Source organism: Typopeltis vanoorti, chromosome 13 (assembly GCF_054136105.1).
Source record: "Typopeltis vanoorti isolate ZY-2024b chromosome 13, IOZ_Tvanoo_1.0, whole genome shotgun sequence".
Classification (NCBI taxonomy): domain Eukaryota; kingdom Metazoa; phylum Arthropoda; class Arachnida; order Uropygi; family Thelyphonidae; genus Typopeltis; species Typopeltis vanoorti.
In genome coordinates, this window is record NC_143561.1 from 10,906,903 (window position 1) to 10,978,991 (window position 72,089).

Sequence of the window (72,089 nt, forward strand, 5' to 3'; positions counted from 1 at the left end):
TATTAATGAGGTTGCGATTCATTTTTTTTTTTTTAGATAGTTAATGTTTCTCTCCGAAAATGTAATAAGTTATTTTTTATAGCACGTGTGAATAACGCTGCTGTAACCCATGCATCGTATAAGAGGCGACTAAAATGGACGCAGAGTTTCGCTTTCTAAGGTTTCTTCCAGAATTTTGCTCCAAGTGATGGGGACTTAGGTTTCCGGGAGATTTGCCCTGAGAGAGTATTTTGAGTCTCCGGGGAAGGTGTTTTCCCGCTTGGCCCGTGTGGTACCTGTCGGCGGATACCTTTCACTCGAATATGAGTAGCTCTGCTTCGTGTTAGGGTGAGCTTGTCAATGAGTTGGACGATATTTGGGACACTATTTTTGTAAAAAGGGCTTTACTTAAAAATCGCCGTGTGGTGGACGGGATGAGAATAGCGCCGGTGTAAACCATGCATGTTGTAAAAGGAGACTAAAATGAACGAAGAGTTTCGAGAGTTTCACTCTGTTAGATTTCTTCTGGAATTTTGCTCCCTGTGAAATGGGGGGGGGGTGTTAGATTTCGGGAGATTGCCCTGAGAGGGCTTTTTGAGTCTCTGGGGAGGGTTCTCAAGTTTCGCCCGTGAGGGCCTTTTCAATGGATGCTTTTCACTGCAATGTGAGCAGTTCTGCTCAGTGGTGGGGGTTCCCATCACAGAATGGAATCAACGCTGAGTTGCACGCTCATAGAATACTTCCACTGTAACCCATGCATGTCGTCAGAGGCGACCAACATGGACGTAGAGTTTCGAGAAATTCACTCTGTTAGGTTCCTTCTTGAATTTTGCTCCCTGTGAGTGGGGCTTAGATTTCGGGAGGGTGGGTTTGCCCTGAGAGAGCATTTTGAGTCTGTGAAGGTGTTCTCTAGCATGGCCCGCGGGGGGCCTTGTCAGTGGATGCTTTTCTCTGGAATATGAGCAGTTCTGCTCGGCGGTGGGGGGTCCGTCACTGAGCAGAACCCACGCTGAGATGGACACTCTTTCTGATACTCGTAGGGAGTGGTCAGGTGGATCTTCTTAATTTTTATAGGTGGCTTTGCTTAAATATCCCGTAAATTCTTTTTATATCCAGAGTAGTGGCCGGGCTAAGAATAGCCCCACTACAACCCATGCATGTCGTTTTAGGTGACTAAAATGGACGCAGAATTTCGAGAGTTTCACTCTCTTAGGTTTCTTCCAGAATTTTGCTCCGAGTGAGGGGGGATTTAGATTTTAGGATATTTGACCTGAGAGAGCATTTTGGGTCTCCAGGGAGACTATTGTCTGGCATGACCCGTGTGAGGCCTTGTATGTGGATGCATTTCCCTCGCATATGAGCAGTTCTGCTCAGTGATGTTGGGGCCTGTCACTGAGTGGAACTAACCCTTTTACTACTCGTAGGGAGTAGCAAAAGTAGTGGTCTGGGGATCGTCTTAATTTTTAGAGGTCGTTTTCCTTAAAAATCCCATTAGTTCTTTTTTATAGCCCATGTGGTGGCCTTACCAAGAATAGCACTGCAGTAACCGATGGATGTCATAAGCGGCGACTAAAGTAAACGCAGACTTTCGAGAGTTTTACTCTTTTAGGTTTCTAACGAAATGTTGCTTCCAGTCAGGGGGACTTAGAATTCGTGGGTTTGACCTGAGAGAACATTTTGAATCTCCGCGGAGGATGGTTTCTGGTATGGCCCATGTGGGGCCTTGTCGGTGAATGTCTCTCCGTGGAATGAGCGGCTATGCTCAGTGCTAGGGTGAGCCTGTGATTGAGTGGGCGAACACTGAATTCGACGATCTTTCGGCCACAATGGAGTGGTCTAGGAATCGTTCTAATTTTTAAACAGGACTTTCCTTAAACATCGCCATAAGTTCTCTTTTATACCCCGTATGGTGGCCGGGCTAAGAATATCTTCATTGCAACCCATGCATATCATAATAGGCGACTAAAACGGACGCAGAGTTTGGAGAGTTTTGATCTCTCAGGTTTCTTGTGGAATTTTGTTCCTGGTGAGGGGGGGGGATTAGATTTTGATGGGTTTGCCCTGAGAGAGCATTTTGAGTCTCTGTGGAGGGGGTTCTCTGGCGTGGCCCGAGAGATGCTGGTCGGTGATTGTTTTCCCTGGAATATGAGCGGTTCTGCTCACTGGTGGAGAAGCCTGTCACTGAGTGGAAATAAAGCTGAGTAGGATGGTCTTTCACCTACTCGTAGAGAGTGGTCTACGGATCGTCTTAATTTTTACAGGTAGCTTTAATTAAATATCCCCATAAGTTCTTTTCTATAGCCCGTGTGCTGCCGGGATAAGAATAGCATCACTGCAACACATGCACAATGCAAGAGGCGACTAAAATGGGATGAGTTTAGAGAGTTTCCGAATTTTAGGTTTCGTCCAAAATTTTCCGCTGGGTGAGGAGGGCTTAGATTTCGGGGAGGGGGTTGCCCTAAGGGAGCAATTTAAGTCTCCGGAATGGAATATCAGTGGCTCTGCTCGGTGGAAGAGCCTGTCACTGCCACCCCCCCCCCCCCCCACCCCCCCCCCCCCCCACCCCCCCCCCCCCCCACCCCCCCCCCCCCCCACCCCCCCCCCCCCCCACCCCCCCCCCCCCCCACCCCCCCCCCCCCCCACCCCCCCCCCCCCCCACCCCCCCCCCCCCCCACCCCCCCCCCCCCCCACCCCCCCCCCCCCCCACCCCCCCCCCCCCCCACCCCCCCCCCCCCCCACCCCCCCCCCCCCCCACCCCCCCCCCCCCCCACCCCCCCCCCCCCCCACCCCCCCCCCCCCCCACCCCCCCCCCCCCCCACCCCCCCCCCCCCCCACCCCCCCCCCCCCCCACCCCCCCCCCCCCCCACCCCCCCCCCCCCCCACCCCCCCCCCCCCCCACCCCCCCCCCCCCCCACCCCCCCCCCCCCCCACCCCCCCCCCCCCCCACCCCCCCCCCCCCCCACCCCCCCCCCCCCCCACCCCCCCCCCCCCCCACCCCCCCCCCCCCCCACCCCCCCCCCCCCCCACACATAAACGAAATCCATTCACGAATTAATTTCACTATGAAAATAATAAAAAAGTCAACAAATTATCTTTCTTAGACATTCGACTCCTCCGCTCACCGTGAGATAAACTAATCACTTCCATCTATTGAAAGCCTACTTTCAATAGATGGAAGCTCACCATCCCTCACAGAAGTTTGGAATTATCAAAACATTAGCGCGACGGGTCATACGATATGTTCTACGCCTCAACTGTTACAGCAGGAAACACTTAAATGTCAAACGATGTATGAAACTTAGTGGATTCTTGAGCGGACCACACAATGTCTTTTTGAATCCTATTATCATAGCTAAAATAACAAGGAAGCAGTGCGTAGAGTCCCTATCCCGTACATTTCTGACATTTCGTATGGTTCCTACTTCATTATCCAAACTTGACTCGAAACGACCACCTCTCACCACGAATGATAAGGGAGAGTCATGTTCTTATTAAACAATGTTTGCTCAGTTATGCCAGTTTGATTTATAACACCACGCGGGTTTCACTGCATCAAATCAATCCACTGTTTGCGTTCTAATTTGTATTCAACTACCGCTGCCGTGATAATTGTCTGTAATTTTCAGGTCGAAATATCTGTGGCCTCTGAGAAAATATCATTTGCCTCATTCCCCTTGGAATGTCGTGTGTCAATTGACAAAAATTCTTATCACCATCGACAAAATTAAGAAGGATTATCCGCAATATGATAAAAAAGAACAAATTAATTTTTTTTCTGGGCGGGGGGGGGGAGATTGACTAAGTCCTTGACTCTTTATCTCTTCATCTGATTGAAGGGAATGTGTGAATGGGGTGTTATTTATATATAATATCTTGTCATGTTTGGGTAACGGCCATGGCCGAGCCTCAGTTAAAACTTCATTGGCGATGTTTAAGTAAAGCCAACTCTAAAAATTTAAGACGATCCCTAGACCCTCCATAGTGGCCGAAAGACCGTCCATCTCAGCGTTGGTTCCACTCAGTGACGGGCACCCCACCACTAAGCAGAACCGCTCGTATTCCGATGAAAAGCATTCACCGACAAAGCCCCTCACCGGGCCGTGCCGGAAAACACTTTCCCGGAGACTCAAATTGCTCCCTTAAGGCAAAAACCTTAAGAGAGCGAACTCAAACTTCCTCCTGCCATGATTAGAGCTTTAATGGCACTATAACACCCTTAATTAAGCGATATTCCACAAAACCGAACTTAATTATTTCCATGCTGAATCCTATCATTACGAACTCTAAAAAGCAACCGATCCCATCATCGGCATCGTTAGGTGCAAAGGCCTGTTTCTCATTAATGATTACCAAGAAATAACGAAGACACGAAACTTTCTTTCGTCAGCTTCTGGAAAGGAGGTTTTGAAGAGTTTGAAGTTTCATTATGGTTTGAAGAATCGTTACAATGGCTAAAGAACGAGAAAATTTTCAATAGAAAATTATTCACGGCTCTTCCCAAATTCTGATTCGTCCGTTGAAACCATATCAACGGATATGGTTTCAATGGACATATGGATATGATACGGCTCATATGTTCAATTTTTTATGTGGTTCTCGCTAACGAAAGGATTCTGTAAACTTGTCGTACATTTGTATCTTGTCCGAAGTGCGTTGAGGCAAAACCAATATTTCTGATTACCTTTTTCTTCTTTTCTTGAGGGGACGGGGGTGTAGATGGATAGAGTGGATTGGATCGTACTTTATGTCGGCTATGATCTTTCAGGTCATCCTGCATTGGCTTGTATTACCTTCCTCTTCGATCTCTGCGCCTTTCAAAAGTTAATGAAATTTACTGTTGAATAAAGTGATCGTTTTTCCTTTAAGATCACTTCTTTCACAGCGGCTTCAATTATTTTTCATGTTTTTTGGTTGTTGCAAAATAGCTGTTTTTTTTTGAGAAAAGTATCCCTTATTAGTTTGTCTCCCGTCATTCTCATATTTCTGTCATTTCACTTCTTTCTGTCAGTCTCTTATGCGAGGATTTATTTATTTTTTCTTTATCTGTTATTTTTCTCAGATGAGTGATCGATATCAGTTATTTATTTAAAAATTTAGAAATAAAATAATGGTCAAAAAAAATATCAGCTAACGCCTTTTTATTCCCGTACACGGAGTAGGCGAGGCCATTTAGCCCTATCTAACTTTTGTAGACTGAGTGGGCAGTTCAACCTCCACTGGTACCCAATCAGAGACAGATGGTCCAAGGCTATCACTAATTAAGCGGTACGCAGTGAAGAGAGACGGCTCAAATGTGCCGCCATCTCGTGGTCCCTAACCCTAACCCAATATATTTAATGTCTGAAATAATGTGGGTTCTACGGTCGATTTTCTTGAGTTTACAGGATGAAAAACCTGCTAGCCCGTGACAGAGATCGACTAACTCGGGAAGCGGTCGAAAAAAGGATTAGAAAAATTTCCTCTAGTCGCCGACTAGACTCGAAACCAAGTCTTCCTTCGTGTGACCAAGTGCGGTGGTATGCAAACGCCACATCCACTGAGCTACACAGGCTCTCTAAAATATTGGTAGATTTATAAAATACAATAACTTGAGAGAAATTTAAAAAAAAAATTAAAATGGTTTTATTAATTGCAGGCGTAGACTTCTGTGGCTAATTGGTTCAAAAGATATGTTTGGGTGATTACACCAGATTTTTTATTATTCAGTTATAAAAAAAAATGAAATCATAGTTCCCGACAAATTTCGTAAATCGTAGGATTTACATCTTCATGGGGTAAATAGTATAACTTAAAGTCGTTATAGTCCTTATAAGGACTGGCTTAAAGGGACGAAGCAAGAATTCTTTTCATCTTTCCCGTTATCTGTAGAGGACAGTGTAGGGATAAGGTGTTATTGAGCAAGTAAAGCTCTGATCATGGCAGGAGGGTAACAGCAATAGCCAAGCCTCGGTTAGAACTTCATTGACTACAGCATTACCATCCATTACCCTCCAAGGGTATTGGATTGAATGAATCAATCACCGCATCTTACGGTCGATTGATTCCCAATCTTTCCGATAGACCCAAACCCAATAACTTAAAGTTTAAACAAGAGAATTAATAATTGTAAATCATAAGAATCTGTCTATTCATAAAACTCAAATAACAGAAAGCAGATATAAAACGTTATTCACGTTGAACCATACTGGAAGATGTCACGTGCTCTTGTTCTCGCTCATACAGTCCGAGCTCGGATTGAGGTAGATTTTTTATTAGAGATGACCACACTTGATGGAGAATTAAACCTTGATTTGTATTGCATTGGGTTGGAATTTTCAGCATATTAGCGGCTTCTTTAAATTTTCTTATATAACTCTTGTTCTCTATGTATGACATCGTCGTTTTTTGCCAGAGTACATCGTGTCCAGTGAAAGTGGTATGGAAAGCAAGACCATTTTCTGTTCTCTTTTGTATTGTACGTCTTTTTGGTGTTCAGCAATGCGTATTTCTCCAGATCTTCCTGTCTGTCCTACACAGCAAATCCCAAGAGCAATGGATTTTGTGGACTCCTGGTTTTTTAAGAGGATGATCAGGTGGTTTTGATAGATGTAGGAATCTTGAGATTTTTCCATAGGAAGGAAGGCTACTTTTATGTTATGTTTGTTCATTAATTTGGCTAGGATATCTGTAAATTTTTGATATAAGGAAGTGAGATTGCGTTTTTGTAATCCTGTTTTATTGTGTTGTTAGCTGGAGGCATTTTAAGGATTCTCTTGATGGTTTTTGTTTCATACCCATTCTGTTGGAGGAATTGTGTTAAGTATTTTAGTTCTTCATTACATCTTTCTTGTGTGCTGGAGATATTGTATGCTCTGTCTAGAAGAGTTTTAATTAAGCTTATTTTTTGTGCTGAATTACCATGAAAAACCAAAAAATATGGCAACGCTATGTTGTCGATATTTTCATCATATTTAGTGGAACAATAGATTAACTTATCAATTTCAAAGATTATCTCAACAATTTGCACAACACCATAAAATTCGCTTTAGAACAAAAAGAAAATAAAAAATTTCCTTTTCTGGATATTCTATTAGAAGTTAATGAAGAAAGTAAACTCTCCTTCTCAGTATATAGGAAGCCGACAAACACTGGAAGATTTCTAAATGCAACTTCACACTACCATCCTTCACAAAAAATAAGCTTAATTAAAACTCTTCGAGACAGAGCATCCAATATCTCCAGCACACAAGAAAGATGTAATGAAGAACTAAAATACTTAACACAAATCCTCCAACAGAATGGGTATGAAACAAAAACCACCAAGAGAATCCTTAAAATGCCTCCAGCTAACAACACAATAAAACAAGATTACAAAAACGCAATCTCGCTTCCTTATATCAAAAATGTTACAGATATGCTAGCCAAATCAACGAGCAAACATAATATAAAAGTAGCTTTCCTTCCTTCCTATGGAAAAAGTCTCAAGATTCCTACATCCACCAAAACCATCTCATCATCCTCTTAAAAAACCAGGAGTCTACAAAATCCATTGCTCTTGCGGGATTTCTATTTAGGACAGACAGGAAGATCTAGAGAAATACGCATGGCTGAACACCAAAAAGACGTACAATACAAAAGAGAACAAAAGAAGGGTCTTGCTTTCCATACCACTTCCACTGGACACGATGTACTCTGGCAATAAATGACGATGTCATACATAGAAAACAAGAGTTATATAAGAAATTTAAAGAAGCTGCTAATATGCTGAAAATCCCAACTCAATGCAATACAATCAAGGTTTAATTCTCCATCAAGTGTGGTCATCTCTAATAAAAAATCTATCTCAATCTGAGCTCGGACTGTATGAACGAGAACAAGCACACGTGACATCGTCCAGTATTGTTGAACGTGAATAACGTTTTATATCTGCATTCTGTTATTTGAGTTTTATGAAGAGCCAGGCGGTTATGATTTGTATTTATTAATTCTCTTGTTTAAACTTTAAGTTATACTATTTACCCCCTGAAGATGTAAATCCTACGATTTACGAAACTTGTCGGGAACTATTGTTTCAGTGTTTTGTATAACTGAATAATAAAAAATGGGGTGTAATCACCAAAATATATCTTTTGATGGTTTTATTAAATTTTATTTTTAAATAAGCTTACAATATATATATATATATATATATATATATATATATATATATATAATATTATATTTTCTAACGTTGCTCAAACCATCTTTGAATTCTTGGATTTGTTCAATCTCTACGTCGAAGAGAATTATGTAATCAAGAACTCCCTGTGCTAAATGTACATATTATGGCTCTGTACTATGCGGAATATTCAAGTCTACACTGAATGAGTGCAACCAATCAACCAAAAAGCCTAAGATCGGATAGATGTTCAACTAAATCCATGCAACTAACGAAATATTAACTTATGTATAGCTATTTACTAAAATAAAGAGCCAAAAGGCTTCAATTAAACGATGCAAAATTATCGCCGAATTGAAGCCTTTCGGATATAGAAACTATGAAAGTTTTGTGAAGTAAGTTGGCCAGAGATCTTTAGGGAATACACTCACCGGCATTCACGATTTGTCTTATCGTGGACTACTTCGAAGACATAGGCGCCAGCGAGTTTATTAAAGCCCTCTGGTGAACTTATTTTTACAAAAGTTTCATAGTTTTCCATTCGGCTTATTTACGAAACTTCATGGTTTATACATTCGGCTTAGAAATAATACTGGATCCTCTTTACTTACATCACATATAGCTAGTTCATAATTATATTAATGGTGTTCTTAAAATAATACATGCCATAGTAATTCCTCTTCAGAATTTGAAAATTCAACAAATGTTAAAATTAAGATATTATTTTACATGAAAAATCTGATACCAAAATTAATTTTCCTTAAAATAGTCCAACAAAAAGTGCTAGAGACGGTCTAAATATTACGGTGGAAAGTTTATTTACGACATTCGGTACACATTGGAGTTATTTTCTGACAACGGTAAGTTTATTTACTTCTACGTAATAATAATCGCACCTATTTCCGTAACTAGCAATTATCCACAAAGATTCTTGATTCTTGCCTGTTTTGGCCTAAACTGTTATTGGCAGTGTGTGTGTGTGTGTGTACCGCATCATGACATCGTCCGTTTTTCTAGCTTCGCTCATTCAAGTAGCATATAATGGTCACCACAAACTGTAGTAATCAATTCTTTTCGAAAAACAGATGAGGGACGCTCTTATATTCGACAGCAAAAGGGTAAGATAAAAGTTTCATTCTGAAGACCTTTCGAGGGATGCGAAGATCCTCTCGCCAACACTCATCGACGTAATTACGTGTGATCATTTTGTTGTGGCAGTGAACGGTGAAGACATTGGAGTTGAAATCTTCCGCTTAATCAAACAACCAGTGAAAGATATTAATTTCTTTAAAATATTGAGCCATGTTCAAAATATAATAGTGATATAATTTTTAACTCTACAGAGTCAAAAAGGCTTGCCTGACAAATTAATAAAACACGCTCCTAATACTCTACCTCAGAGGTAGTGAGGCAAACAGTAAACATGTCCCTTTCTTGTCTGTATATAAACCCACACATGAAAACGACAAATGTCAACATTTGTCTTTCAAGTGCGTTCTTTGCTCTCGTTGGATGAACAAATGGAGTTCATCTTTTTTACATTCCTACAATTTCTAAATTACAGATGTTAAAATTTAGCGATATCGGATGGTTTTCATTTACTTATAGCGTTAAAATGCCCCCCCCACGCGAAAAAGAACCTGAATATTATACAGTAGTATGAGTCTATTCATTTGATATTGTTTAGCATTTTTGGCGAAAAAATCCCTCAATCGTTAGTGAAATGGAGGAGAATACCAATCTTCTTTGTTGTCAGATGAACAAGTGGATGCCAGCTAACCATGGTCTATGCAGATGGTTGCCAACATGCTGATTGTACTCTAACTTTATACTGCAGTCTGATCATTGGTAAACTGACGAGGCGATTCCTCAATTGCTAAATCCCAGTAATTGAACTTTAATAGGATTTGATGATCTTAATTGGACAACAACAAAAGTTGGTTGAACAAGTGTGCACCTTAGAGTAGTCTAGATGGATTCTATTGCTTTCTTCAAAATTGATTCTAAAGACCTATGGTTTGTGTGTGTGTGTGTGTGTGTGTGTGTGTGTGTGTGTGTGTGCGTATCGAAGGGTGAGCAAACAAAGTTTGCGCCTGAAAGTATCTTCAGAACTGGGGTAAGGTACAACACTGGGCAACTCGTTGCAAAGGTGGAGCAAGCTAACATCCCTCCTATCTCAGTATCTCCCATAATGCAAAACACATCTCTCCTTGCGGAGAGATGTGTTTTGCATTATGGGAGTGGCCCTTCTCATTAAGAGAAGGGCCACTATTCAGCTTAGTTTCGACCTTAGGAATAAGTAAAGCCGTCTATAAAAAATTCGGAAGATTCTTAGGCCACTCAATAGTGGGCGAAACACCGACCCTCTCAGGGTTGGCTCCACTCAGTGATGGCCTTCCACCCACCACCAAGCAGAACCGCTCATATTCTGGAGAAAAACATTCACCGATAAAGCCCCTCGCAGGGCCGTACCGGAAAACACTTTCCCCCGAGACGCAAATTGCTCCCTTAAGGCTACCTTAAGAGAGCGAACTCATATTAGCAATAGCCGAGCCTCATTTAAACTTCACTGGCTACAGCATTGCCAGGCCGGTTTCTCATAATATAAAACGCAGCTAGGAGATGCATTGCTGTTTCACATTATGAGAGAAGGTCACTACCCAGACTAGTTTCGACCTTTATTGAGGTCTGTTCAGTGGGAGCTAGGCCCAAGTGGAGATACCAGTCCTGATAAGGACTGGCTTAAAGGGGAGAAGCAAGAATACTTTTCATCTTCCCCGTTATCTGAAGAGGACAGTGTAAGGATAAGGTGTTATTGAGCTATTAAAGCTCTAATGATGGTAGGAGGGTAACAGCAATAGCCAAGCCACAGTTAGAACTTCATTGGCTACAGCATTGCCTTCCATTACCCTCCAAGGGTATTGGACTGAATGAATCAATCACCGACTATGTAAGTAAAAGTGAAATCTCAAAAAATCGGATGATTTCTAGGCCACTCCATAGTGGCCTAGAGATCATCCTTATCTCTGCGTTGGTTCCACTCAGTGACGGGCTCCCCAACCACCGAGCAGAACCGCTCAAATTCCGAAGAAAATAATTCACCGACAAAGCCCTTCAGCGGGCCGTGCAGGAGAACACCTTCCCCTGAGACTCAAAGTGCTCCCTTAAGGCAAAAACCCCAAGAGAGCGAACTCAAAAACTCATCGCCCAATTGGGTAACAGCCGAACCTCAGTTAAACTTCATTGGTACAGCATTGCATTGTTGCCATCCGTTACCCCCAAGGGCATTAATGAATCAATCACCGTATGTGTAAGTAAAGGTGATATCTCAAAAATATCGGATGATCTCTAGGACACTCATTCGTGGGCGAAAGACCGTCCAAATCTCAGCGTTGGTTCTACTCAGTGAAACTCGAGTACCGAGCAGAACCGCTCATTCCGAAGAAAATAATTCACCGGCAAATACCCCTCAGCGGGCCCTGCCGAAGAACACTTTCCCCGGAGACTCAAAGTGCTCCCTTAGGGCAAAACCTAAGAGAGCGAACTCATTTACCCAGGATAACAGCAACAGCCGAACCTCAGTTAAACTTCATTGGTTCAGCATTGCTATCCGTTACCCTATATGGGCATCTCATATAAAATCAATCACCGTATGTGTAAGTAAAGGTGATATCTCAAAAATATCGGACGATCTCTAGGCCACTCCATAGTGGGAGAAAGACCGTCCTAATCTCAGCGTTGGTTCCACTCAGTGACGGGCTCCCCGACCACTGAGCAGAACCGCTCATATTCCGAGGAAAATAATTCACCGGCAAGTACCCCTCAGCGGGCCGTGCCGGAGAACACTTTCCCCGGAGACTCAAAGTGCTCCCTTAGGGCAAAACCTAAGAGAGCGAACTCATTAACCCAGGATAACAGTAACCGCCGACCTCAGTTAAACTTCATTGGTTCAGCATTGCCATCCGTTACCCTATATGGGCATCTCATATAAAATCAATCACCGCATCTCACGGTATGTGTAAATAAAGGTGATATCTCAAAAATATCGGACGATCTCTAGGCCACTCATTCGTGGGCGAAAGACCGTCCAAATCTCAGCGTTGGTTCTACTCAGTGAAACTCGAGTACCGAGCAGAACCGCTCATTCCGAAGAAAATAATTCACCGGCAAGTACCCCTCAGCGGGCCGTGCCGGAGAACACTTTCCCCGGTAACTCAATTGCTCCCTTAGGGCAAAACCTAAGAGAGCGAACTCATTAACCCAGGATAACAGCAACAGCCGAACCTCAGTTAAACTTCATTGGTTCAGCATTGCCATCCGTTACCCTATATGGGCATCTCATATAAAATCGATCACCGCATCTCACGGTATGTGTAAGTAAAGGTGATAATCTCAAAAATATCGGACGATCTCTAGGCCACTCATTCGTGGGCGAAAGACCGTCCAAATCTCAGCGTTGGTTCTACTCAGTGAAACTCGAGTACCGGGCAGAACCGCTCACATTCCGAGGAAAATAATTCACCGGCAAGTACCCCTCAGCGGGCCGTGCCGGAGAACACTTTCCCCGGAGACTCAAAGTGCTCCCTTAGGGCAAAACCTAAGAGAGCGAACTCATTAACCCAGGATAACAGCAACAGCCGAACCTCAGTTAAACTTCATTGGTTCAGCATTGCCATCCGTTACCCTATATGGGCATCTCATATGAAATCAAGGACCGCATCTCACGGTCGATTGATCCCTCCATCCTATTCATTCGCATTCGGAGATGCCAGCCAGAATCATCAGCAAGGTCATCTCTACCTATAAGAGTTGTCAAACGGTGTGCCAACGTTTTATTAAATTACTCTGGATTTTAAGAAAGATGTTGAAAGTTTATTTGGTTAGACTATAATAAATTTAGTTTAATCCTTTATCCAAGTGCGAGCAAACAAAGTCTGCGCCTGAAAGTATCTTCAGGACAAGTGCTTTTGCATGTTTTTGGGAATATTCTGATTTTTGTATCTACAAAAAAGGTTGGATCTTCCTGTGTACAACCAAGAAATTAATGTTGTAGAACCAAAGTTTGGTATTAAACTTCCCAAATAGGGGCGAACACAGAGGGAACTGCTTGTATCTGAAAACCGATAGTTTTATTCCTCGCATTAAATAATAATTATTTTCATGCTTGGAACGCATTAATTTTGCACTCTGCTTATCCTGTCGGCCTTAATCTGACCTTTGATTTTCAACAGATGCATCAATGCTGATCCCGAAAGAATTATATTAATTATATCTGATTTGCATGAGAAATATCCGTCTTTCTTTGCTTTGATAATGTAGTCAGGTTCCAACAGTTATTAAGAGCAACTTGCATTCCCCCCACCCGGCAGATTGCTTTTATGATGTGCGGAACTTAGATTACTGTGTTCCATTCTCGGCTTTAAAATTTAGCTATTCCGATATGAAATATTTTAATCTCTGGCAATTGATTTTATTTGACAATTTAATTTTTAGAGGAATATATAAAAAGTGTGTCATTTTGCGACATGGTAAACAACGATACGATATTCCGGCGTCTTTATTAAGAGTGACGTTTTACTCTATGGCTGAGGTACGTTTAGAAACTTGTAATATTCAGTAATTTTTTACCTAATATGCAAATAAGCTTAGTTATTTAATATAATTTGCCAGCAGAGAATGCGTGCTCGCACCTGTTTTACGAAGAATTTACTGAATATTTCCAATTAATCAAACCCAACTTTAAAATATCTCTTGTAATCTTGTATTCTGGAAATAAACTGGCGTCACTTGCAGTCCTAACTTTTGGAAATTGGTTTGCGTCAGTTGTAAGCTGTCATAGCAGCAGAGCGTATTTCTCGGCTAATGAGCTTATATTAAAGAACACAGCAGTCAACTCCCTGAATCTGCTGCTTAATGTTTTGTGTTCAATATTTAAAGTTGTGTGGCTAAAATTAAAATTCTAAATTTGGTTAAAATAATATTAAAAAAAAACGTGTTTTTCTTCCTTGTAAAAACTTCGTTGCCTGCAACTAATATATGAAAGAAAAAACTAGGTAAGAAAAAGTCTAGTTGATGATTAGACCTGTAGTTTATTCTTTTACATGTCATGAAAATTACGGCAAGACGAAATATTCCTATCGTCCTAAATAATACTTCATTTGGAAGTATTGGAAGTGATCAGAAATAATAATCTTTTGAGATGAATTGATCGTAATGAAACGCTGCTAAACACGATTTTAATATTTAATTTTAACTCGTTATAAATGCAGAGTGCATTTCTTGAATTATCTCAAATTAAGAACGTGTTTGAATAGAATCACTGAGGAAGTAATAGAAAACGCGTCGTGTGCAACGGTATTAGCTCATATCTTTTAAATTAACGATTTTAAGTGATTTGCAAATTTAATTCCAGATAAGCTGTGAATAATGATCTCATACCAAACTTTGTTGCTGTATTATGAATAAAACTTACTTTCGGAAACGCCTTTTCCCACATATAACGCGTTGCGTAATCTTTTTACTCAAGTTGCGAAACTTCTCACGCAGTTTAGCATGTTCATTGCCGATCACGCGTTATCGCGTGGGCGTCGCTAAATAAATAAAAAAATTAAAAAAATTTGGCTACCACACGAAATTCTAATTTTCAGCTTGGCAATGAAAGTGTTAAAGTTGGAAAGAAAAAGCTAAGCGATTTATGGCTTAGCTTTTTCATATCAGAAATGTTATTAAAATTTAAATTAAACCACTGGCCTTCCTTCGTAACATTTTATGATCATAATATTACTGAATAAATAAAGCAATTTCTATTATTAATAATCCCAATGAAAGATAAAAAAAAAACGTGTTTTAACTATAAACATAAATAAATTTTGTTTTTATTTCATTAAATTAATTTAATAAAATCATTGTAACCTTTATCTCGTTTACAATAATCAAGAGCGTTCGAATCATAATTTAGATACCTTCTTCTGGTTCTTATAATTATTATATAAATTTATTGATGTGATAATCCATTGCTATCGGAGTTTGGGAGAGGATGAATCAATCGACCGTGAGATGCGGTGACTGATTCATTCAATCCAATACCCTTGGAGGGTAATGGATGGCAATGCTGTACCCAATGAAGTTCTAACTGAGGCTCGGCTATCGCTGTTACCCTCCTGCCATGATCAGAGCTTTAATAGCTCAATAACACCTTATCCCTACACTGTCCTCTACAGATAACGGGGAACATGAAAAGCATTCTTGCTTCTCCCCTTTAAGCCAGTCCTTATAAGGACTATTGCTATCGGAGGATGAGGTTTGAGAATCAATCGACCGTGTGATCCGGTGAGATAGATTCATTAATGCCCTGCCCTTGGAGTTAATGGATGGCAACAATGCAATGCTGTACCAATGACGTTTAACTGAGGTTCGACTGTTGCTGTTACCCCCATGGGCGATGAGTTTTTGAGTTCGCAAAAACCCTTAAGGCAAAAACCTTAAGAGAGCACTTTGAGTCTCCGGGGAAGATGTTCTCCGGCACGGCCCGCTGACGGGCTTTGTCGGTGAATTACTTTCCTCGGAATTTGAGCGGTTCTGCTCAGTGGTCGGGGAGCCCGTCACTGAGTGGAACCAACGCTGAGATATGGACGGTCTTTCGCCCACTATGGAGTGGCCTAGAGATCGTCCGATTTTTTGAGATTTCACCTTTACTTACATAGTCGGTGATTGATTTTATACCCTTGGAGGGTAACGGATGGCAATGCTGTACCAATGAAGTTTAACTGAGGTTCGGCTGTTGCTGTTACCCCCTTGGGTGATGAGTTTCGAGAGTTTTTGAGTTCGCTCTCTTAGGGTTTTTGCCTTAAGGGAGCACTTTGAGTCTCCGGGGAAAGTGTTCTCCGGCACGGCCCGCTGAGGGACTTTGTCGGTGAATTATTTTCTTCGGAATTTGAGCGGTTCTGCTCAGTGGTCGGGGAGCCCTTCACTGAGTGGAACCAACGCTGAGATATGGACGGTCTTTCGCCCACTATGGAGTGGCCTAGAGATCGTTCGATTTTTTGAGATTTCACCTTTACTTACATAGTCGGTGATTGATTCATTCAGTCCAATACCCTTGGAGGGAAATGGATGGCAATGCTGTGGCCAATGAAGTTCTAAATGGGGCTTGGCTATTGCTTTTACCCTCCTGCCATGATCAGAGCATTAATAGCCCAATAACACCTTATCCCTACACTGTCCACTACAGATAATGGGGAACATGAAAAGCATTCTTGCGTCGCCACTTTAAGCCAGTCCTTATACGGACCATTGCTATCTCTCTATTGAAAATAGAAAGATAAAGTTTCCTTATCGTCAAATGTCGCTCCTTGGCGGATTAATTTGCATTCCTGAAAATCATATTTATTTAGTTAATTCAAACAGCCATATTAAAAAATATAATTATTTATCAAAATTATTATGAGGAAAGTGGTGTTAGAATGTGAACAACTAAAGTATCAAAGAGATACTTCCGGTATAAAAGTTGCATCCAACCAGAATCTTCCTCGCTTTACAATCAACAGAGACCTCGTGATTCCCACTTTACGAGTAAGACGTGATCTCCCCTAAAAGATTGAACAGATTTCAAGAGCAAAATTATTGGTGGTAGGAATAAAATTATGAAAGGCATAGTTTGAGAATTAATTACGCATAGCAATATTCTTATATCGAGTGACCTTAGCCATAAGACGACGAACATTTAAGACCTCCCCTGCTATTAAAACATTGGCTGGTAGAACAAGTGGAGACTTTTAAAAGTTACTGTTATAAATCTAAAATTGGGATCAGAGGGGTTTGTAAATATCGAGAGGATTCCAAGCATACAGAAGACCATTTTATGATCTATAGGAAAGCTGTAATAGAACATGATTAACTTGTAAGCGTTTACAAATTTGTTCCTAACAGGATGAAAATAAAGAAAAACCCGAGAGTCCAGTTTCACAATCACCAACTTGAGAAAACTAACAATCGTAAGAACTTTGAAGGAGGTTGGGAATAGCAAAAAAGTTTAACTTTTTTTGAGAGTCAACGTCTTCAGTGAAAAAAGAAACAAATTTTGGATTCAGAGAAGGAGATATTTGGATGTTTATGACAAGAAAGATTGGAGATTACAGTAAACTCAAAGAAGGAAACATTTCGTCTTGTCAAGAGATTTCGGTGTTGTGAAAAGTAAGACTAAGAGACCGAAAGGTTTTCCTTTGGGAGAAATATAAAACTGGATAAGATCCGGGCTTAAATTGGAGAAAGTTACGTAACTGGAATTTTTTTATGTAATACGAGGTATGCCAAAGAAAGAGTGGTGCAGTGCACGGGCATCGGATGAACGTGTGGATTAGAATTGAAATCAACAGGAGAAGGCAACTGATAATTGAGAAGGAAGTGAGTGGGTGAAAGGACTTTTATGACTACAACATCGTTCGTGCAATTTGAGGAACAAAATTCATTCCAGCACGTAATGTATGAAATGCCTTAATTATTTCAGAGAACCCTTTGAATTTTCTCAAATATTTCGGGAAACAAGGTTTTCAATTGATTGTTAATGGGTTTTCTCTTTAATTAAGAAGGGAAATGAGATCAAACGAACATAATTGGAAGGCAAACATACTTCGACCTTTTACGGAATTGACGAAATAAGGGCTAGTTTGCAAGATGAAAAATGTCACAAGCCATAAAAAAGTGACTCAACTAAACTGTTTATTTTCAACAGTGTTCTTGTCCGACACAATTCGACTTCGTGTCTTTCTGTTTTGCGTGTCGTGTCATTTTTGAACTGTTGAAAAAAGAAGAAAATAACAAAATGGAGGAAAGAGAAAAGTCTATAAGATTTCTCTTGTTTATATAAAAGGCATTTCGCCACGTGTAGCAAAGAATCTGAAATAAATAAATAAAAGCATATAGTTAGCTTCTAATCCATCACTCAAATTTAGAATATGCTACCTTCTTCAAACGAAAAGCGTTCGCCAATGATGAGCACGCGCCAGACCTATTTCTGAAACATCGACTAGTCCAAGTTCCGGCTTGTCAAACCTCATAAATCGCGCTTGGCACAACATGGAAATGAAAACTCTTCATCTGTGAAATAACAAAATAACACCAACTATTGCATTGATCATCTCATCTTCCTTTTATCCTCTTTTACCTTGCGGTGTCGAGGGTTAATTAATCATCGGATCTCAAGCCAATCACAGGATAAGGTGGTCAACCTTACGCCCAGATGGAGCGTAGGTCTAACCACCTATCCTATGTCCTGTAGTATTTTGAGTTCTCAAGGCCAGTTTGCCTTCTTTGCTGGATGAAATTCCCTAGGATAACCTGGGGAAAAAATCGTACTGTGCACACCCAAGACCGGCTAACTTAGCTATGGCAGATACTTAAGCTCCTCACGTCACCGACGGGAATTGAACTTAGGACACTCCTTCCCCAGGCATATGGTTGCGAAGCGGAAAGCCACTAGGTTAACCTCGCGGAGATTGCAATGATCAATTTACAAATAGTAACTTTATTCTAATGTGTGCTGAAGTGCTAATTCATCGACTGAAACTGAATCGTAATCTTTCCGTCTCTAAAATTTGGTAGTCTTAACCTCCACTGTATTACATAGTCTGTATTTTATTTTCATTTATTTATCTAATGAGCATACCACTGCATGAATAGAAGAATTGTGATTTACATTGCGTTTCTACTGATGTTTTTGTTCAACTCCGTCCTCGTTGTTCTTCGATTACGGTTACGATATGGAAGGGAAAATATTTGCGCAATAAATAATTTTTGTTCTGGTATGCTTGTAATTTTATAATTACGGAAACTCTCCGATTATCATTATAAATGAAAAATTTTAATTATTATGTACAGATTATCACCATGGAAAGAATGAAAAGAAAAACTTCGGCTACGTTTTGTTGGCAAAAGATTGAATGTGCAAAAAACACACCAATGTATAATATATAAAAATGAAAAATAGTCCTTATAGTCCTTATAAGGACTGGCTTAAAGGGGCGAAGCAAGAATGCTTTTCATCTTCCCCGCCATCCCCCCCCCCCCCCCACCCCCCCCCCCCCCCACCCCCCCCCCCCCCCACCCCCCCCCCCCCCCACCCCCCCCCCCCCCCACCCCCCCCCCCCCCCACCCCCCCCCCCCCCCACCCCCCCCCCCCCCCACCCCCCCCCCCCCCCACCCCCCCCCCCCCCCACCCCCCCCCCCCCCCACCCCCCCCCCCCCCCACCCCCCCCCCCCCCCACCCCCCCCCCCCCCCACCCCCCCCCCCCCCCACCCCCCCCCCCCCCCACCCCCCCCCCCCCCCACCCCCCCCCCCCCCCACCCCCCCCCCCCCCCACCCCCCCCCCCCCCCACCCCCCCCCCCCCCCACCCCCCCCCCCCCCCACCCCCCCCCCCCCCCACCCCCCCCCCCCCCCACCCCCCCCCCCCCCCACCCCCCCCCCCCCCCACCCCCCCCCCCCCCCACCCCCCCCCCCCCCCACCCCCCCCCCCCCCCACCCCCCCCCCCCCCCACCCCCCCCCCCCCCCACCCCAAATACTAGAACAAGTAAACACTTTCAGATACTTGGGGTGTGATCTATCATAGGAAGAAGAAAAAGACATAGACACTAAAATATCAAACTTTGTCAAAGTAAATGGCATAATAAATAGTATATTTAAGCCATCCCTGGTACAAAAATACACTAGAATCAGACTATATAATGTCTTTTCAAAACCAACTCTACTATATATGCAAGCGAAACATGGACCATGAAAAGGAAAGATGAAAAACGAATTCAAACAGCAGAAATGAAGTTCCTCAGAAAAACAGCTGGATATACCAAGTGGGACCACAAAACAAATGAAGGAATCTTACAATCCCTAAAAATCAAACCAATTAATTACTACATAAGACAGTATAAACAAAAATGGCTAGAACATTTAAATCGAATGGACAACAGCAGACTACCAAAAATATTATACAGATACAAAATAACTGGAAAAAGAAGAATCAGAAGACCAAGAAAAAGATGGCATGAGACCGGAACAGGCCACATGGCCTATATTCCATGATAGAAAGAAGAAGAAGGATGCCTAAAACAAGAAAACATAACATGTACTTTTTAATGCTTTTGGAAACATGACGAAAGATTCTGTGCTTTTAATATTTCTCAGAAGTATATGTACTGGTTTCAAAAAAAGCAATATTTAACCCTTAATTTTACTACAGTAATAAATTCCCAACGATCACCAGATAAAAATTATCTTTCAGATGAGAGTCGCATTGTGAAAAACCACATGATGGCAATTCTACAAGCATGGGAAGAATCTTTGAACAACAGTGCAAATTAAACAATAAGAAGATTAAGGAACAAAAAAAATAGATTGCATTTTTCACTTTATTTATTTTTTCTATGTTAGATTCAGTAAATATAATTTGTAAATAATATTTCATTCAAATAAAATGTGTCAATTTAAATGCACAAATTTGGTGTCGTTGATGTGTTATAGAAATTTAGGTATGACCATAATATATTTTTTCTTTTTTCTTTGTGAAATTTCATGCCACAAACTATCCAGAGACTTTTGTTTTGACTCAGTGAATTAAAAGTATTGTTTGTTCATGCAATCCCTCAAATATTTCATGAAACTGTCAACTCTTGGAAGCAGAAGGAATAAACGGGTATTAAATTAATAGCTAGAATTTCAGTGGAGAAGATTTCACCTGAAAAGTCACAGTACTGAGATATTTTGATTATTTTACAGAGCGATTAGATATTTTAATCCAACACGTTACTAAAACTCTTAAAAAGATTGGTGTAGAAAAAAAGGTATCGTAGTGTGCAGATAAAATAAAGTGAATCAACGTGCATATATCAAATAATACTCAACATTGGAAGAGAAAATAAAAAAAATAAAAACGTTATCGAACTTAATAGTCAGACACGTTCTTCATTTAGATGATACCAAATGATGAAAACAATATTTGCATGCATTTCAAAACTTTGAAAAAGCTGATGAATTTTTTGTATGCTGTGATCATAAATATTTATTTGAGGGTAAACATTTTTTTCTTTCTTTCTTTCTGAGCTAATTTGCATTTGAAATAAGAATAAATAATAATTTATTTGTATTGGAAAGAATATCTAATATAATAATTGTGTTAAATATATATATATATATATATATATAAATATCCCTATTGTGAAATAAATGTTGGGCTGAGAAGTCAACAGTCAATTGGGACTAATGGAAATGAGTTTTACATAATTGAACTAAGTAAAAACCATAGTTCAACTTGCTTTGAAATGTCACATGGAGAAAAATCATGTGAATTATACATAAGCCCCAGTGGGAAATCATACACTATGAACATCAGTGCAAATGTGAAATCGGAAGAATAAGAAAAAAAATTCTGTCTTTTTCACTTTATTTAATTTCTGTATGTTAGCTTCAGTAAATACAATTTGTTAATAATATTACAGTCAAATAAAAGGTAACATAGGAATTACCAAAGTATATATATATTACAGAGCTAATATTCATTTGAAATAAATTCCAGTTTCCTAGCTACACAAAATGTAAACAAACAAACAAGCCATCTACTTGAAAACAATAAGCGTATAAAATCATTAATCAGGAACGAATAATTTTAGGATAAGTGTCAAACGTATTTTACACTAGAAAAACAGTCGTACTTTCCCGAACTGATAATACTGCGCAAATCATCAACGGGAGAATATGAGTCATGAAAAAGGTGATTGTTATGTGGGAAGTATTATCAAACCCTCAAGTAAGACCAGGAGAATTCCAACCCCCCCAGTCAGAAAAGTTCACAAGTAGACACAACAATTACCGATTGCTGGCGGATATATTAGTCAGCAAAAGACATTTTGAGGTTACACTCACCACATTGGGAATAAACACATAGTATGACCCAATGCCAAGGAATTAACAGTGTACCAAACGGACGGAAAATTTAAAGAACAAAAGTCAAATAGCTTTTCAGGTTATTACAGAAGTTTCGTTCTTTCAAGATTGTGTGTGTGTGTGTGTGTGTGTGTGTGTGTGTGTGTGTGTGTGTGTGTGTGTGTGTGTGTGTGTGTGTGTGTGTGTGTGTGTGTGTGTGTGTGTGTGTGTGTGTTCTGCTGTGGATAAAAATTTCAAATATTTTGGAATATATATTTGCATTAAGAAGAGTGATTCTCTGCAAAGACTGTAAGTAAATTTAAATTATCATTTGAATTTCTAGACTACATACAAAAAAGTTATTGTAAGCCTTTAAGTCTCGATTATTTTCAATTAATTTTTTTAAAAATACCGTTTGGTTTTTCTCTTCACGGTAAACTAAAAAAACACCATTACCCAAACATTAGTGAACAAGATAACGTTAATTCGAAAAGAGGTTGTCATTTGCTAATAATCTTTTAGTGATGTCATCTCCAACTAATAGTGATAACATCGGAGCAAAAAAAGTGTATGTTTGAGGGGCACCAGCATATAATTAAATTATTCAGAAAAGCCTAAACACACCCGCCATCACGAATCTACTCTAAGAATTCCCACCCTTTATCAGGAAAGAATTACCCCAAAATGCATTGGAAAATTAGTACAACCATCTATAGACAACCAAAGACAAAACATGACGACAATGAGGAATGTGTGTCACCCTGGGAAAATTCCAAGATATCTTATCTCAAAAACATCGCCCACAATTCCATAGCCAAACCAAAACACCATGTAATATCACAGAGAGACATATGTTCCCCAGAAATTTCCAAACACATAACGTCACGAATCTTATCTATAAATAACACCCACAATACATTACGCGAACCCACACCATGTGAATGTCCCTGACAGAAGGGGACCCCCAACGAAATTCCAAACGTTTCCAAACTTTATCTTATCACCTATAATACTATACACACACTATTTTACTTATCTACAACTCATAACAATAGACATCCAAGACACTGACGTCGATTCCCCCAATCACCCTACCCCTATTTTGTTCATAGTATCCCACCAATCACGACACAAAAATGATATCTTCCTTTTCCATTCAAAACAATAACATCAGTTATTTTCAACTAACAAATGACGTCACTTATTTACAAATTACTTCACTTATCTTCATCAGATAACAACAAACATTCACGTCATGATTCCTTATCTTATCTTGTTCTTGATCTGGTTAAAAGTGTCCCACCAATCACGACACAATTCCTTATCCACTAATATATCGCCCTTTTCCATTCAAAACAACTACGTCACTTATTTACAACTAACAAATGACGTCAATTATCTTCATCTGATAACAACACACGCCCACGACACGATTCCTTATCTTATCTTGATCTTGATCTGGTCAGAACTGTGCCACCAATCACAACACGAATCCTTATCTCTACCATCACCCATAATTCCATACGCTGACCAAAACACAATAACTGACCTCACTGACACATATGCCTCCATGGAAATTCCAAACATTACAAACTCAGACGTCACACACAATGACGTCATCAAATAAACAACGAATCACGTTACGATTCCTTATCTTATTTTGATCTTGATCTGGATAAGATACGGAACAGAACTGACAGAAAGTTGGATAAACTTCCCAAATGATAAGACTTTACTGACTGAAAGTCACTGATAATAAAAGGAAAAGAAAAAAATCGTTCATTTTGCTCACAGACTGTATGGAGTGCATGACGTGAGGAGAGAATGCCAAACAAACACGCTGAAGAAGAGAAGTGAATGAATATTCGATCATCCATTCTCAAATTCCTTCTCGAAGACGATCATTTTCTGCAGATGTTTGGTCAGATGAATCTAATTCCTTAAATTCATTCCTAAAAGAATTTCAGTACAAAATACTACCTTCATTCCATTCACTCATTCTCTTTAGACTTGTGCTGCTGCTGCACGTAAGCAAAACGTTCAGATCCAGAATCTCTATGAAATATTTCCTGAAGGATTGTTGAAAATTGGAATTTGGTGTGGTAGCCAAATTTTTTTTATTTTTTTATTTAGTTAGCGACGCCAACGCGATAACGCGCGATCGACCGCCAGGTGAGAACTGCATCACGCGATATCGCGTGATCAGCGATGAATGTGTTTGGTGCATTCAGTTAATCGATTAATTATTTTTATGATAATCGGATTTGTTTCGTTCTGCACCAGAAAAAAAATAACTACTTTGTTTTCACGATGCCTGCAGTATTAATGTTAGGAATACTTTTCACGGCATCATTGGATGTTATTTGAATTAACCTTCACTCACCTTACCTCGCCCCCAATCTGGTATAATGTCATTCTAATCAACGAAAGAGTTGAACTCCAGGCCAGTAGCTAATATCTTTCAGATAAAAATCATTTAGTGTAAAATCCAATGTATATTAATATATTTTGAGATATTGTTAAATTAAGATCGTTTTTAAAAATTCAAAAATACAATGCCAGGAGAGCAGCGTCGAAAGTGCGGACAACGCAGTAAACAGAACCTTCATACTGATGACATAAATGAAGAAACAAATAAAATTTAAAGATTAAAAGGGATAATTCGAAAATCAGCCGGTGGGCTGCACAAATCAGAAAAACCTTTAAAATAACTAAGACAGGAAAAGAGAATTGAGTGAAAAATAACAAGACGAAAAGCCACTAAGTCGTAAGTTATCAACGAATAATAATAACAAGGTAAGCCAAATAAAATAAAAGGAAAACGAAGTCAGTGTGATTCGATTATTAAATTTGCGAGTGACGAAGGAGTCACCACATTGAGATTGAGAGAACGACGATGATGTGAAAGTAAGTTCGCTTAAGGTTTGTAGATGTAACACTTACAAAAATGTCGATGAGTATGGTTAGGAATCTGCTAAATGAATAGACCGCACTTTGCGATCGTGCATTTTGAGTGTGTGACGATGGAATTCCACGAAACAAATATCGTTCGCGACTCCAATAAAGTGATTTCTTATATTTCGACTTTCTGATGCATTTCTTCCTCATTTTTGTCCCTTTAGATCTTTTTCAGCGATCATAGCACAACCCCCTATTTTGCAAACTGTTCTTGTCCGATTCTGTTTCAGTGACGTTGGTCACTGAAACAGAATCGAATTCCTCACACATTTCTGCTTACTTAGAATATCAATCTACTTCCTGCTATCTTCATTTTTTCACGTGATTCAGCCATCTATATGACGCCATTGGCGCACCCAAGGGGCCCTGGAAAAAGATTAGAAACATTTTCAAAAATATTTTCCTAATTAAAATTATTTTTTATTTTATTTATGTTGTATCGTGTCTTCTATTTCTATACTACTTATGAATTAGCGGTCACGTAAGGTGGGAATACCCGCTCACTCTCGGTAATCACTGTCTTCGTTTGCCTTGCGTTCACAACGAGCGCAAGGCGAACGAAGTATGCTACTCGGGCGATACTTTGTTTGCCCAAGCCGGGTCAGAGATCACCGGTATAATGTATTGGCAATCACTGCAGCTGCTCAGTCATAGGTCGTATGCAATGCGTAGTGTGCGTATTCTCAAATCGTCTACTCAACTCGGCTCCCCAAGATTAAATAATAAGCTCTCGTCCCCCTCTCCCAAGATTAAATCTTGAGTACTCAGCCTCCTCGAATATTAAATCCTGGGTGAGCCACTGCATGACGCCATCTGTTCGAACTTCAAAATTTTCTCACTTTTCCGTCTGTGACTGAAGAAAATGTATTTTAATTCAAACAAAACTTTCCCATTCATCAGTTAAAACTGGTTGCGAACACGGTTTGTGTACTTCTAGTTTATTGCATTAACTAATTTCTATTTTATTACATACAAATTTATTTACTTGACTTGCCACCTTACAGCTTTGCTTATTCTGATTTCCTTCCATTTTTAATTTGCAATCTTCATCCAATCGTGTTTGCTGAAATACTTTTCTTTTTCTGTTAGTTCTGCATTGAGAATAAAGTTGAACTCTTTTATGTTCCTTCCTATTTTCACAGTTTTGGACTTTTTACTGTCGATTTTTATTTCATTCAATTCAGTTAAGGAATCCAGAACACTTATTTCTTTGAGTGCATCGCATGATCTGCGTAAAGAGCTGAGATTAACATTTCTTTTATATACAGGGCGGGTATAATTGAAGAGGAGGTGTTCAGAGGCCTGTAGCGAAAAATGTATTTGACGAGATTCAATGAGGTGAAGGTAGACTTTGGCAGGCGTGGGGATTTAATTTACAGAAAATATAGAAATAGTACAAAATTCTAACACCAGGGAACATTTGGCGCTATAAGTACGTGATATTTGTATAATCTCACTGTACCTACTGACGAATTGGTGGATTTAAGAAAGACCGAAACGGATTTGCATCATTCTGATAAGACTGAAGAGCTGTGGATCTTATCTTACCAGAACATGTGTTGCTGTTCATGCTTTACTGTCCGCAAGAAAGTAACGCCAATGCCCCATTTCCAGATTTCGAGCTGGAAATAGGGCATTAGGACGAGGCTGCAAACTGATTATTTATCAGCAAGTTCACGAAGTTGCAACTGCCGTAGTGGAACACAGAATGAATAACTCACAAGGGTCAACAGGACTAAGGCAAGTGGACATGCAATAGTCAACTGTGTGGAAAATCTTACAAGAACTCCCGTGCTTGAGCGTTGCTTCATGGTAATGTGGAACCTCGACTGCAGTTTTCCCTGACGTCTTAGCTCGAATGGAAGTTAACGATGCATGGGCATGGAAGGTCTTGTGGAGTGACGATGCTACTTTTTATCTGTACGATAATATTCAACGCAGGCAACTGCCACATTTAGGCTGCAAATAACTCTGATGTGTTCCATCAGATCCCTTTACACAGTGTCGTGTGGTTCATACTTTTCGGAGAACTTCGCCCAACAGGATCAATGACCTGTACCTTCTCTGCTTGGATAAAAAGAGATGTTGCGCTATTTTGTTGTGCTGCGACTGCAGCAGCGAAGATGCCGTCACTCTACCGAATTGTTGAAGGATGGATCACCAACACGTATTGGATTGCTGGTACAGCGAATGTTACGAAAACACTTCACAGAACATAGAGTGATTAGTTGTGCCCTTCCTGTAACATGGCCAACTTGTTTGCCCTGATCTCGATTCCCCCTCCACCGCCACACAGATTGTTGATTGCGTAGCCATCTGAAACGGGTGCTGTATGAAGGAAATGTTCCTGATTAAGCAACCTTAAAACACAGAATAAACAGCAAAAATCAATGCAGATCTGTTGCGTTCCGCTATAGAAAATGTCATTCATAGAATACACTTTTCACAACATCAGAAAGGAGGACATATTGAACCACATCTGTAAGTTATAAGAGAGCAAGAAAATTGATTTGTTATGTCTCTTCTAGCTATAACCGTTTAACTAATCCTAAACCAGATGCTTATAGCGCTAAATCTCCCTGGTGGCAGAAATATGTACTACTTTGTAACCTCTCTAAATAAAAACCCCGTGTTCCAGAGTGTACTTACATCAAGTTTGGTTAAATTTCGTAGAATACATTTTTCGCTACAGGGGTCAGAACACCTCGTGACACCCTGTATATATCGGATGTAATGCTGCTTTCAGTCACAATGCGATATATTGATGGTGATTCCCAATCACACAGATCACTTCATGCTGTCTTCATTATGCACATTTGTCGAAAGAAAATACGAAAATCATTTGTTGCACTTTTAAATAAAAGGAGATTTCAGTCTTAAGAAATGTCTGAAATTTTATGGAAAAATTAACGTAAAACAGAACACGTGATACTTTTTATATTCTGCCAAAAAACGTTTTTATAGTTGGTAGTTATCTTTACAGCACTTAAATATTTGGAAATAAATATAAAGACAAACTTATAAATTTAACGTTAAGATTTTTTTCCACAATTTCAAATCGCAAATTAATTTTCAAATTAATTACTCATCTTCTTGATGAGTAAATAATTACTCATCAAGAAGTTGAGTAATTATTTACGTCAAAAAGAATTATGCAGGCAGCATATTATTGTAATCGGAAACAAATCAGTTTTCTTGTTTAATAGCAGAAATGAAGTGAAGCATAGTGTTCAATTTATGTATTGTTGTCCGCCAATAATCAGTATCGTCCAAAAACAAAGGACGGTTAAAAAAAGAACAGTTACACTTACGTTATGATGGCCTTCATTTTGCTTGAGAATAAGCAATAAATTGAGCAGATTTCTGTAAATATAAGTAGTAATTAATCTTTACTAATTTAGATTATATTTAATAACTTATATTAATTTTAAGATTAATCCTTAATAAATTCTCATTTAAAACGATAAATTAAAAGTAAATATTTCTAACAAATTAATTTATTAAGGCATTTCAATGTTTTCTGAAACAATAACGATTTGAATATTTAATTTAAAATCATTTCAAATAATAGAAATTTATTTATAAATAAGACAAGAATATTTAGATGCAAGCAGGTTAAAACCCATTCACAGGAATATCCGTGATTTATGCTTTTGTTTTTTATTTTAAAATATGGTTTAAGGTACGATTCAGTTTACTTTATAATTTCAGCTAAGATAAGATAAGATACGAATGTATTCATTCTTTGATTTTGGTATCAATATTCATATTTACTGATTCAAAATACGCAAGCCTTATTCGCTGGATCTTTGAGTAATTTCATTTTTAACGTTCCTTAATTTTCACTGGCATTTTCTTATTAAGAAGTGTGTTTACTGTTTTAGTAATTTAGGATAATAAGTTGGTATGCTAATTTAATTATTATAACCACGTTGTATAATTTATTATTATTATTATTATTATTATTAAATTTGAATTTAATTTATGTTCACTTTATGTATTGCAATGTCCGCGCGGTTAGCCTAGTGGTTGTGCGCTTCGCAACCATATGCCGGCGGAAGGATCTCCTCGCTATCCGATAGGCGGTGCCTGTGGATACGTTTCGTTAAACTTGTGCTCCCGAATTTCATCGTAATTCCAAGTATTTGTTTTGTGCAAAATAACCAGTAAACGGAATACAGAGGGTAGCAAGTAGTCAGTTACTTCTACACAACTCGTAAGCTACACAAATCATACCCTGCCTGAGAGCACGTAACCTACAATCGCCAAACTTTGACCTCCTTTGGCTAAAAATATCCCTCCGCACTCAGTCAAATTCATCTGCTGTCTCTAACACTCTCCATCCTCTAGTCCCAATCTCCTAATCATGAAATCATCCTTCTAGGTGATTTTAATGTCCACCAACTGGCTTTCCTCTTCCAGTTGTACAACTCCTGCAGGCAGAGGTGCTGAAATACAGTATTTGCCATCACCAACGACCTCGCAAAAATTGTTCACAAGCCGACCAGAATACCAGATAACCCAAATCACTCCCTAAATACCCTAGATCTCTTCCTAACCAATGACCCTTCCAAATATACGGTGAATGTAGTGAGCTCCCTGGGCAATTCTGACCACAACCTAGTGCTGATCGTCTGCCCCATGCAACAACGCTTACACAGTCACACCTGCATAAGAGTAGTTTGGCATTATAACAGTGCCAAATAGGACAGTCTCCGAGACTACTATGCTTCATTCCCATGGCTGGACTATTGTTTGCTGACTTGCAATCCAAACATATGCACCGAACATATCACCAAAGTAATCCTCACTGCAATGAAAACATATATTCCCTACACTTCTCTGAACTACTGTCCCCTACCCAAACCGTGGTTCCCCAAAAGATGTGCCAAGGCTGTACAAATGAAAAATCAGGCATGCCATAACTGGATCAAATTAAGCACTCCATCCTCTTTCAGTGCCTATACCAAAGCCCGAAACAGATGCAAACAAATTATCGATGATTTCAAAACAGATTTTGAACGGGCAAAAAGCAGGAAACTTGCAGCTTGTCCTAGCGGCAGCCATGCCTTTTGGTCTCTTGCGAAAGCAATTTGTCGTGACTTTTGCCCTAAACTACTTCTATCATACCAAGATGGCTCAATTGCAAAATCACCCACAGAAACAGCTAACCTCCTGGCTTCACACTTTTTCCAATACAGGCATAACTGACAATTGAAAATGGCCACAGTCATTCCACTGCCCAACATACAATGCTTCCTGTATCCTTTTGCCAGAAAGAGATCATAAACCTCTTGTCAAAATTAGACACAAAAAAAGTTCGTGGCCCTGATAGCATTCCTCCAATTGTCCTGATGGCCAGTGCAGCAGAACTGATTACAAATTCCACTATTGTTGTTTCCATTTTAGTTTGCAATCACTCAACAAATTATGCCTAAATTACTGAAATATTTTACATTTTCTAGTTCCTGCCTGTTTTCACACTTTTCGACTTTTTATTACTGCTTTTTATTTTATTCAATTTGGTTAAGGAATCCAGAACACTTGTTTCTTTCTTTAAAAGTATCGCACAAAATGCATAAAGAGCTGAGATTACATTTATTTCCTGAATTGTCAAAGCTAAATAATTGTAACCATGAGCTGATCCAATTTTCTTTATTTTTATTATTATTTTAATGATTATTTATTTACTATTTTTTGGGTGATTCCCATACACAATGACCACCTTGTGCTGTCTTTATTATGCACATTTGTCGAAGCAAAATACGAAATTATTGTATTGAACTTTTAAGTAAAATGAGATTTAAGATTTAAGAAATCTCTGAAAACCAATGGAGTAATTAACATAAAATGGAACACGTGAAACTCATCTATATATTCTGCCCAAAACATAAATAAATAAAATAAAATAAAAACTTTTCATGGTAGGTAGTATCAATACAGCACTTAAATATTAGAATAATAAATATAAATACAAACTGTTATAAATTTACTTTTCATATCATTGTCATATCAATCATTTCAATATCATTTCATAACCAATTTGAAGATGGTAACGTATGTGTATTTGTCTTGCGATTGCGTTCATTTTTTCCACATTTTCGAACCGCTATTTCCCATTCCCTCCCCAAGTTCTGTATTTAATTACGTCAGAAAGAATTAGGCAATTACATTCATTATGCAGGAAACGGTGTATTGTTCGATTTATGTATTGTTCGCTCAATCAATAATGAATATCGTTCGAAAACAAAGACTTCAGCAAAAACCGGAGTTCAAATGCTGAAGAAAGGTTGGATGAACGTTATCCCAGCATTCATTTCGCTTCAGAATAAGGAATAAAGTGAGTACATTTCTCGATATGTAACTAGTGGTCTTTACTAATTTAGATTATATTTAATAAATTATATTAATTTTAATATTAATCCTTAATTGATAATAACTCATTATAAATAATAATTCAAAAGTATAACATCTCTAACAAATTAAGTTACAGAGATATCCGCGGAAAGCAATGCAACGTTTTGAATATTTAATTTAAATCATGTTTAACGGTGATAACAATAAATGCTTTTATAAATAAGAAAAGAATATTTGCAGATGCAGGCAGGTTAAATCCCACTCACAGGAACATCCGTTATGCTTTTTTATTAATTTAAGTAGGATTTAAGGTTATATTCAGTTTTCTTTATAATTTGAGATAAGTTAAAACAGAATGCGAATGAGTTCATTTTTTGATTCTGATATCAAATGTTCACATTTACTGATTCAGAAAATTGAACCCTAAATCAAGGATATTTGCGTATTTCCATCCTTTACGTTCCTTAATTTTCACTGCTATTTTAGTTAATACGTGTAGTTAATTTATTAATAGTTAAGTTACGTATTAAATTATTTTTTTAAGCAAATAGAGATATAGTGGAGGGAGGATGGATAAATTCGCTTTGTAATTTATATATATATATATATATATATGAATTTATAAGATTCCTTTTTATCTGATCTCTGATAATTACATATCAGAGATGCTATCTGATCAAATATATCAGGAACCCCATTAGTAGTAGTGAATATTTTTTCATACCACATGACCGCTGGTCGAGCAGTTATAAACAAACCGTCTTGTAAACTTCAGAGACAAACAAGAAGAATGGGAAACTGAAGAACGCAGGGGATTTTGAGGTGGGGCTTTCGTATGATGCCACTTTTGCAAAACTTCAGTTCGAGAAATTTCAGCCTGCTGCAGCTTCCCCGATAAAACTGTATTTCATTCACAGAATCTAGTCTAGTCTGCGATAATAACTCTCGAGATATTGCGAAAACCTTCAAGGAAAAGATCAAATGCACTAAAGAAAACTTCCGTTTAACGGAATTCTTTGGCAGTATGAATGACAAGAATAAAGAATGAATTTGATCAAATTCTAAAATCGGAGATAAAAAGCCTTCGTGGATATTCCCAAATGGCGAAGACTCATAACGGTACTCAATGAAATTAGTTACTAGTGGCGACTTTGACCCTGCGGACAGGCAATCAATACGAGCGATTTGCCCTGGATAAGCAAGATGTGCGTGTGCATATTCGACGAGGAAGAATTAAAAAGCATAAAAAACATCTTAAATCATGATGGAAAGGAAATATGTATATCTTTGTGGATGGGTTAATAGAACAACTCGCATTCCATACGATACTTCGTTTTACACATTGACAGCAACTTGAATTAGAATTCCCGTTTCCTTTTTCACAAAGTGAGATGCATCATCAAGAAAATCCATCACGTGGTAGAACATTTGTGAGTCTACAATTTCTCAGATGTCTGTATTAATTCAAGGAGAAATTGCTCACTCCAGTCATCATTTCCTGGGGATGGAGATTATCACAATGACCTGCTACCACTAAGCACGATCAAAAAAAAAAAAAATTTTTTTTTAATTCGTTTACCACAAATTCTTTCTACACAGCCGCTGACAACTATAGGAAATTGCTTTACCATATAAAGTCTGTTTCCTCTGATTACATTTTAAAAAAGAAAAAGAAACTATATTATAAAATTAAATGACTTGAAATATTTTTCAGTTGTGTACGCATGCACAATCTAATAATTATGTATTAAATAAGATTTGTAATCTGTTAAACATGTATGAAGTAATTATGTATCTAATAATCTGTGTAATCTAAAAATCGTAGTTGTATAACAAGTGAATATCTATTATACTGTTCCTACCCTCATGCTTGTGTATTGTTCAATTAACCAGTATGATAATAACCCCCTTGTTACAGACATGTAATTATATTTATAATAATAAAATCTGCGTTTTGTATTTTATCATCCCGCATTTTACATTTTTGTCCCATATTTCTGTATCAGTCCATAATATGAACATTTGTCGTATATTGTATATCGCAACATACTGTAATTTTTTCTTGCATTTTGTCGCATTGGTACTATGTATTAGTAAAGCATACTGCAATTAGATATTGTAATTATTTTCTGTATTTTATCTCATATTGTATTTTGTGCTAAATGAATTGCACTGCGCTGCACTGTACTGATGTTATTGTTCAGGGGAAACGCCTTGGAGCAACGCAGCACAACAATCGCGACCGATTTAGTCACAGCAAAGTGTTAAATCGCAGAATGTTGGAAAAAATCCCCAAAATCCCCCTGTCCTCGTTTGAAATAAACGAGGACAGGGGATTTTTTTCATTAGTAGCGTACAAACCTAATATCAGCATTTCTTATGGCATTTCTTATTTCTTTATGGCAGCATTTCTGTGAAGGCCCTTCTCGCTATCAACAAGAGGGTTGGTTGATATGGATGTTGAAGAATGTTGCTAGTGGGAATGCCTTAGAGATGAATCGGAATCCCGATAGTTAAGCCTAATTGTCGGACACACTGATGAATGCTGCACTGGAAGAACGGAAGGGAATTAAACTGCCTCAACAACGGACAGAAATCTAGTGGAGAAAAAGATTTTGCAGAAAACTAAATGGCGTTATATGAGCAAAGGGGAAAACAACTCCAGATTACTACCTTTCTTATAATAACGACATATTAGGTGAGTATGAAAGGGATATACTTGATCAGATAAATCAGATCCAATCTTAAATAAATCGATTTTTAAACTTAGTAAGTTATATGCTTTATCTTTCCATTAAGAAATGATGAGAACAATTCCAATTGAATAAAATAAGAAACTTTTAAATCGGACGAGACCTGTTAAGACTTTATCTAAGAATGTTCCCTCTTCCCTAGCCATCTCCTGATGAGGTGTCAAAAAGTGCCGAAACATGTTTCTTGAATGGGGAGTCTCAGGTTTTCGGATTTAATTAGATTTAAAATTTTGTAAGTGGGAAATGTGGTCTCACATGAGAGGACTACCAACAAGCGATGTGCGTCTCTGTGGATGTTAAAAGAAAGTAAATAACACTCAAAATTTAGGGGAAATTAGTTTTCATGTGTCCCTTTGGAGGACATCGCGATCTGTCAAGAAACATGTCGGGATGGTGGGAATCGAATAACTGCTAAGTGTTTTTTTTTTTTTTTATTTTGTTACTTTCTGATTCTAACAGTTCTCGGAAGGGCCAAGAAACTGGCAGATGACTGCACTGTGAAATCTGTTTCTGATTTTCTGAATTTCTAATACTTATAACTATATTTTTATACGCAATGACTGACTGCTGAAACTATTGCAGTCACAGGGCATATATATAATTTAAAAGTACGAAATATGTTCAAATTTTATAAAATAACGAGGGAGAAAATCCTTAGCTCATCCAGAACCTATTTTTGTTGCAATAATTCAAAAATCTATTATTGATTGGAAAATGACCTTTCGTGGGTCCTAGCAATATTAAAAAATTTAAAGGAAACGAAACAGTTAATTTATTTAAATAAACCAATGAATCTATCTATCGTTGCTCACAGTCTCACGAGAACATCAGTCAATCTGACTAATATAAGTGGGGGGTCAAGGGAAGGATTTCGCTTCGGATTCATGTGAAGGCGATCACGTGGCATCCGCTAATTAACTCGATAGAATAACTTATCTATAAAGTATGATTATGATTTTTTCTATTCGGATAACATTTCGGATGTGTATCAAGGCATCATCCATAAATTTCTCTGTTGTTGTTTCATTGGGGGGGGGGGTGAATCAGGCGAAAGATGACAATTTCTCAGTCGATATTTTTCTGAATTCAGGCGAAGGTGAGTCAGATTATTGTGAAATTTTCATTTTTATTCTCATACCATCTGGAGGGAAACTAAACACATCAAATGCATTCGAAGACAGTGCGAAACGCGGTAGTTTAGGATTAATTTTGATCATTCCCATTGACACGTGATGAAATGCAATGAAATGAAAAATGAAATATCAGCAATTCACTTTTTAATAAATTCTTATCAATTTTGTAAATAAGTCAAACTTTAGTAAGAATTTTGTTTGAGTTATAAATGGATGCTTTGTAATTTAAAAATATTAAAAAAAGAGTATTTGAGGAAAAACAGTTTAAAAAATTAATATTTCATGAAAACATTTTCGCATTAAAATGTTATATAATAAGATACGACGTGTATGAACTGCTCGCTGTCTTGGAAGATTTCCCGAAAGGGAAATATAATAATTTCTCTTTATTTTTCATATCGGATTTTTCAAAGAAAACAGTGTTGTAAATGCGACATTTAGAACACTGTTTTAGCAAACGATTTTGTAAATGCGACATTTACAACATCGTTTGCTACGAATTCTGCAAAAATCGGAAGGTGATTTTTTTCTTTTTCTTAATAATGGATTTAAATTTTAGAGAAATTTTCCTTTATTTTAAAATCACACTCATTACGTAAAGAATACGCAGTGAACATAACACATCGTTCGGTAATCATCAGCGCTGGCTTTAGTTTTTGTTCAAATGATTGTGCGCCACACACCTCCCAGAACACTCAGCATTTATCTATTCTTAACCATAGGCCAACGAGGTTATGTATTTACCTATTATTACCGAATAGAATATAACTTAAACACACATTTTAATTCCTGCTTTCAGAAGTTGTAGAAAAATGGAGTAACAATAATGCCAATAATAAGTTCAGGTAGAAATACACTTATCGAATATAGCTATAAAAACGCATCTCTATTTATACTATCGGCATTTAAAAATTGGAAAAGCTTTGAGATCGGATCAAAAAAAAAGTGCACAACAGATATTATAGCAACAGCATTGTTCGAACTTTTTCCTTTCTAAATGGAAAAAATCCGTTGCGCTGGAAAAAAAGTTATGGTTTTAAATATCTCCCCAGTATTCTGAGATTCTGTCTAACAAACGTTTCATGATAGAAATGTGCTTCTCCATAATGTGGAAAACGCATCTAAACGCCAAATATATTGCATGAGTTCAAACGTCTCATTGTTGTCCTTTTGAGGATAAAAGTGGCAGAGATTTAGCAGAGAGAAGAGGGAAAGATACGGACAGAGCGAATAAAAGAGGAGAGAAAGAGACATCAGTTGACCGGTTTTGGTGGTGGACCCATTAAATACTTCTAAAACGGTCATTGGATTTGGTACTCATGAATGGTCCCAAAAAGGGAAAGAAATCACTAAAATCTAACAAGAGTATGCAGATAAAAGGAAGAACATTAAAATACTATAAAACCCAGCAGACGAAGTGTATAAAAACTATGAAACTCGGTAAACAGATGAAAATATTAAAAACGAAATATTCCGGGAGTCCTCGCCCTGGAGAACCCTCCTAAATGGGCTCAGTACCACCTCGATGTTGGCCTTCTCAGCTCGAGGTTTGTTCAACCCCAGTTTTCCTTTGGAATAAAATAAAATTAGACTAAAATGAGAATAACGATATTAAAATCTGAGTTTAAAACGTCATGAAATCAATGATGTTGCAGAAATATGCAAACTTTAATTCTCCCCTGTGTGGTATGACACGCAAGTGAGAATTAATGGAGATTGATGGCCCGCACCATCTCCTTAGGAACCGCGCTTCGCACAAAAGACATCTTTCCTGCTCCAGAAATCGAGGGGGATAGGCAGAGAAGCAGTTCCTAATTCGATGGTAGATTCAGATTTCCTTTGGTGATGAGATTTCATATCTTCGATATGTGATACTTTAGAATATTAATCAGAAAAATGATTTTTTTTTCCTCTCCGGAGGAGAGAGCATCGCAATAATACCACTTCAGAGAACGTTGCACTGGGATCCGGAGCACTTCAGCCAACCTATTCCAAATGTGCTGCAGGGCCGACATTGTAGAAGAGGAAAACCTACCGCTTCAATACCATGGCACACGTCACAACGTCTGGGAATATACTGTAATTTCACCGGGACTCGTTTGAACTAGGTTGCACCCCCCCCCCCTTCCCACGCACACAGCTGTTTTTGATATTCTTAAAGAGTGCCTCTTCATTTGTGCCTAGATCAGACATTTCAAAACCAAAGACTTTGAAATATTTCCAGTACAGCTGCTTTGGGCTAAGCTGAAGCACCCGAACTCCGTCTGTAACAAATCTTTTGGTGTTTACATAAATAAAGTATTTAATTAAATTCCCAGATGGATAATTGATGGCAATAATTTTCGTATGGTTCGAACAGTGTTAATAAAATATGAATATTTTTAAGATCAGCAGGGTGAACCCTGCTTGCGTCGGTGGAAAACGGGGAAAATCCCTGCGTATCTCTATCTCCTGTTTCCTTGAGCTCCAGAAATCAATGAGCTGCCAGTAAATAATTCATCTTGTGCTATAAAATATAAAATAAAATGCAAATCAATTCAAAATGCCCAGAAGAAATGATCTGAAAAAATTATCACCATTGACCATTGACGTTACTGACAGGATGGGTGAAGCACAAGTGCTTTTCATATTCCCCTTTATCTGTAATGAGAGTTATTTGGGAATGGGAGATTTGTGAGCAATTAAGCTCACCCTCTGAGGGCAGTAGTGTTAGCTATGATCAGTTGAGAGAAGAATAGAATTCGGTCTTTTGTGTTTGTAGTAATCAGTCTCATTGTAATTGACAGCTTGCACGATTAGTGGGTTTGAATGTGAACTTGACTTCACGAAGAATTTTTCTGCAAGATCACGAAGAAGAGAGGAGATGTATAGAGTGCCGGTTTCTCGGTGAATTTGTGAATTTCTGATGAACCACGGTGCATCCAGGATCATCCTAAGGCATTTGTTTTGGATTCTCTGTAATTTTGAAATGTTTGATCTTGAAGTGTGACTCCATGCTGGTGAGGCGTAGGTAATGACTGGACGTATTACCATCTGGTAAAGAAGCAATTTATTATGTAGGTTCAATTTGCTCTTGCGGTTGATCAATGGGTAGAGCTGAGCTATGACTTTGGAAGATTTGGAACAAACGAGATTGAAAAAAAAAAAAAACTCTCACGCGTATCATCATTTTATATATAAATTTATTATGCTGATTTTTAAATGGTGTATAAATGATGTGTAAAAAATATATTATACACAAAAACATATTTTTTGCATAATTTAATATTTTGTAACTTTTATGTTGCATATTATATATTAAATTTTAAAATTTTAGAATACATAGAAAAATAATTTAGAATAATAAGAAAAACACAAAAACAACATCGTAATATAATAAGAAAAGCTTGGTTTTCATAAAGTTATTCCAACAAAGGAATAGTAGAAGTATTCCAATACAACGTTGCTCTGCTTTGCAAATCAATTAACAAAAAGTCCTATTTTCTTTGTTGTAATTATCATAAAAATACATAGAATATGGAAGAACATAGAAATTGACAAGGGTGTCTGTAAAAAATCGACGCTATTTCCAGTCAGTTGTTGGTTACTATTCTATATTTTCTCTCTTTCATAACATAAGCATACCGAACCTACATTTTTAATGATTTCGAGGCTTTCTTCAGCGGGTGGTACAAAATTATCGGTTCAGTGTATATGAAACGGTTATGAAAATCAGTCTCCATAGCTCAGCATGTATCGAGATGCCTTTAGATAGAAATCAAAAGTGTTTGAAATTCTTCTAAAATGAGATGCAGCTTTATTAAAGACTTTTCAAACCTTTGGGAAACGAAAGTTTTACCTCCAAGAATTCCGGGATTTCATTTTCCAAAAGAAAGAATTCAGTTTGGGGAAGACACGCGAAATAAACAAACAAAACACACTCAGCTTAAGTTTAGTTATTTCGTCTTAATTTCCAAGACACGAAAGCCGGTAATAAGATAATAGTTTTAGATGAAAGAGAAAAGTCCAGAGTATATTAAAAGGACAGAAAAGAAAAAGGTCCAAGTCAATCAGTTATCCACGTGATTTCAATCACGTGGATAACTGATTAATTAAAAAAATCAAAATCAAGTATTGTCATTTAGGGAACGAAATGCATTCAGTTTTAGGTTTCGGTTCCTTTAATGCAGTAATTGATTGATAATTTAGGGAAACCAAGAAATCATTCAATTAATCTGTTAATATGCGCGTTGAAGTAGAAGAATAATGCCATGAGGTGAACCTTATCGTTGGATGATGTTATCAATAGGACTATCCGTGTGTGAGAAGGTTGGAATATCGATGAGCCGAAGTTGTGCCCATCGGGTTTCGAACAAGGGATTAGAAAAACTTACTTCCACAGTTATTTGAGGAGGAGACAAAATAACTATACCGGGCTCCCTCGAAATCTGACCGACCTGGATTAGCTGATTATCTTTTTTTACAGCTGTCTGACTCAGTTGGATGCTGGAGATTTGGTTTCAAGCCACTTCGATATGTGAACTATTCTTTCGTTTGCCTTAGTACACTTGTAGGCAGAACACAAGATTGATAGGCTGGGGTTTTGAATTAGTGAGGGCTTTCATTCGAGCATTATTTTAGTTATTTGATTGTATCAGATGTTTGTATTACAACAGCAAAAATATGATGTAATTATAATATTTTTTATAACTGGTTTCATTTTATTCATTATATGGAAGCACTAGTACTGATTTATATCTATTTTTTTACTTTTTATTAAGCTGCTTTGGTATAAATACATTTTTATTTTAAATTAATATTCGTTATTGTTGATCATTTTAATTGTTAATAACTTTATCTATGATTATTGGTTATCAGAAAAATTAAAGACTGTTTACCAAAATACAGTCTTTTCAAGTTGCGTTACTTTTTTATATTTAAAAAGGACTCCTTTTCAATATGAAAAAGTGTCCTTTTAATATTTTGTATAAATTGAGTAATCCTATGAATTTTGACGTTGTATAACATAATTTATCATTATTAAAAAATATTAAAATTATTTTTAAAACTATATGTATAATTTATTAAAAATTATAGACAGTATTTTTTAAACTTGAACGAATACTCTCGGAGTATTCGTTCAAAGTTCGTTTTAAACTTTACTACGAGAATTTTATTATAAATTATTGTTTTTCTGTCGTATTTCATTACTTGAAAATTATAAAATATTTTGCATGCAATTTATATATTTGATGACAAATATTTTCATCTCTCCTTTGGCACAGCGATCTCATTTGAATCCTATTGCTTACAAAAAAAAAAGGGGGGGGGAAGTGCAACGTCTCAGAGATTATGTTTTATTATTATTATTAGTATTAGTAGTAGTAGTAGTAGTAGTATTAATATAAGAAATATATAAGAAAAGATATGTTTACAATAAATGTAACTTCAGTCTTCGCTTTCATTTTTAGATTAGATAAATAAATGTTTCGTGTATTACTTTGGAATCTACGGATATCTTGAATACTTTCCTAGAAGAATTCAGCTGTATTGAAAATGAATATAAATACTTTCGAATTTTAGAAGCAGTTGGGAAATTTCTTTTCACTATAGGTGGAACATTTCGCAGGATTATCAAACCCTGGATTACGAAAACGATTTACAGCTATACGACCGAAGGAGATCCTTAAAATCCAGTACAATCAAAGACAACGATAGCATGGGAAAATATAAAGTACTACACAAAATAATAAAAAAATAAATTAAAAAAAAAATAACGCCATCTGGATACTGATATATAATGTGATAGATTGAAAAAGAAATACAAAGAATGACTCTAGAAGCGTCTTCTAAACGGTAAGCAGATTAACAAAAACTCCTCGCCATTGCTAATATTAATTAGCAATTGAGGATGAAAACTGCACACTTTGGAGAGGAAAGGACAAAAACTTGCAGCGATGGCAAAGTTACGCAGCTAACCTGTTCTCGAAAGACAGTGGCCTTAATAATCAAAACTTTGAAGACAATGCAAATGGCATTGAATGAAGCAACCTTCAGTAGTTTACGGGAAAATGTAGAAGCAGCAATTAATTCTTTAAAGATGGGATGATCGTTAAAGTGGATGGAATACCTTCAGAACCACTTAAAGCAAGAGGGGAGGGGAACATCTCATGGAAACTGTTCAAAATTCGTCAAGACGTATGGAACAATGAATCATGGCGTAATGAGTGGTGCACCTCTATTTGTCTCCCATTCTTAAAACGAGAACACTACAAAATGTAGCGATTGTCGAACTATACGTTTACTAAGTCATTCAAGCAAAATTATCCTATAAACCTTAATCTATCTTACTATTTACGACTGAGAGGAAACAAGAACGTATACTTTCAGAGAAGCAACCAGGATTCCTTAAAAACAAGAGTACAATAGATCATTTACAATGCACCTCACTGGAGAAAAATATATTGAATATTATTTAAATTAAGGGGATATTGAATCCCACGTTGTTTTAAAACTGAATAAGAAACTCAAAGATCGGAATCAAAGAGTTTCATGCCGAATATAGTAACTATAAAGTATCGGCGACTACTAGCTTAAGCTAAAGCACGTAGTTCAAGTACGTAGTACAAACTAGGGCAAATCGTTGCAAAGGTGGAGAAAGTTCTGATCGCTATTCTTAGTATTTTCCATAATGTAAAATCCATCTCCTAGTAGATGTATGCTGTTATACATTATGGTGGAAGGTCACTACCCAGACCAGACCGGTTTCGATCTTTATTGAGGCTTCATCAGTGAGTAGCTAGACCAAAGTATAATATCCCCAAGCAGAGCCTCACGGAGGCCCCCCACCGGTTTTAGCCTTTATTACTTATATACTCTGCTATACGAGTTGTCAAAAAGGTGCACCCATAAATTATTTAAAGTAAAGAGCAAATAGGCTTCATTTCGGCGATGTAAAACATTATTTAAATTAAGGGGATATTAAATAAACCGGTTTGGGTAGTGACCTCCCACCATAATGTATAACATCATACATCTCCTAGGAGATGGGTTTTACATTATGGAAAATACTAAGAATAGCGATCAGAACTTTCTCCACCTTTGCAACGAGTTTCTCTAGTTTGTACTACGTACTTGAACTACATGCTTTAGCTTAGGCTAGTAGTCGCCGATACGTTTATAGTTACTGTATTCGGCATGAAACTCTTTGATTCCGATCTTTGAGTTTCTTAATCGGTTTTAAAACAATGTGGGATTTAATATCCCCTTAATTTAAATAATGTTTTACATCGCCGAAATGAAGCTTATTGGCTCTTTACTTTAAATATATTGAATATAATAAAATACTATATCACATAGGCATATCAGATTTATTTAGTAAAATAGCCGAATACCACAGAAGCTTATTGATGTGCTCAAAACTATAATGAGAAATACTTGGTGTCAAATTCAAACTAAGAACATGCTGCCTGATTCAATCCATATAAATATGATGATCGACAAGGCTGTCCTATATCCTGTCTATGGGATCGCCTTGTTGCCATTTTCAACATAGCCTGATAAAGGTCATCACCACTTTCGTACAAGCAAATTGACATAAGCAGACTTATCTTCTTGAAATTATTATGAATTCCGGGATATATTGCTGATGATGAAGTTAATGTTACAGGAAAGATGCAGACAGCGCTGAAAGAGACCTTTATTTTGACAATCTGGAAAAGCAGCAGCAAAAGATGCATCTACTGATGAATCAAGAAAAACCAAAAGAGCAAACATTTGCCACTGTCTAGGAAAGACAGTTACTATAATAACTATTATTATAATTATGTATTATAATAACAATTAGTTACTATTATGTTTAACATACTTTCCATGAAATTGGGCAATGATTATTATCCAAGTTTACCCTCCTAGAGTCTCCAAACATAAAAAGTTCTGTATTTCATTTTATTATTAAATATATCATACGAATTGTTTTCATTCTCTCTGTCATTTGGAGTTATGATAGGCAGACAAGATGACTTTATACCTTTCTTCTCATAGATGGATGACCCTTTTCGATGATCTGCAGGTTTTATCTTACTGCACTGCTAAAAATCACTTTCAATCTATTAATTTTTGCATGCTATATTTCAAGCATAGTTTGTTGACTAGTTTATGTTTCTAATTTCTGCCGAAGTTATACACCATTGTGGGCGATGTGTAAGTAAAGCCAACTCTAAAAATTCGGACGATCCCTAGACCACTCAATAGTGGCCGAAAGACCGTCGATCTCAGAGTTGGCCTTCCACCCACATACCACCACCGAGCAGAACCGCTCATATATTCCGAAGAAAAGCATTCGCCGAAAAAGCCCCTCAGCGGGCCGTGCCGGAGAACACTTTCCCCGGAGACTCAAATTGCTCTCTTAAGGCAGAACAGCCCAGCCTCAGTTATACTTCATTGGTACAGCATTGCCATCCATTGCCCTCCAAGGTTATTAATCATTGTGGGCTCAACTGGAAAAATTCCAACGGTCACTCTTACCAACTTGAGGTCCTTATAGTCCTTATAAGGACTGGCTTAAAGGGGCGAAGCAAGAATGCTTTTCATCTTCCCCGTTATCTGTAGAGGACAGTGTAGGGATAAGGTGTTATTGAGCTATTAAAGCTCTGATCATGGCAGGAGGGTAACAGCAATAGCCGAGCCTCAGTTAGAACTTCATTGGCTACAGCATTGCCATCCATTACCCTCCAAGGGTATTGGATTGAATGAATCAATCACCACATCTCACGGTCGATTGATTCAATCAATTTCCAACTTGAGGTAAACACTTGAGGTAAACAACACCTAACCAGTAAATATACCTCTTTATTATAAAAGATTAAAGGTGTGTTTAAGTTTGTCTTTGATATTTTAACAATTTCGATAAATTTTAAAAATTATTTTAAAATTATCCTTTAAATTGAAATTAAATTATTAAATATATAAATTTATTAGTTTCTATTTGAATTAAAGAGTTTTAAATAAATAACAAATTATGAAGAGTTTTAAAAATCCTTACTTTTACATAGTGATTTTTTATACTAAAATATCACTATGTTTCTTTAATAATAAACTCGCATGAGATAAAACAAAATTACCAGCGAACTCTTAAAATATGTTTCAAAATATGAAATTATTTTTGAATTAGACGTACGTAAAACTATATTTTATTTTACGTAGCTTTTTTATAAAATGAAAAGGCGTAGCTTTATCTATGAGATTTCTCCTGTACTCAATTTTCTCTAACGCAGTAATACAATTTTTATGCTTGTGCAAACGGATTGTTTGCGCATGTCTTATACTGAAAGGTCAGATTTCATTTAGACATGAAAATAGACTTCCGCTGTTTACTGTTAGTATTGAAACACAAACGCGCAAGAGGAAAATGAAGAATAAGTAACGGAGTAGATGGGTGATTAAGAATAAACCAACACCAATCTGAATATTTCTTTAGTCCATTTCTTAACAGTAAATACTGTATATGTAGGTTCCATTTATTTTATTTTATTTTAGTCTAGTATACGTATTTTCAAATGGCACCTGTTTACTATACCCCTGAAAAGTAAACAGTTACACGATTAAGGATTTTCAGCAATATCCGTCTAATTGAAAGGGACCGTATCAGAAATACTGATTGCCAGTTCGGTTAACAAGAACTCAAATCATATTGGTCCAAATGAGTCATCGGACACAGGAATAAATAAAATCACTGCTACAGGTCTTTCATAATCATGATTCGATGCTTCTTGTGCATGTACATTGGATCTCTGAATAGAGCCAAAACTTTTCTTATTTTGTGGGATTTGCTACTACAAAAGAAGTTAACACGAAGGTGGAGCTTGCAGATTTCTCAGAATTTCACTCTAAAAAATGAATTTCAATGCTTTCTAAATGTTATGATATACCAAAGTAAACGTTTTAGTATATTTCTTCTACCATAATTCGCACACCAGTTTTGAGTTTGTTCTTATCCTAACATTATGGCTGAAGAGAAAAAACCGTAATGTAATTGCGATGATGAAATTGAGACATTTCACTTGTGATCACCAAGATGAACAGCCTTATATACCAGTGGAAGGTTCAAAATCTATGAATATGGGATCTCAGGTTTTCACTTAGGACGAGGACTTATAAAATGACTCCGTGGCGCAGTCGGTAGCGATGATTCCTTTTGAATAGGACTTGAATTGGATTGGACTGGGTCTGGTTATTTGGCGTTTCGTTAGAAGCAGCTAATGCAATGAGACTACTTTATCATATATTCAAAACGCGTGTGATCTTCTGGCAAGTGTTACTGGATGAAAAATCCGAGTTAACGAGAGGAAAACTCCTCGAACTTAGTATGAGACGGCCTACATCTACTTTAGGGAAAGCTTTGGGAACGAATTCGATTCAGGACACGAGCAGCATTTCTAAGGATTTTGCAACCGAAGATGTGAGGTACCTAGTCTAAGAAATGATAATGCCTATTCGATCTGATATCTGCTTCACGGTGAACTGAAAACTATTCCTCTTCTCCTTGACAAAGTTGCATAAATGGAGAATATGGGGTTGGAATCTAAACTCTTGACGGATCAGAAATGGTTGACAGATACATATCAAAACGTGATATACGGTGGGTGTAAATCTGTGAGTTCAGATTTCAGAAGCCTATTAGATTGTTGATATGATGGATGTTCATACTTCACTAAGATTTATCAATCAGGCGTATGTTAGAAGACGCACACTGTAACCACAACTTTGGCCGAAGGGATGGAGGTGCATGTAACTGAAGTTCTAGAGCTGTTGCATACCTGGATAAGAAATCAAGACGAGATAAGACAGATGGGACATCAACATGGCCAAAGGAATGGTCAGCCCTTGACTAGGTTTATTTTGTATATCTTGAGACTAAGGCCAGGAAAGATTCCACAAGAATGGAAAGAATGTAAGATTATTTTGTTGTATACAGCGGCGGTACTAAAATCGATGTGTCTAATTTTCGACTTATTTGTATCTCTCGGGTGGTGGTAAAAACTATAGAGAAGTTCATGAGAACTTCTATACAGAAATGTTTTGGTAAAAAAATCGCACTTTGCACCAAACAGCATGAATTTATATTGGGATATGTTTTAGTAATTTGTTCATGTTTTATAATAAGATCACGGCTGAGTAACATCAAGGGAATGCATACACTACGATACTGTTAGACTTTTCTGGGGCATTTGACAGAATAGCACATAAAAGGCTTCTGTATCAACTGACGATTATGGGATTGGAACAGAAACTATTGAATTGGATAAGTGGGGAGCGGGCAGGTATTAGAAAATGGTATATGGTGTGAACTATCAAACTTAAATTGACCAACGGCGTACTGCCAGCAGGGATTAGTCTTTGGGCCATTGTTATTCACGCAATGGGTAACAGTAAGGTTAGGTAACGGTGGCGTTTGTTTAAAGAAGGGTGTTCAACCATATTCAAAACGAAGAGCGAAGTGGGAAGCCAAGTATAATGACAGAGCATGTGGTGGAACTAAGCTAAAATAATTCCCTCTACTGAAGAAAATTACCGACGACGAATCACAGATGCACCATTCAAATAAATATTTGTGGGATTAGTAACAACATTTTCTATTTTATACATTCCAAAATGCACTAACAATGATGAAATGTGGATTCATTCATATATGGAAGAGCATCGCATATTCATAATTAGTTCGGTTAGAGTTTAATTCGGTGTTTATCAGCCCTCCGTTCAAACTACCTCTTAATGTTTTCCAGATAATAAGCTAAAAGTGCACACAAAATGTTTTCTTTGTTAGTATCGGAAGTTCATCCGTATGTCTCTCCATTATTATGTGAGATTCTTGTTTATTTTAAATAATCATTTCAGATTAATGTGGATATTTGACGTTTTGTTTAACAAAATTTACATTTCATAGACACAGGCATTTATAGGGATATCCAAATTACTTATTTTAATTTTCAAGTATTTAGGTGAATATTTCCACCAAATTACTCGAACTATGACCTTCTAGTCACTCATAGAATATGTTCTGTCCGACAAGGATGTCGGAGTTCACCAACCCTGTTTGCAGAACTGACACATTGGAATACTTAAAGCAGAACTATGCGAATTAGCATAGGATAATGTGTCATGCATTCCCGATTGTTTATTGACGACAAAGTGATAATTGTTCAAGATCGAGATGACAATGAATTAATAACGAGGATACTGGTTGATGTTTTCAGTATGAAGGTCTAAAAGTAAACTTTTCCAAGACAAAAAAAAATACTTCGGGGTTGGTAGAGAAGGCAGAGATATAGATCTTTTAGTCGGTAAAGTCAAGGCAGTAGGTCATTTCAGATATTTAGGATCTATTATTCGGAAGTCGTAACATGAGAAAGATGTATATAATCTTGTCAACTAAGCAGGTAATACTGTTAGTAATTCAATGGTGTGTTATGGAGTTAAGATATTCAGCAGGAAATCAAGAAGACGATACTCAAAATGATAATAGAGAGTGTTCTGCTATATAAGGAGAAGAATAGACATTGAATACGAAACAGAAGAGTTGCATAAGAGTAGAGATGGATGGATTACCACGAAGAATGTGAATATGTCGTCTTTAAAAAAAATTCGGAATGACACCATCATGGAGAGATTGAATTTGCAAGAAAATTTGATGGACCTCATAGAACGTCTTACACGATATAACTTTATAGTGGTATCGACAGGCACAATGGATGGCAGAGGAGAGACAGTCGAAGAGAGTGATGTCACGATCGTCAGCAGGAAGAGAGGACGATCTTGACTTACATGGAGGAGTTGTAAAGTAAAGGTTCCTGGAATGACCGTTCACAGTAGAAAAAGGCATTACACGACAGCGACTGAACAGTGGAAACGCCTTAAAATTAAGCTAAGTAAGGAAGTAAAAGCAGGCCAACTAACATCATTTCCTTCTAATGGCAACATGATGAGCAGTGGTAGGCAAAATGATAATTATATAAACATATAAGCAGAGAATCGCAAATTTTAAGGGTTTTTTTCTTCTTTCTAATTCGCTGGATTAATTCTGAGTTCACATTTAATCAATCATGTATTTCAATCATTTTATATTTTGATAAATGGGTTGAAAATTCCATACATGTTTCATATTAAGTGTCATTGTTACATTTTAGATCTTTCACAGGAAACCATAGATTTCACTAATTAGATTTAACAAAATAATTTCAAAGTAACACATGAAGAAAATCCCATCCACTCCGAGACATGAAAATATCCCATCCACTCCGAGACATGAAAATATCCCATTATACGAATAGTTTCCTTAATGCATATGACTCAAATTTACATATTTGAATGCATCCAAAAATCCTTCCAGTCTTTCTGAAAAATAACGTTTTTTCTAATTGGGTGATCACTGATTTTTGAAACTCATCTTTAATACGCACAAAATTACTATTGAACATCAATCTGGACGTGTAAATATTAAAAAGCGAATGCTAACGACAAAAATGTAATAAAATTATTAAAATAAAGACAACTCATAATTCTCTAAAACGTCAAATAATTACAACAGAGAACTAGACAATAAAGAAAGGCAAAATTCTAGTGAACTAGAAATAATGGCGGAAGCAATACGCAATTAACAAGAAAAGTTCACACGTTTATTGAATGACTTCGTTTAAATTTAAATTAAGTTCGTTCGCTTTGTCCAGAGAAATGACAATTTATTTAAGGAAGTAAGTTCGTTATGTGAAATATGCATTTGAAACAAACAGCCAGCATCAAAATGAAGAGGTCAATAAAAAAAAGAATCCTGTAATTCCTAGCGACGCGCACCTTTCAGTGCGTTATGACAAAAGATTGCGAAGTCTGCCTTCCATATCACTCCCAAAGTGGTTAACTAAAAACCAGATAAAATTCTCTAAGTTTAGTTAGCAGCTAAAATATTTTTGGATATCAGGAACAAAGTCCCCAAATTATGTGATCATTAGTGAAACCATAGTGATAAAAAAATCTATTTCGACCCCATTAATTTTCTTGAATGCGACTCAGCTAAAAAAGAAAATAAGAATTCTATATTCCCTGTAGTAATAAAAAAAACTTAATTACAAACAACTACAAGGTGAACTTAGCGACAAAAGTTTCAAGTATAAAATCTGCTATAAAACCATTTTGATGTTATGTATTCACTGATCTGTAAAATCCTATCAATGCAAGAAAAATAAGTAAATAAAAGAAAAAGAAACGCAGTCCTTGTTTACAGGGAATGTGAAAATAAGGAAATACAGAAACAGGGTTTTTAGGGGAAAAGTGAAACGAGAATGGCAAGGGAATATGCATGTAGAACTCTTATTATTTTCCTTAGAACTAGTGATGATAACAGAAGAAGAACGTGAACAGCTAAATTACTTTTTTGATTAAAAGAAATTACAAAACAAGCGCAAAATCCATAAAATCTTTCGAACAAATTGCAGAATACTATTAGTTAATACCTGAAATGAAATGCATTAATTTGCTACAAAAATAATCACGTCAATTTCATATAAAAAGAAATACGTCTCTGCCAAAACGACTGGCATTGTTTTAATTCATTTATATGCGTCGTCGTTATATAAATATTATTATATTTATATAACTTATGCTTTATATATTTATAAATTTATATTCATATCAGTCTGTCGAACAGATATAAAAATAAAATTAAAAATTAAATAATATCTGTAGATCAAAAAAATTATGTGTAGGGTGTGAACAGTCTCGTTCAAATGTTCGCTTCACATCTCATGCCGAGTCTTTTCAACTGAATGTGTTATCATTACCATACAGGGTGCTCGGGTTGGTAGGGATTTTCCTCACACAAACTCGGGTTTTTCTTCCTGCAAATAAGACAAAACCAACCAAAGGACAAGCACTTACCATGCATAATATTGCAGAGCTATAATTTCTTCTGGAGTATTTCCATTCGACTCAGAATATTCTGATTCAATATTACCACCGAATACGACAGTCACTTCAAAAGCATCTTCAGCTTGCTTCTTTTTATCCCGTTTCTATTACTTCCAGTTTTTATTTATTTTCTGTATTGCACACTGCAATTTCTTTAGAAAAATGACGCTTTGTTTCTCTTTCATTTCTAATTCGATTTCCATAATCCACGAGGCGTGTTTATCATGTTCAGCAGATTGACTTTCAAAATTCAGTTGCTAGTGGTTGACTATTTGCATTGATGAACATTCCCATTAGCGATTGTGAACGACTTTATTTACCTTGGTCAATTAGGTTTAATGAAAAACAAGAAAAGAAATATTTAAAAGAATCACACTTGGTAACACAGCATTTTTGGCTGTACAAACATTATCTGTTAGAAGATTTCCGTATATGCCTAAAACCAAAGCTCTTGAATGTGTGCATTTGTCCAGTGTTTATCTTTTCGGAAGTGAAACATGATCAACAACTAAAAAAACAGGAAAAGAGGTTTTTCTGTGCGCAAAGAGCCTTAGAAAGAAGAATTCCCCCCCACTTAACAAAAAGGGATAGATAAGAAATGCTACAATTAGAGAGATGACTGACTGGAGTAGAAGATATTGTGAAGTGCTGTAAAGCATGTAAATTGAGATGGGTTGGCCATATTAGTAGACTGTCAAACGAAAGGCAGACAAAATTAAGCACTGAATGGATACCGAGAGAAGAAAATAAAAAAAAAGTGGTAACATAAGATGGAGAGATAATCTACAAAATTTCAGATGAGATGGTGGGCATTGGGTGAAGTCAGAAAAAACTGGAAAGTTAAGGGGTGACTACATCCAGCAGTGAATGGAAAGAGGCTAAAGAAGAAGAAGGTATAAAATACTTATTTTATATACATATACATCTTTTACCACAAAAATTCTAAATTTGTGGTATAGGTCTACTGGGGATATTCTTTTTTTTTAAAAAAAAAAAAACACTCCTAATATTCTACCTCGTAGGTAGCATGTAAAACAGTAAACCTGAGAATTTTCTGTCTGTGTATTCCGATTTAAATGTGTTAACATTAAAGAGAAGTGAGGTACGCTATCGGACTTAACTATGCATAAATTAGTAAACGTAATTTTATATCCTCTTTGATATCAACACTGAATACCCTTCCAGTAGAATTCGATCAACCTCCCGTTTCCTAAGACTTCTAAATTATAAAAAAAGATGAAAATGAGTAGTGACTTCAAGAGATTTGTGCATCTTTGTAGCCGCAAAATGTGTTTCAGTACAATAAACATTCACATACTGTCCAATAATATGATTCTTGATTTTTAATACTTTTCATGGTTGGTCCGAAGTCAGCAATCCATAGTCTACAATTCTGTTTATTTTAACAAACCGATTCTTGCTAGTTATACGGTAAATAGTAATTCGAGTTACTCAAAATTGTTTTACGGACTGATTTTTCCTGGTAGAATGCTGTTATGTCCCTAAAATTGACTATTGAACTGTTCTTCTGCTGATGGAACTGGTCTGTCGAGTGGATCAATATTTTCTATCCCTTCTTCTTTTATTTACTTTTCTTCCTCCTCTGTTTGCGCTTAAATTTGCTGTTGTGCTTGAACTCTGCTGTCTAAGAGACAAAATATACGTTTCTACATTGAAACACATATTTATGGATGAAACGTTTATGAAGTATTTTTCTGACAACCAAACTGAAAGTAAACCCAGTTCATCTTGTTAGAATTTGATTTGTCAGAAAATGCGTATTTAGATGATAATATTGAATATAAAAATAGGTGTTACAAATTTCTCTATTTTTCTATATTAATATTTTAAGAATTGAAAAACTTTTAATGAATTCTAAGAGAGTTTTATTGTTCCCATATTGTTTTAGAGAAAAAACTAATTATTTTTATAAAAATGATAAGTTTAATTCAGAAGATTTTGATGTCTTTTTAGTTCTACAAGTAAATGCAAAAATATATTGCATAAGTATTTATGCAAGTTTTACAATTACCAATGCATTTATTAAATATACTAAATCTGAGCATATTATAGAATTAATTAAAAATACTTCATTTGCTCATTTCATTTTGTTTGTTATATTTTATTTCTCGGGTATACTTTTCTGAATCCAGTACCATTTCTCCCAAGCTCATTCATATTTTCACTATTTATTTAGGATATCTTACGAGATCTGTATTTTAAAACTCTGTTCCAACAGAATGTATTTCCTTAAAAGGGTGTTTTCGTCTTTAGCAAATGACTGACGTTCCACATTGCTGAAAGATTGCATAAAGAAACACAAGATTATCACACATTCTGTTCTGCATACTGTAATTCTGCAAATTCACTAATGTTTCTGAAACTTTAGTTCCTGCACGATCGTTCTTGTTTTCTGTTTATAGTTTGTGGCTTATAGTTTCTGCGTTATTCTCTCTTCCTGCTCCTGAGCCTTACTTTCTTTTTCGTTGTCTCTCTTCATATCGACTTCATCCTCATCAGTCTATTCAGTCCAACAGAACGGAAAGAATTATTTATTCCCAATTCTTTACACTGAACTCGATTGCTTTCTCCTTTCAGCTTATTATATTTGCTTATTATGTTTGTTTATTAAACAACGTACTAATCTTTGTTCTTTCTTGTTATCCACCTCAACCAAGCCTCATACGAGTATATTTTGAAGAAGAAGAACTTCAGAAGACGTTGGACTTAAGAAAATCCAACTGCAGGAATTTTTCATTTGAAAGAGTACAAGAAAAGAAGCAACGGATCTGTTGCAAGTAATTATAACTAATAGGCATATTAGTGTTTAATATGAATAATATAAAAATATATATTAATTTTACAGGTTTCATTTAACCATTACTCATCAGGCTTAGAGGTACTTTTTTCTTTTTGTTTTCTTTTTCTTTTTTTTTTTTACTTGCCCGAATTTGTTTCACTGTTTATTGAGCTTCTGCAAATTTGATCTTACTAATTTATAATAACAGTGATTATTCTGTTTCAAAGAAATTACACGTACAGAACACACAATAACACCACGATACAAAAGTTTCATTTGTTAGTAGTCCTTCCATGTGTATTGTATTGAGTAGAATTAATTCATGTGAATTAATAATAGCAATAATATTTTTAATTGGTTATTCAATCTTCATAATCATACATACTACTTTCAACGTACACGTGTGCACACATGTGCATACTAATACATGTTATGTACATAAAAACAGTAATCTTCGTAATCAGCAAGCATACAGAGTATGATTTGCATGCAATTAAATTATTTCTGTTACATTTTTTGGGTCACTGCACAGATTAATTAGAATTCTCCACATAACCTGTGCAGTGAAGTCTAATACTTATTTTTTATAAATATACATTTGACATTAGGTTTTAAATGCTCAACGATATTAGAGATTATTATCATTGAGGCCATTTACATTTATGCAGTTCCCTCATCGCATTCCTGTCAAATAGGTATGCTAATGGCAAGATAAAGTTGGTTATGGGGAATAGCTTGTTTAAGGCATGGTGAGGCTGGATAATCCCACCGACTTCGAAGCTAGGATTAGCTTTTATGAAGAGACTGAATGTAGCACACACACACTATTTATGTTCTTTGGTACTTTTTCAATTGATGGCACGTAGGCGCTTGATGCTGCAGTGCTGTGATTTTTGTGAAATGAATGTAGACGTTATCTGCTATACTAACTGCGTTGATTTAGTTCCATAATTCATGTTTTAGCCTATATATATATGGAGTTCAGTATGTAGGTATTCTACATGTTTTGTCCATTTAAGGCAGCAGTCTATGTAGAAGCCATGGTATTTAACATGCGTTACGGATGTTTACGATAATATTAATAATAATATTTGTTTTTATTTTTAAAAAAAATGTTCAATGTCAAATAAACTTTATTATCTGTCAAATAAATTATATACATACAATTTACTTTTACATACAATTTATATAATACACATAATACACATAATTATATAATACATACAATTTAAAAGAAAATACTAAAATTTTTCACCTGTGGTTCAATTCAGAATCCAAATTATCGCATACTTTGTACAGTGCGCAAGTCATATAGTTCAACAATTCGTGTGTTATTAGTAGTATATTATTAATATATACAGTGAAATGTAAAGAAATAGAAGTTCTAACAAAGACTGGAAGAATTGATAAAGCTTATAACATTATAAAAGGAATAAGCCAGCAAAACAAGACAAGAAGTACAATTATCATAAATACACAGGAGAACATACTTATAGATAAGGAAGAAATTTCGGAAAGATGGAAGGAGTACTTATAAGATATATATAGTGGAAAAGATCTATATGCCAAGGGTATAGAAGATGAAACAAGACTTTATGTGGAAGAAATTGTTCCAACTATATTAAAAGATGAATTTGAATGGACACCGAATGAATTGTCAGACAACAAGACACCAGACACTGATAACATCCCTTCAGAATTAATAAAATACTGATGAAACATAACTAAGTCATACCTATTCAAGATCATAAAGGATATTTATGAAACGGGGATCATCCCCAAAGATTTTACACAATGCTCTATTATACCCATTCCTAAAATAAATAATGAAAACAAGTGTGAAAAGTATCGAACAATAAGCTTAATTTCACATCCTTCGAAAATACTACTCAAAATTATACAAAAAAGACTAACAAAGAAGGTTGAAGAATATGTTGGCAATGAACAGTTTGGATTTAGGAAAGAGCTGGGGACAAGAGAAGCAATCCTAGCTCTAAGAACAGTTATTGAAAGAAGATTGGAGAAGAAGCAAAATACTCTCATAGTCTTTCTTGACCTGGAGAAAGCCTTCGATAGTATTGACTGCAATCAAATGTTTCACCTCCTAAAAACAATAAAGGTAGATTGGAGAGATAGAAGGCTTATGTTTAATCTTTACAAGCATCAAGAATCCATGATAGAAGCAGCCAGCAATAAAACAAAAACCGCAATAGAAAAAATACATAGAGGTGGTCTTTTTCACCCATATTGTTTAATCTGTAAGTTGAAGATGCAATAAAATGAACTGAAAGAACTAATAGAAACAGGAATTAAGATAAATGGAATTGATATTAACTGGCTACGATTTGCGGATGATATAGCAGTTATAGAACGAAAACAAACTGAAAGTCACCCTAACAAAGATGGAAGAAATCTTCACACAGTACAGCCTAAAAATTAATTATAAGAAAACAAAATTATTAATTACAAGTAAAGCAAATCCAATGAAACTTAACCTGGAAATAAATAATAACCTACAAAACAGGTATCCTCTTTTAAATATCTCGGAAATCTTATCACAGAAGATGGAAGAAACCAATCAGATATTAAAGCACGAATAATCTTGGCCATAAAAGCATTCTACGACAAAAGAAACATTTTTACCAGTAAAGGACTTAGCATCCAGTACAAAAAAAGGCTAGTGAAAACATACATATGGAGCATTGCATTATATGGTTTTGAGACCTGAACTCTAACAAAACAAGACATGAAAAAGGTGGAGGCATTTGAACTTTTGTTATACCTGGATAAGTTTAGAATGTCATGATTCTACTTATCATTGTACAACAGAGTATAAACTATATACAATGCTTACTGAAAATACTTGTTATCTAGGTAATAGTAATGTGTACTTTAATATCAAGTGTATTAACAAGAAAAGGAAAGGAAGAAATTGTAGAATATTTAAAGGAAGTGTTATGTACGAGTGTAAAAGGGAAAAAAACTTGTTTGCTTTAAGAAAAGGAAAGAATATTTAAGAAAGTAAGCTAACGTTATAAGTGATAGTAATGCTTAAAGTTTGGTCAAATTGTTTTTTTTATAAAACAACATAAGGAAAAATATTCAAGAAAGTTCTATGTTTACGTATGCTCTAAGAGAGGAAAGGGGGAAAGCAACCATTACCCATACAGTCCCTGACGTGACAGGTATGTAACGAATGATATTCGCGCCTTGGGTGAACGGCCAAGTTAACGGTAGCGGCCGATAGGAGAGGGATATAAAAGAGTTGGAACCCCCACCCTTCGAGGTCTTTTGGTCTTCTGGTATTGGTCCTGTGTTCCTGAGTTGTGCTCCTGAGATTCTCGTGGATGTTCCGGGTTTTTACCTCGTGGTCGGCCACGTATCTAGGTTCCGACTCCATCGCTTGCATGCGGAAGGAACGGTTGTCGGCGAGGATTCTGATTCCACACTTCCACCACATAGTAACAGGCTATACAGCATTAAGTGCCCGAGTAAGTTCGTACCTGGAGTGCTAAGAAGTTAGAGTTCCATGAAGAAGATCGCGTTGGCATATCGTCGATCGGAGGGGAAGAAAACAAAGTATAGAGATAAGTAAAATTTTGTTCTCTCATTATTGTGTGAAAGCAGAATCTAAGAATTGTAAAAGAATCAATTAGCTAAGAACTTTAAGAATAGTTAAAAATAAGGACTGTGGGAAAGTGATTAATTTGATCTAAAGAAAGTATTAAATGAATAGGCACTATATGATTGAAAATGTTAAACTTGTCCAGGAATATTAGAGTGAAATTTGATCCTAGGGTGAATGCTTTTAAAATTGTTAATTCAAAAACTAGTAGTGCATAAAGGATATATTGTATGGAACAATTAAAGTTAAATGAATGTTGCCTGTATGATCCATTATGACCAAGAATGTACGATTATCCCATAGCACGTGTATGAATTAAGAGCTTAATCTTACATAGAATTATTGTAACAAAGAACCCAGAGACAATTATTATGAGGACATTAGGACAAAGAGAGCCAAGTGTGTGGAATACTATGAGTAATCTGATTAGATGTGTGTTAGATTAATACCTGTTTATAAGAGGATTAATAAGATTGTTTCTAGAATGAGGATATATAATTAGAGATTGTTTAATTAAGGTTAATAGTGTTAAATAGTTGTAATACGAGAGATATATAAGGTTAATTGAAACTTAGTTTGAATTTTCATTTGAGTGACTTAGTATTGTTAGACTTGACTTACTCTTAACCCTTATTGGATGAAAAACTTTGTTTGTGTAAATTGTATTGTATGCCTTATGTTAAATAAAATTTGGCTATTCATTAACTAAATCCTGTGTCTGTATGGAATTTAATGCACCATTGATTGTTGGTAGTGTTGCTATGGGTCTGTAATTACTGCTTCAATTTCTTTTTCCATGTTTGTATGTGGGTGTAATTATGTCCGACTTCAACACACTTTGTCCAGTTTTAAATATATTATATATTAAGTTTAGTAGGATAGGGCCTAGGCTAGTTGCATGTTGCTTCATATTCTCAGGTCTTATACCATCGATTCCTGGGCTTTTTTTTGGTTTGATTTGTTGTATTACAGAGAGATGGTCTGCTTCTTTTATGGTTGGGAACCATAATGGAGGATCATGTTTTAAGATTGGAGAGATATTTCTTGGATGGAATGTAAAAAGTATTGGTTCATTTGTTAGTTATTGGATCGATTTATTGTCTTTCATGAAGTTGTGTTTTATGGTTTCAGAAGGGGGTGGTATTGGGAGCACAATCTAGCATCTCGTTGATCAGATGCCAGGTTTGTTTCATGTTGTTTTGTGCGGAGGTTAATTTGTAGCAGTTTCTTTTTTTATTTGTAATTTGTGTTGTAAGGCGATTCCTTGTTATCTTATATTCGGTTTTAAAGCTGCATTATTTGGATATCTCTTTAATTGTTTCCACTCAATTCACTCAATTCTAAGAGGTGATTCAGTAGTTTTGTTCAAATATAGCAAGTAATTAAAATATTTAAATATACACCAAAAACATCTTTATTTTCACTTATTTACATTAGCATTTTAGTTTAATTCTAAATAATTTTCTCGCTTTTATATGCATATTAATCATATATGCATACGAGTACTACATCGCATGCATATATATGATTACAACTTTTTATTTCCAGCAAATTCATAATTACAATTTTAAACTCGAATTCCGAAAGGAATTTAAGTAGAAATTCCATTTGTGTTAAGTTGCTGAATGGTATTTGAACTCAAGTCTCTCTCTTTCTCTCTCTCTGTAGTTCAAATGTTTGTTTTGAATATTTTTATGATTTTTGTGATTTCTGTGATGAAGGTTTTTAGTTTGAAAAGTCCAATTTGTTTTTAAACTTTAATAGTAAATGCAATAATCAGTTATATAATGCACATCACTTACATATCATGTACGACGTTTTAAAAGAATGAATGAAAGCGAATATATTGTATTCTATAATGTATTATAGAATGCTAACAAGATCAGTAATAACAGACGACTTCAACTCAATCCTAGCAAGACAAAGATTTTGGTTCTCAAAGGAAATGCAAACAGGGAAGCTCTTGAGAAACAAGCGTATTTTAATGGAAAAAGAATTGAGGAATCAGCAAGTCTGAGTACCTAGGATCCATTATTAATGTGAACTATTGCTATTCAGAAGACATCAGTGGAAGATTAGGAATGGCTGAAATAACAGTCAGAGAATGTCTAAAATATGGAACGATGAATCTATTTCCATGAGAACAAAGTTGAGGATTTTGGAGGCAGTTGATTTACGGATGCGAGACATGGAACTCAATTATTATGAACAGCACCAAAAATGCAAGTGTTAATTATACATAATCTGAGAATCATGTGCCTCGAACCACTGTCACACATGCCTATGCATTAAAAACAAAAATACCTGCCAATGTCCCGAAAGCATGCCCGTAAAACATACAAAATACCTTGGCCTTTACACAAATTGCCACCTAAATAGTCAAAACATAGAATACCTACATACTAAAGTCTGCATCATTCCTTGAGCTCACCGACGCTCCAGTTCATCCCACACATGTTTAAGAGAATTGAGATCAAGGCTCTGGGCAGGCCATTCAAGGATGGTGATGTTCGTGTCTTGCTCAAAGAGATAACATCAGTTCCGTAGAAACGCCACAAAGTAGGAAGCATTGCATTGTGCAGGAAAAACAGGACTAAATCATGACATCACCACTTTTGTATTTCAGAGTTGGTTTTTGCGCACTCTGGTAAGAGATGTCCACCAGGCATCCACTACACCCACACCATCCATCAGCTCGGGAGAGGGTGTATGTACTTTGCGTGATTCGTTTTCAAGCTTTCCAAGCTTCCACGTTCCACTGAACGTTCGTTTCAAGTAAAGTAAGGCTTGCATATTGCGATCCAACCATGGAAACCCATGTTGTGAGTCTCGCTTCTGAATGGTTTTGTGCAGGTTCGTATTACAGTTGATGTCCAGAACTTTGCATTCAGCATGCCGGTCGACGAATGCGGTTTTTACATATCCTTCTTAGAACTCAACGGTCATTAGGTGAGTGTGGTGGATTCTCTACTGCGGTTAACAGTTGACTTCGTTTGCATCCATTTCAGTATGGTGTCATGGCTGTTGACCCGGGATTGCTCAATTTGTCAATAAGTTGCCGAATGGATTCCTTTAATTTGTACCGGCTACAAACACGCGACTCGTTAATTGGCACGATGCATCTTGCATATGCGTTGTCCGTTTACTTCATATATATATATATACATATATATATATATATATATATATATATATATATATATATATATTGCATTTGTGTGTGTTCGCAACTTCCCTGCAAATTAAGCAAATAGTTCCGTTTTACTTTGGATATTTTATACCTCCTGTTGAAGAAATTATACTAATTCTGAGCTAACATTTTGAGGTTCTCATCTGCCATTATTCTGAGTTTATCTTAGCCCAGAATTGGCAGCTACCTTTGGTGTTTAGCAACTGAGATTAAGTAGTTTTACATTTTAAGTTGTGAAGTAGTAGCTGGTATTCCTCGGAGTAATGAAATATGCTATTTGTCTGCCTGGCCCAACGGACATCATTTGCAACACCTCCCCAATTTAATTTTCAACGTATTTTAGGGATGTGGATAACATTGGCTCTTCCCTAGTCAAGGAATTTATCTTCAGTCTTAGTTATTCAAAGAGTTTTATCAAATAATCTCTTTCTCTCCAAGCAAGTGAGATCGTCCCCCCCCCCTCTAGAACGTTATGTAATTTCTGACTCTGCAATTTTTCCCTATTCATTCTTAGTTTATAACTAAATTCATGAAAATAACAGAAGTTCTCTAACTCAACATCCGGATGCTTTTTATGTCGCATTTTTCAACGTGAAAAATGGAAAAAATATGTGAAAATTTCCTTCAGATTCGGCGAAAGCTCAAAATTGCAAGCCTTAAATAGACCGTAAACAGAAGAATGGGAATAAAATAATCTTGTTGGTTGCATTGCATAAAACAACATAACAGGAAAGAATTAAAATCTTTAAAAAAATCGTCTAAGGCTGCCATCTCTGCTCACAACGCCCACTGAAACCAAAATCTTAGCAAGTATTTTATATACTTTTCTTTCACCAGACACTCTTAAAGTTTAGCAAAAATATAAAACATAAAACCATCAGTGTGCCCGACTGATGAGAGAGAGATGGGGATTATTATTTTTTTTTTATTTATTTGAGACCCACAATATTTTGAACGATATATTCGGAAAGAGATTTGTGAAAGTATAGCTAAAAAGAGACAAGGGAGGATATAAAGGAATTTGATAGTACAAGTAATATTTTTATGACCACTGTAAAATATGAGGAATCAATACTCATTGCAAACAGAACTAAAATGATACAGATTATACTATTTTTTTACGAATTACATAGAAATAAAAAAGAAAAAAAATATCGAACAAGAATCTGGAAGAAGATAGAAAATTACAATTACTGTGCAGTCAAACATGATGACGTAATATATGCGTCTACAAAAATGAATCCTAACGGAAATGTTATAAAATATGGTCACCATATAAAACTAACAGAATGATATACACCTTTAAAAATAGAAGAAAAATCCTCAAAAGTTGGAATACTATAAAACGCATCCTTTTATTTAAATTTTTTTATAAAAGCTGATATAAGTAATTATAGATCTATAACTCATCTTTCAGTCTTTTATAAGATTTGTACAAAAAATTATAGATAACGGTGTAAATAATACACAAATTTCCATCAACAAGAAGGTTTCAGAATGCCATTCTCAAAAATATATCGTCTGCAAATTGAAAATGGGAAAAAAATACAATTTCGTTAGCTTTCATAGGGCAGAATTCGATTTATCTGCCAGTCAAAACAGGCTTTCTCTGTAAAGTAAACGCAGTGATTTATTCTGTTAGAAACTGTTTTTGAAGCAAATTTCTAAGTTAATTCAGAGCTGTAATTCTAATTTTGATAACGGATAATTAATAAGGTATTGCATAGCAAAAGCGTCTTATTTTCAATAACATCCAAACTCATCTTTTCATTAATTTTATAATTCCAGATTACATTCCCAAGAGAAAATGAAAAAAAAAAAAAAAGATTTATATGAATTTGGTTTACGAGTGCCGCCTTCAGGAAGATAGTAAACTCGCTCGGATGGGAGCAAATTGTATCACTATGTTGAAATGACAACCCTCCAATTATACGATTGGAGAAACAGTCATGTGAGCAGAGGTTACAGGGTTTTGTTTACACGAACTGCTCGTTCGGAACGCAATTTGAAGGAAATTCAAATATTGTGCCTCTGAAAATGAGAACTGTAAGAGCAAAGAAAATTTCTATTACCGCCAAAAGTTAATTTACATGGAAACTGTTTTTTTGAATTAATTACTCATATTTCAATAAAATGCGGAACCTTCTCTAACACCATTTTTATCGCTTGTTTGTTGAAATCCGACAAATTGAAAGACTGACTGAATACTGCTTTGTAATTCAGTGCTTCATCTGCCTCTGACATGAGACTTCGATGAACCCATCTTCACGTGTTTCTAAAACAAGAGTGTTCGCTTGTTTTTCTTGTCCTGTGTTTAAAGCAGTCATCTACTTCAACAATATCAAAGACACAAAGTACATTTCAAGAGTATTTAATGCTGTTGTTCCAATATACAGTAGTGTGAGAGCAAATTACAAATGCATGCAAATACGTCTTGTTTGATGTCCCACCGTCCACAACCCATCTGCAGGCTACCGATTGGCTACCGCATAAAAGTTCGATTTCTGCAAAAACCGTGCTTTTTTTTCACTAACCTCCCGCCCATAGAGATCTGATCATCCCATTTTCTATACTTATTTGAGAAATCGGGATTAGCTCAAAGAGGACGTGAACGCTTCTCCACAATAAGTAATCTCCTTGCTGGCGGTTGTTCTATGTAATGTTTTCCCAGGAAATCAGTTTTAAGACAGCACCTGCAGACACATCCTCTAAACCAATAAGTTTCGCTGCAATATTTATACACAGTTAATTCATTTACGACATAATGAGTGTTGTCATAATGAGCAGTATCATTAATTTTTTTTAATATTCCAGTCCATCCAAGAGAACAATCAATTACTTTTCATTGTTAATAGTTGCAGTGTTGCCATCTGATCACTGGCGTTTTCACAGTATAGAGCGATATCCGGATGTGTATTATATTTCAGACTGATTCCAAGTAAAGGTATTCACTGTCGAATTCATAATCTTCTGCTAACTTATTTTTTGTATGCACACCTTTTTCCTTATTTTCGTATTCCCAGTAAACAAGGACTGCGTTTCTTTTTTCTTTTATTTATTTATTTTTATTGCATTGATAGCATTTTACAGATCACTGAATACATAACATAAAAATGGTTTTATAGCAATTTTATACTTGAAACATTTATCGCTAAATTGTTTGTCATCGCTTTATTTTTTTCGACATTGAATATAGAATTATTATTATTATTTTTTTTTAGCTGAGTCGCATTCAAGAAAATTTATGAGGTCTTACTAGATTTTTTTTATCACTATGTTTGGCTAACGATCACATAATTCCGGGACGTTCTCGACAACAAAAAACCTTTTTATCTGCTCACTAAATTCAGAATTTTATTTGGTTTTTAGTTAATGGCTTTCGAAGTGGTAAGGAGGCTAAAGTTCACAATCTTCTGTCCGAACAGTCTCAAAGGTGTGTGTCACTAGAAATTAGAGGATTCATTGTTTTATTGTCTTCTTAATTTCGATGCTTTCTGTTTGTTTCAAGTGATCGTTTGACATAACGAACTTACTTAATTAAGTAAATTTTAATTTCTCTGGGCAAACCGAACTTAATTTAAATTTAAACGAAGTCATTCAATAAATGTGTCAAGTTTTCATGTTAATTGCGTATTGCGTCCGCCATGATTTCTAGTTCATTATTATTTTGCCTTTCTTTATTGTCTAGTCTCTGTTGTAATCATTTGATGCTTTAGAGCAGTGCTTCCCAAACTTATGGATGTAAAGGCCCCCCTTTGAAAAATTAAAATATTTTACAGCCCCCATCAAAAGAAAATCGTAGTACAGACATATATTATTATAATATTTATTGTATTTGTATTCAAAACACAGCGAATATTGCAAAATCAAATGCAAATATTACATTTTTAACATCTTACATACACATTTGATATGGCACACAGTTAACCTTAAAACATTTTTAAGTTTTAACATTTTTACATTTTAAAACATGTAAGACACTGTGTATCTTGTTACATACGCAGGGGTTGATGCATCTTAGTGAGGTGAACATCCATCATTTCAACTATCTAATCAGTTTCTGAAATCAGTTTCTGAAATCAGTTTCACAGATTTACACGCATCATATACCACGTTTTGATATCTGTCTGTCAACCATCCCTGATCCAAGTTAAGAGTTTATATTCCAATCCCATATTCTCCAGTTTATGCAACATCCATTCCTGTTGTATCCTATCAAATGCCTTAAAAAAATCCAACACTATCATAGTGTATCAATTCCCTTTATCCAACTCGGTCGTAACATTGTTAGAAAATATGAGCAAATTACGGAAACATGACCTTCGTTTAGTAAACCCGTGCTGCTCCTTGAAGAGTATAGCTTACTTTTCCACCCAGTTCTGTATGCGAGTTCTAACCAACTTCTAGAAAATCTTCACTACCAACCAGCGATAATGATAGGTCGGTAGTCAGGCATCAGTTTTTGAACCACCCTTGTACACTGGAACTATTACACATCCCTTCCATTCCTGTGGTATCATTCCTGAGCTGAAACTCAAATTACACAAACATCATTAAGGCTTCGCCAATTCGGATGAACATTTCTTTAGCAAACGTGCTGACATTCCATTTATTCCTATTGATAAATTCTTATCCAGGTTATGCAACAGCTCTTCGACCTCATCTCTTCATCCAACGTAGCAGTAGCGCTGTGCAACATGTTACATACACTTGGTTGATAGATCTCAGCAAAATGAGCACTCATTAACTGAACAATCTCATCAGCTTCTGACATAAGAGCGCCAGATGCAATCAGTACATCCAAATCTTCCGCACATTCATTCTTTCTTTCTTGTAGTTGCTGCATAATGTTGAAATATTTTAGGTTGCCTTTAGCCTGTTAATTTCTTTTCATATTCCGATTTGACTTTCCGTACAATAGTCGGAACTTTTCTTGGACGCTTATTGTATATTTCAGAACCTCTCTCACTCTTATTCTCACGATATTCCTTCCACATCAGCTTCTTATGCGTTTCTACTGAAACCGGACTCAAGTCATTTGATATCATTAGTAACACTTCCCCCCATCTCTTCCGTCATTTCTTAAAAACAGTATACCCTTTTCACTCGATCCAAGTTAGAACACATCACTCTGATAGCTGGGTTTCGCTATTGCCAACAATATCAGGTTAAAGGTATTCAATAAAGCAACGAACTAAACCCCTACGTTCGAGACGCTCCGGGCATTTGCTTTTTATATAACAAACTGCCACCTGACGTTTTCTTACATTTCGAATTTCGATCTACAAGCTGCTTGGTCCTGTTTGACAAATTTCTCTTTTACTTCCCAGATGAACAAAGCATACACTTCCACTCCTTCGCCAGATGCATAACCAAGGTCAATGTCATTCATATCATTATCATGTTTGCATACATCACACACACACACACACACACACACACACACACACACACACACACACACACACACACACACACACACACACACACACACACACACACACACACACACACACACACACACACACACACACACACACACAGTAAAATGACCACTGGAATGTTTTCCACGTATTCATCCCTTGGTCTAGTCTCAGCACTAATTTAGTTTAATTTACATGGAAGATCAACTACTACAATATAAAAAGCTGAGACTGATGCAATAGAAAAAAAGATGGGGAAATAGGAAACAACTAATTATGTAACAACTACAGCATAAACAAGGAATGAATGAAAGATGAAAAAATAATTTAAAAAATGGGAATGACGCAAGTGAGATCATTCGACAAGAAAATTACGAAGAAAAATTACAAGAGAAGCTTGGTATAAACTGACTCCGTAGCCCAATATAACTGATTTCAGTGATATTAAATTCAGTATTAACTGGGATCACTTCAGCTTCCATGCTATAAGAAACATGCATCTCTTAATTAAAGATGTTTGCTTTCATAATAGAATATAATGTTTCTACTAAATATCGAAATTTATTCTGAAAATCCTGACGACAATTAAAACAACTGCTGAGTTGCTGAAAAAATAATTACAAAATGAACCTTTTCATAAGTGATAAGCCATACGCGAAATGGTTAAAATAAGAATGAAACACTCTTCAATAAATTATTCGAGGAAATATAAAGAAATTTAAAGAAATAATCATTCATTTATATTTGTATCTTAAATTTTCAAAACTACTTGATAATTTCAAAAAATTAAGATAACATTTTGTTATAAATACAATACACCTATTCTAAAATTGAAATGAGGTGTAATAACAATCTCTACAAAGATTGCCACAAATTTTCCCCGTGTGGTTGCCGGAATAAGAATAGCACCAATGCAAATCCAAGCATTCGTAAGAGGCGACTAATTGGACGCTGAGATTCGAGAGTTTTGAGTTCGCTCTCTTAAGGTTTTTGCCTTAAGAGCAATTTGAGTCTCCGGGGAAGGTGTTTTCCGGCACGGTCCGGAGAGGGGCTTTGTAGGAGAATGCTTTTCTTCGGAATTTGAGCGGTACTGCTCAGTGGTGGTGTGTGGGTGGAAGGCCATCATTGAGTGGAGCCTACGCTGAGATGGACGGTTTTTCGGTCACTATTGAGTGGTCTAGGAATCGTCTTAATTTTTAGAGATTGGCTTTACTTACATATCACCAATGTAGCTAATGCATGTAGTACTAGAGGACTAAAATTGGTACTCAGGGAGGGTAATGGTTGGCAATGCTGTAGCCAATGAAGCTCTAACTGAGGCTCGGATATTGCTGTTAACCTCTTGCCATGATCAGAGTTTTATTTATATTTCTCCGTGTGGTTGCCGGGATAAGAATAGCACCACTGTAGCTAATGCATGTCGTACGAGGCGACTAAAATTGGTAACCAGGGAGGGTAATGGATGGGAATGCTGTACCCAATGAAGCTCTAACTCAGGCTCGGATACTGCTGTTACCCTCTTGCCATTATCAGAGCTTTATTTATATATTTATATATAGCTCAATAGCACTTTATCTTACACTCTCCTCTTCAGATAACGGGGAATATGAAAAGCATTCTTGCTTCGCCCCTTTAAGCCAGTCCTTATAAGTTCTATATTTATAGAACAAAATTGTTATTTGAAATATGTCTGATTAGGATGACATAATTATATTTTACAACAAAATTGCTATTTTAAATATGTATATCTGATTAGGATGTCAATTAAATTTATAAAAATAAATCAAAACAAAATAGAATTTAATTTATACATTTTGAAAAATGTGGCCAAGCAACCAGTAACAAATGACACAAACGGAGCATACAATTCTAATATAATTCGAAAACTCATTCTAAAGGGTAGGGGCTAATACAGAGATTTGAGGCGTATTATAAGAGAGAAATCTGACTTTCTACACTGTTTAAATGATATGATTTAGAAAAAAAAATGTACACAAAGAAAATTGATAAAATGAAGTGGTTTAATTGGAAAAGGAAAATAATTAAAGTTTCATTTCATAAAATAGATAAAACCTAATAATTCGCAATTGAAATTAATTTACGAGAAAGAAGCCGTAAGAAAGTAATTCTTTACAGACTTATAGTCACGCCATCTAACGACGAGAAAAACAGAAATCGACTTATTTTTTTTCTCCATAATGAAAATGAAACGCTGACTACTGTGCGTAGAATAATTAAAACATGTACAATGTGTTTCAGTAATTACGTGAATTAATACTAAATATATAATATAATGAAATATTAATGAATACCTTCAACTCCTTAATTACAATGTGTAATTTTGTCAGAAGATAGATTATTGGGCTCTAAATCAAAATCAGTAAATTTCTCATCTCTGTGCTATCTTTAGCTAATCCACAGTACTAACTATTCAACGTTTTTAGTACTCACTCTAATAAGTTCTTTAATCTCAGCAACGAAAAAGAAACGCTTTACAAATAAAAGATATAACGTTTAACATACTTCTGATGTTAGCTGGAAAGATTTAATACTGTACTCGTGTCTATTGTCTGTTCTCTGGTCCAAATACAACATCCTCCACCACAAGGTGTACACGTCTTGCTATCATTTAAGGTCTAGTTATTTGTTGCAGTGAAACAAGGAAATCGGATGTTAATGTTCCAACTGCAACATCAATCCCGGAGCTTAAGTTTCCTGTTTGTTGATTGTTAAACTCGCTTGTGAATCTGTTACGAATAGTTGTTAGAAGCCATAGGATAACATTTATGGACCAAACGTTTAATAATAACATGATTTGTATTACCACATGAATCGCAGAAACCGAAATATTTAACGCCTTTACTCCATCTATAAAACATACTAAATAACCAAACGTTGTATATAAATCCCGATCTCTTCATAAAAGCTTACTTGTGTTTCTAGTTGAAGGGGATTACATCGCCTCAAGATGCCCACACCTCATTCCCTATTATTATTGTAATTGTTCTTGTATGTGCTACTCCATTGAGTCCCAAGACTCATCACGGGAGACCCAAACTATCCACACGATCTCTCGTAACTCTCGTTGAACCGATTAACAGAAAAATCACTCACAACTGATTCTGGCAATCCATTCTACTCATTTACCACTCTCCAAGCAAAACATCTATTCCTGACACCTCTACTAAGCACACTTTTATTTAACTTCTAGGGATGTCCTCTTACTCTGCCTCCAATATTTCTCCTGCAGCATCCTATAAAACCCGATGTTAGTAATATTATTTTTTTATCAAACTTACTTTCTCTCGTCTCTTCATTTGTTTGTGAGTGATTTTTCTGTAATTTCTTAAGTTTTTATCTCGTCTTCTTTTCTGTTCTTCCTCACTCCTATCCATTTAATTATTTGATACTCAGTCATTAGTTATACCATTTAACTTATCCTATATGCACTGCGATTCTGTTATGGCAATTAAATGCATCACAAGAATACTTTTTTTATTAGTTATGGTGCATATTTTGTTCCTACTTTCGACGTAGGTAATAAATGTATAAAATAAAAAAAAAAGGCTTGCAATCCTCAAAAAGCATCACTTTATAACTGGATATCGAAAATATCATCTTAATAAAAGGGAAAGAAATTAAGTTCTTTGCATTCTGTGTCTCGCGTAAAAAATGTTCAATTGTAAAATTGTATAAATATAATGGGCGAAATGTAATTACAGTATGTAAGAGGGTTTACCTTTGTTAAAAGGTAAAGTCGAACTGTTTATTGCACACAAAAAGCTGAAACGGGAATATTACATCGAAGAAGAACGAATTCAATTCCTGGTGCATAAATAAAAGGGATGATTTCACTGAGGGATGGAGGGGAGGTGGATAATGCAGCTTAAATAACCCAACTTCTCTTCCGCAAAAAGTTCTTTTAGTAACATCATTCTGCGAAAACAACTTCTCCGGAGTTTTTTATTATTATTTCCGAACAAATTAACTACCGATGTTGTTGTGGATTATCAAACGAGACTGAAATTCCAAGAACAAGAAATGTCCGCTCTAGTTTTTTGGTTACTAAATTCGAGTAATAATTAATAAATAACGATAAAAAATTAAGATTTCTTAAAATATATTTATTGAAAACTTTTTCTCAGCAGAAAGAGAAACTGAAAGTCCTTTTTAAAAATAAATCTGGTGGAACTGCAAATATGGCTGTCTTAGTACTGTCCATCAAATCCACTCAATGTGAAAAACGGGTTATAGTGAAATAGTTGGAACCATCTCGAGCATTTATCTCATCTCAGGCAAGGAAGGACATCTGATGAATTCCCGTAATTTGGATATATCCGAAGATATTCGAATTACACGAATGCGTTCGATTTAGCTCCTTTTTTTATTGTGTTGATAATCTGAATGTCGCTCTGCTGTTACAGCCCATTCTGGGGCTCATGAGGACAACATTAATGTGCAGTAAAAAAAAAAAATATATATATATATATTAATTCATAAATATTATTCTGTGCCTAGAACCTGTGTAGCTCAGTGGATGTGGCGCTTAACCGCACGAAGGAAGACTTGGTTTCGAGTCTAGTCGGCGACTAGAGGAAATTTTTCTAAGCCTTTTTTCGACCGGTTCCCGAGTTAGTCGATCTGTGGCACGGGCAAGCGGGTTTTTTCTGCCGGAAACTCGGGTTTTTCGTGCTGTAAACACAAGAAAATCGACCTTAGAACCCACATTATTTCAGACATTAAATATATTGTGTTAGGGTTAATGACCACGAGATGGCGGCACATTTGAACCGTCTCTCCTCACTGTTTACTGCTTAATTAGTGATAGCCTTGGGCAATCTATCTCTGATTGGTACCAGTGGAGATTGAACTGCCCACTCAGTCTCCAAAAGTTAGATAGGGCTAAATGGCCTCGCCTACTCCCCGTATACGGAAATAAAAAGGCGTTAGCTGATTTTCTTTTTTATAATTCTGTGCCTTTTGACATCCGTTCATAAATGACATACAAACCGTTTTAACAACAATCAACAGAGAACTGAAGCTCTTGGACTGTTACTTAGGTTGAAACAATATTACCACATTCCATTGTTTCGTTGTTGCCAATAGCCAACCTCTAAAGCGACAGTCAGAGACTGTCGCCTGACAATGGAGGACGTCATATCTATCTGGAGAACAGAAAGGAAAATAGAAATCTCAGAAACAAATCTTTCCAGCTACCTCTGAGGCACGTTAAACATTATATCTTGTATTTCTAAATCTTCTCTCTGTTTCGATTAACGATAACGAACTTGTTGGAATTGATAATCGCTTAATATAATCACTTAATTGGAACGATTAAGAATGTGTGATTGAGGACGTATAAATGGTTGTGATAAATATTTAAGTAAAGAATGAATCATAAAAATAATAAAAAATATATATATATATATATATATATATATATATATATATAATATTCATTCATATAATAATATTGATGCCATAATAGATTAATGAAATATAATTCTGCATAATGCGTGGATTATAAATGTTATACAGTAATAATAACACTCGTAGCGTTTCTGTTCATCTCCAACCAAAAGAACTCTGTTAACTCTGAATTTGTTTTCCTTGTCGCTAGATGGCGAGACTGTAAATCATTGCAGAAAGTTGCCACTTCCCTTAGATGGTCAAAAGCATTGACATAAGTGTTCATCATTAGAGAAAATCAAACTTGTTGAAAAATCACTGATAATTCCAAGAAAATAATATTAATTTTGTGAAAATTTCTCACAAATTGTATCGAGTGCGTGCTGTGAGGATAGCAAGCAAAATGGAGTAAAAGTGAATGCATTATTCGATCATCGATTCGCACCGCTCATCACTTCCCTCCACTGGAAGCCGATCATTTTCTGCAGATGTTTAATCGGTTGAACCTAGAGTTTTTGCAAGAAAGTTTATGAAGATTTATTAAGTTCATTCAGTACTGATTTCATAACTTGATGGCAGTCGGATTTGTTTCATTCTGAACGAAAAAAAAAAAATAGTTAATTTGTTTTACGATGCCACCAGTGTTCATGTTTCATGTACTACGATTCACTGCAACATTGGATGTTATTTGAGTTTTCCTTCCCAGCAATATTTTTAGAATAGGTAGAGCATTTTTACTATATTATTGTGGTTTTTTTCTATTTTATCCCATTCAGTATTTTATATTTTTAAGACATGTTGTTAACCTAAGGATTGATGGAAAAATTGAGAACGAACTGTAATAGCATGAAAATGGTTAATTTATTACAGAAATAGGATAGCAATGAATCAAGCAGTAGGGTAATGATAGCAAATGATTCAATGCGCAGGTTATGCAGAAAAATGGCTCTAAGGTTTTGAACGTGCGGAGTGAGTCTGATGGCAGAAAAGATTTGGTTAAGAGGGATGGCCTGGAACAGAATAGAATTGATTTAACATCAGGTGTCTAGGGAAATTATTTATTCGAATGAGACCTACTGCAGAGAGTCCGGGAAACAAACCAAATAAGGGAGGAACGCTGAGGATGCGTATGTAATTTCAGTTGGGATGTGAAAACGTAATTGTGACACGATTGGCAATGAGCATAGTTATGAATCCGCTGAATGGACTACACTTTGGATTCGGGCATTCTAAAGGGAAAAGAGAAAGTTGTCCAACTGGGAAAAGCAGACTCTACATTTCAGTGTAAGAAAAAACGAGGAGGTAAATTGTTATATCTATACACAAATGCCAGGAGCATTGGAAAAATGGTTGAGTTGGTTGCTTTGGTGAATACGTTCTGGCCTAATGTTGATGGGATTAGTGAAACTTAGCTGTGAGAGTTGAATGTCGTAACTGGAATCGAGCACATAGAGGAATTACAGAAGACATAGGAGAGAAG